Genomic DNA, 72,089 nt, shown 5'->3' on the forward strand with positions numbered 1-72,089 from the left:
CTAATGTCCTTCAGGGAAAGAAATCTGCCGTCCTTACCTGGCCTGGCCTTCATGTGACTCCAGACCCACAGCAATGTTGTCAACTCTTAAATGCCCTCTGAAATGGCCTAGCAAGCCACTCAGTTGTATCAAACCGCTACAAAGTCTCAAAGAAGGAATGAAACTGGACAGACCACCAGGCATCAACCTAGGCACTGGAAACGACAACGGCAAGCTCAGCCCTGTTGACCCTGCAAAACCCTCCTTACTAACATCTGGGGGCTAGTGCCAAAATTGGAAGAGCTGTCTCACAGACTAGTCAAGCTACAGCCTGACATAGTCATCCTCACAGAATCATGTCTTGCAGATAATGTTCCAGACACTACTATCACCATCCCTGGGTACGCGCTGTCCCACTGGCAAGACAGGCCCAGCAGATGTGGCAGTACAGTGGTATACAGTCAGGAGGGAGTTGCCCTGGGAGTCCTGAACATCAGCTCTGGACTCCATGAAGTCTCATGGCATCAAGTCAAACATGGGCAAGGAAACCTTCTGCTGATCACCACGTACTGCCCTCCCTCAGCTGATGAATCAGTGCTCCTCCATGTTGAACACCTCTTGGAGGAAACACTGAGGATGGAAAGGACACAGAATGTACTCTGGATGGGGGACTTCAATGTCTATCACCAAGAGTGGCTCGGTAGCACCGCTGTTGACCAAGCTGGCTGAGTCCTAATGGACATAGCTGCTAGTCTGGGTCTACGGCAGTTGGTGAGGGAACCAACAAGGAAAAACGTACTTGACCTCAGCCTCACCAACCTGCCTGCCATAGATGTATCTGTCCATGACAGTATCAGTAGAGTGACAGCCGCACAGTACTTGTGGAGGCGAAGACCCATCTTCACATTGAGAAGACCCTCCATTGTGTTGTGTGGCACTACCAATGTGCTAAGTGGGATAGATTTCAAAAAGATATAGCAACTCAAGACTGTGCATCCAAGAGGTCATCAGCAGCAGCAGAATTGTACTTGAGCATAATCTGTAACCTCATGGCCTGGCATATCCCCACTCTACCATTGCAATCAAGCCAAGGGATCAACCCTGGTTCAATGGAGATTGCAGGAGGGCATACCAGGAGCAGCAGCAGGCATACCTAAAAATGAGGTGTCAACTTGGTGAAGCTACAACACAGGGCTACTTGTGTGTCAAACAGCATAAGCAACAAGTGATAGACAGAGCTAAGCGATTCCACAACCAATGGATCAGATAAGCTCTGCAGTCCTGCCACACCCAGTTGTGAATGGTGGTGGACAATTAAACAACTCACTGGAGGAGGAGGCTTCACAAATATCCCAATCCTCAAAGATGGGGGAGCCCAGCATATCATTGCAAAAGGTAAGGCTGAAGATTTGCTACAATCTTCAGCCAGAAGTACTGAGTGAATGATCCATCTTGGCCTTCTTTGGAGGTCCCCAGCATCACAGATGCCAGTCTTCAGCCAATTTGATTCACTCCACCTGATATCAAGCAACGGCTGAAGGCGCTGGATAGTGCAAAGGCTATGGGCCCTGACAACATTCCGGCAATAGTACTGAAGACTTGTACTCCAGAACTTGTCGATCCCCTAGCCAAGCTGTTCCAGTACAGCTACAACACTGGCATCTACCCGGCTATGTGCAAAATTGCCCAGATATGTCCTGTACGCAAAAAGCAGGACAAATCCAACCCAGCCAATTACTGCCCCATCAGTCTACTCTCGATCATCAGTAAAGTAATGGAAGGAGTTATCAACAGCGCTATCAAGCGGCACTTGCTGAGCAATAACCTGCTCACTGATGCCCAGTTTGGATTCTGCCAGGGTCACTCAGCTCCTGACCTCATTACAGCCTTGGTTCAAACATGGACAAAAGAGCTGAACTCCTGAGGTGAGGTAAGTGTGACTGCCCTTGATATCAAGGCTGCATTTGGCCGACTGTGACATCAAGGAGCCCCAGCAAAACTGGGGTCAATGGGAATCGGGGGAAAACTCTCCACTGGTTGGAGTCATACCTAGCATAAAGGAAGATGGTTGTGGTTGTTGGATGTCAGCCCTCTCAGCTCCAGGACATCACTGCAGGAGTTCCCCAGGTTAGTGTCCTAGGCCCAACCATCTTCATCTGCTTCATCAATGACCTTTCTTTCATCATAAGGTCAGAAGTGGGGATGTTCGCTGATGATTGCACAATGTTCAGCACCATTCACCACTCCTCAGACACTGAAGCAGTCCATGTCCAAATGCAGCAAGACCTGGACAATATCCAGGCTTGGGCTGAAAAGTGGCAAGTAACATTTGCGCCACACAAGTGCCAGGCAATGACCATCTCCAACAAGAGAGAATCTATCCATTGTGCATTGACGTTCAATGGCATTACCATCGCTGAATCCCCCACTATCAACATCCTGGGGTTTACCATTGACCATAAACTGAACTGGACTCGCCATATAAATGCACAGGGAGCGAACAGTGCTTCTGGGTGCACGTCATGCTGGACAGACCTTAATTGGCCCGCCCATGTAAAATGGCAGTGTGCAGCCGATCGCGGGCAGTGATTGGCTGCGCACCTGTCCCTGCCTGCGCCCGCTCCCGTCCAACCCCACCGACAGGGAGAAAATTCTCCCCCAAGAGTAGCTCCATAGCACCACTACTGACTGAGCTGGCCGAGTCCTAAATGACATAGCTGCTAGACTGGGTCTGTGGCAGGTGGTGAGGGAACCAACAGGAGGGAAAAATCTACTTGACCACATCCTCACCAACCTGCCTGCCGCAGATGTATCTGTCCTTGACAGTATTGATAGGAGTGACCTTGTGGAGACAAAGTCCCATCTCCACATTAAGGATACCCTCCATCATGTTGTGTGGCATGATGATAAATGGGATAGATTTTGAATAGATCTAGCAACTGAAGCTAGAGTGAGCCTATCAGCAGCAAATATGGGAGAGAAACAATCTGTGATTGGAGGAGCAGAGAACAGAGCCAAGGGCCGGGGAGCCAAGGAGCGAGGCCCAGAGAGTGGAGGTGCTGGGGAGCGGGGCCCACTGTCCAGAGCGGGGCCCAGGTGTGATGAAGCGGAACTAGAGGCAGCGGAAGCAGAGCCCATTGGCATTTGAGTGAGTGTGTTGCGGGGGGGAAGAGTATGAGGGGGTAGAGAATGTGGGGGGGGTTGAGAGAATGTGATTGGGGAGAGATAGTGTGTGTCAGGGGAGTACGTGTGTGGGGGCAGAGTGTATCCATATGTCTGGCTCACTCCCAGTATCAGGGTTCTCATTCACCCTCGCCCACACACAACACACAGTGGGTGAGGTTGAGTGAGTGAGCACCGAGACAGGGAGTGAGCCGGACAATCTCTCACTCTATTACACTCTAATACTCATCCTTATTTATTACTCATTGGTTTTTTTTTGGCTCAGCAAGTTTTCATACCTCAGGTATTTTTAAAATTTATGTTCAATGTTGTGAAAAACTTTATCTTTACAAAATTTGCCCTTTGATTGAGAGAAATTTTGAAATGTGCCCCACCCACCCCCACCACGAGAAAGGGTTGGACAAGCCTGATATAGATACACATCTAGCAAAGTCAAACCTGATTATACTCACACTAAGTAATATAGATATATGCGTGTGCGTTTGTATTCCTTGAAGGAACACAGTGAAACTTCTCCTTTATGGTCTGCCTCCACCCCATCAATGGCTTCCTCTGCAGTGGCCTCCTTCAGACAGAAGACCTTTGGGACACTGAAGCTGCTTCAACATTTGCAGAGCCGTGTGAAGCAGCTCCGAATGGAAAACATCGTCTATCATGGAGCCAGCCAGAAGGATGCGAGATTTCTGCATACCACAACTAGCAGCGCACACAGAGAGATGGTGAGTGCTTTACTGAGCAGTTGGGCACTGCACAGATATAGGACTGGCAGAGAGAGATGGCATCTGACAGGACATTCAACTAGGGAAAGGTGGCTTGTGCAGTAATGACTTTCCTCTCAGGCAGCAATGCTGGTGAGAGTCTGGTGGGGCAGGACTTCGACCTGCCTGTCTAACTTGCTGGTAACCATGGCACCCTTCCTGGGTCAAGCTCCCATTTATATAAAGCTAGCCATGCCCAGTGGTGACCCTGCCTGCACTTGTCAGCCTACCACTGGTAGACGATTGACTGATGGCCAGTCATTGCATTATCTGTCCATTCTGTTCTACGAATTAAAACCTTTACTTGTTCCTCTCTCCTCCCCAGAGCCAAATGACACCAGAAAGATTGTCATCAAGCTTCTCAGGAAAGGAAAGCAGAAAGTGACATTTGTATATCCCTCAAGGCGTGTGCTGGGCCACACATTCCACAGATGGTCATCGCGGAGCAGGCCATGCTGAACGAGACCTGTCAACTTATTTCAGGTTGCTCATTTACTGACAGTATACCTGGGCCAATGGGCCAGAGCTTCTCAATGAGTTGGAGCACAGTCATGCTTTGAGCAACTGGACAGTAGTGCACACTGATGATATCATGGCCTTATTATGCACAGGTCCAAGAAACACCAAAAGGCTAATGTAATGCTATTGTATGTTTGTATAAAGGGGATGGCTGATCGTTTGTATCTGTGTTTGGTACAAATTTAATTCTACAACAGAAGGTCAATGTAAATCTTATCATGTCCAGTATAACGAAAGTACTTTTGATGTTACTTTTTAAAAATCCCTCCTCACTCCACCCCTTCCTACTAGAATTGAGGTCCGCGCTGGAGGAGAGGCTGATGCAGGCCAGGCAGGCTACATTTTGTTTTTTCCCTTTGCTCTTGGTTTTGCGAGGGAGCAGGGAAGAAAGCACTTGGTTTGATGCAGTTACAGTGCAAGTTTATAATGAATTTGAGACCTTTATCAATCTGTTATTCTAGCCCATGAAGGCATGCCATGGGCCTAGGTAGAAACCCATCCTGCTAACACCCTGAGGGTATCGAAAAACTCAATCAAGATTGAGTTTTCTGTAGGTACTGTGAGTACTCTGTGGGTAGTGTTGGTCACGAGCAAAACGACTTTATCTGTGCAATATTAAAGTAAGGAATTTCACTGCGTTCTTAGGACTTTTCTATAATTGTAACTGAATATACTTTAAAATCTGTTTAATTTAATATTGAGTTCTTTATCAAAGAGAATGCAGCTGTCCTATTGCTTTTAGATGTACCGAAAAAGTCTTGCATTTGTATTAACTGAAGCTTTTTGAAACTGATCTGATGTGGTCCGACCAGTTCTGATGAGATTACTGACAGAAGTCTGAAATTGGATGGGGGCAGGGTAGGGATTATGGGGCATGCTGAGTGGGATTATGGTTCTGAGTTCTAATGTTTTTGGTACTGGTGAAAATTAGTTGAAAGCCTTAATAACTGTTAAGGACATTAAAGGGTGCAGACAATGAAGAAAGAAAGGCGTAAGAGTAGGAGGGTTACAGGGAAATGGCGAGTTATGGTTGTGTCTGTAATTGAGATGATGGGAATAGAGAAGTCACTAGCGATAGCAAGATGGCCATGAATATGGGTAGGAGAGTTTATAAGAGGGAGAGAATAAGGGAGGTCAGTGAACAGAGGACAAGGGGAGTTGAGTTGGAGGTTGAAATCACCAAAAACGCGAAATTGCTCAGTGGAACAGTTGAGCAAGGAAAGCAGTGAGGATGTCTTGATGAGATATTTGCTGTGGGGAATAGAGGGATTTTTAAGGGTGAGGTGAGAGATGTGGAATGAGGTGAGCTGCTTAAATGAGGAGGTGCCAGACTAGTCTCAGTAAAAACTGAAACAAGCAATTCAGCACATCCAGCCCTTGTCCCCACACAAACAAATAGGTCCAATAAGTTGTACCTACCCTGCTCCCATATCTCTTCAATGTTTTTTCCTTCATTATCCCCGTCCAACCTAATCTTTAATATTTGTAATAGGCTATAAATTTCCATGGTGCTGACCCTGCTATGTGTGTGAAAATTTCTGATGCATTGCTGGTGAAGATACAATGGTGGAATAGGAGCAGTTCTGAGAAAAATGTTGTTCTTAGATAATCCTTAGATATGAGGGTGGTACCAGAGACCTGAAGAGTAACTTCCTTGTTCAAAAAAAAGTGTAAAGATAAACCCAACAACTACAAGTCAGTCAGTTTAACCTTGGTGGTGGGAAAGATTTAGAAACAATAATCCAGGACAAAACTAAGTCACTGGACCAGTGTGAGTTAATAAAGTAAGCCAACACAATTTGTTAAAGTCAAATCTTGATTGAGTTTTTCAATGAGGTAACAGAGTGTGTTAATGAGGGAAATTCAATAGATGTGATGTATATAGATTTTTAAAAGGGATTTGATAAAGTGCCAAATAGTAGATTTGAAGCCCTTGGAATAAAAGGGAAAGTGGCCGCATGGATAAGAAGTTGGTTGTGTGACTGAAAGCAGAGAGTAGTAGTACTGCTGGAGGGAGGTGTATAGTGGAGTTCCCCAGGGGTCAGTACTGCTTTTCTTGATCTATGTTAATGACCTAGACTTGGGTGTACAGGGCACAATTTCAAAATTTTCAGATGACACAAAACTTGAACGTATTGTGCACTGTGAGGAGGATAGTGATAGACTTCAAGATGACGTAGGCAGGTGGAATGGGCAGACATGTGGTAGATGAGATTTAATGCAGAGAAATGTGAAATAATACATTTTGGTAGGAACAACAAGTAGAAGCAATATAAAATAAAGGATACAATTCTAAAGGGAGTCCAAGGGCAGAGAGACTTGGGGGTATGTGCGCACAAATCATTGAAGGTGGCAGGGCAGCTTGAGAAAGTGGATAAAAAGGCATGTAGGATCCTGAGAATTATAAATAGAGATATAGGGCAGAATTTTACGAGTTGGCGGGCGGGGGCGGGGCCTGCTCGCTGACGCATAAAATGATGCACGGTGACGTCGAGGGGAACTCCCAAAGTCACCGCACCTCATTTAAATTTTCAGGAAGGCGGGGGCTCAGCAAAATCAACTGCGTGCCCGCCGACCTGTCAATGGCCAATTGAGGCCATTGACGGAGTCAATTAGGTAATTAAAGGACCTGCCCGTCCAACCTTAAGGTTGGCGGGCAGGCCAGGAGCCCCGGTGGCAACTAGAAAAAAACATGAAACCTCATCCACGGGTGGGATGAGGTTTCATGTAGGCTTTAAAAAATTTAAATAAAGATTTTGTAAAAATTATGGATATGTCCCAACTCATGGGATATGGAAGGGAAATTGTTTTTTTGTCTTTTTCACATTTAGAGCTGATCTCCCTGAGGCAGCACTTAGCCTCAGGAAGATGAGTGCGCTCTTTCGTGTGCAGCGTGAAAGAGTGCACTCTCAATTTTGGGATTCCCCCCTGCCCGCACAGGGAGTGCATAGCGCTTCTGTGCAGATGTCACGCTGGGTGGGCCTTAATTGGTCCGCCCACATAAAATGGCGGCGTGCCTCTGATCGGAAGCGCGCCCGTACGCGCCCGTCCATAAACCTCCCCCCCGACCAGGGCAAAATTCAGCCCATAGAGTATAAAAGCAAGGAAATTTTGATCAACCTTTATAAAACACTGGTTTGGCTTCAACTGGAGTAGTGTGTCCAATTCTGAACACCGTCTTTTAGGAAGGATGTGAAGGCTTTAGAGAGGATGAAGAAAAGGTTTACAAAGAAGATTGCAGGAATGAGGGACTTCAATTATGGGGACAGATTGGAGAATCTGGGGTTGTTCTCCTTGGAGAAGGTTGAGAGGAGATTTGATAGAGGTGTTCAAAATCATGTGTGGTCTAGACAGAGTAAATAAAGAGAAACTATTCCCATTTGTGGAAGGGCCCAGCACCAGAGGGCACCGATTTAAGGAGATTGGCAAAAGAACCAAAGCCAACATGAGGAAAGTGTTTGGGATCTGGAAGCACTGCCTGAGACGGTGAGGGGGGCATTTTGGCTTTCAAAAGGGAATAGGATATGCATCTGAAGAAAGAAGAAAATTGCAGAGCTGAGTGGAGTGAGTGGGACTAACTGAGTTGGTCTTGCAGAGAGGTGGTACTAGATCCCTCAGGCAAATGGCCTGCTCCTGTGCTAATCATTCTATGATTCTCATGATTCCTCACAGCTCTGTGTAAAGAAGTCTTTCCTGTATCAGAGAGAGATTCAAATAAACACATTAAATATGGATGCCATAATCCCACAAAAAAATTTTAAGGCCAATCAGAAGCAAATGATTATATGGCTTTAACTGCTGGCAGCAGCCATTTTACATTGTGGAATTCTAAGTGAAAGCACCATCTACTGGTATGGAAACAAAATTGCAACAGATTTAGTTTATTGTCAGGTCATTCCTGCACCAATCCAGTGCTGTCTGGATTATGTCTTCAAATCTCTGGAATGGAACGAATCCCATAGCCTTCTAGCTGAGAGCTGAGAATACTATCGGTGAGCCTAGGCTAACACAATCCTCTGTCTGCTACTTTAATGGACAGAAATGTTGTCGCCAACTCTTGATTGGAGGGATTCTTGGAGGGTGACGTGTGTTATTGCATTTTGCCTTATAGAGGTTGGGTGTTCTGTAGTGGAATATTTTTGTTCGTGGTTTCACGCCAACAGCTATTGTGTGAGAAGTTCAGAGAATCAGGAGGCCACACATGAGCTGATAAAGAAAGGAAACCGAAGGTAGGGAACTTTGTTTTGTAAGAGTAGAAATAGACTGGCTGTCAGGAAGTTCTTTTCACAGATATCAGAGAGCCTCTGCAATAAGTTGAGGGAGTTGGGCCAGTATGCGATGGGGCAAAGATCACTTTACCTTAGAAGGCAAGTGTCATTACAGGTAATGTAACCTGAGTTGGTCCTGTTAGGCTGAAAGATGGGGGTGAAGGCAGAATTTTTTTTTTGGCCTCATCAGCCCTGGTTTTTCTTCGTGCTTCCAGATGATAACATGGCTGCAGGGAGAGAGGTGTTTAGTATGTTTGTACGTTCAAAGTGGGAGAAGCTTCAGAAACGCACTGAAATTACACTGATAACTAATAATACTAGTAATACTGATGAATTTAGTACTTCTAGTTATATTTGGATTAATGCCCCAATAATCCATCTGTAATCCTATAGTCACTCTGTAACTACAATCAGAATCCTCCTGTACTGCAAAAGATAGGGTCATGTTGTGCCACTGTTGATAGGCCCAATCACCCTCCCTATCTCCTGGGATTCTGGTTTGGACCCAGGTTATGTGTGGGTGACTGTTCTGAACTAGAAGCCTCAATCAGAGCCAATCTGTACCTAGACTTCACATAGCAACACTGGTCAGCATAGAAATGTGGAGAGTTATTTTCAACTGGGCCATTTGGAATCATAGAATATTTACAGCACAGAAGGCCATTTGTCCCTTTATGTCTGTGACAGGACTCTGCAAGAGCAACTCAGCTAATCCTATTCCCTCAACCTTTCCTTGTAAATGTTCTCTCTCCAGATAATTGTTAAATTTCCTTTTGAAAGCCATGACTGAATCTGTCTCCACCACACTCAGGCAGTGCATTCCAGATCCTAGCCACACGCTGCTTAGAAAAGCTTTTCCTCATGTTGCCTTTGGTTCTTTTGACCTTTCTGCCAATGGGAAGTTTCTCTCTATCTGCTCTGTCCAGACCCCTCACACTTCTCTGCGTTAAATTTCATTTGCCAGTTATCCTTCCATTCCAACAGCCTATGTCTTCTTGAAGGCTATCACTATCATCCTCACAGTTCCCAATATTTCCAAGTTTTTTGTCATCTGCAAATTTAGAAATGGTGCCATTTACACCCAAGTCTAGATCATTAATATAAATCAAGAAAAGCAGTGGTTCTAATCCTGTGTCAACTGTGTCACATATGGTAACACATGCACCTCTGAAGCACGAGATCCTGGGTTGAAATCCTATTTCAGGGCTTGAGCACAAAACTCAGGGCTGACACTCCAATCCAGTACTGAGGGAGCATTGCGATGTTGGAGATGCTATCTTTCGGATAAGACATTAATCTGAGGCCCCATTGCCTGCTCAGGGGTGATATAAAAGATCCCATGGCACTATTTGAAGGAGAGCAGGGGAGTTATCCACAGTGTCCTGGCCAATAGTTATGCCTCAGTCAACACCACACAAAAAAAAAGGTTATCTGGTCATTATCAGATTGCTGTCTGTGGGAGTTTTCAGTGCACACATTAGCTGCCACATTTCTTATTTAAAGTACTTCATTGGCTCTAAAGTGCTGAGACCTCTGGCTGTGGAAAGCACTAAATAAGTGCTAGTCAGTCTTTCTTTTCCTGTCCCATTACAGTTCCCTTAGTCCTTGGACCGTGAGACCTTTTGTCATTTAATCTCCCATGCCCTCCTCTCTTATCATGGACCTTTTGTTTATTTTCCCACCCTTGTCTCCTTCACTTGATCCATGTGCGGAAAACCTAGTGTATAATAAAAAGTTTAGGGGTGAAACTAAAAAGGAAATTAGGAAAGTAAAAATAGGGTGTTAAAGAATATTGCCACTAAAATCAAGAAAACCCCAAAGATTTTTTTATAAATACATAAAGAGCAAGAGGATAACTAAAGAAAGAGTAAGGCCTATTGGGGACCATAAGGGGTAACCTGTGTGTGGAAGTAGATGGTGTTAGTATACAGCTTTGGCTCAAACATGGACAAAAGAGCTGAGCTCGACAGGAGGTGAGAGTGACTGCCTTTGACATTAAGGCAGCAATTGACACAGTGTGGTATCAAGGAGCCATGACAAAATTGAAGTCAGTGGGAATCAGGGAGAAACTCTCCACTGGTTGGAGTCAGAGCTAGTACGAAGGAAGATGGCTGTGGTTGTTGGAAGTATTTACTGGGCTGACCAAATCCTAAAGGGAAACTTGGTCAGGCTATCACAACGATTTTGCAATTTGTATTTGTCACGAGAAGATATGTGTACTTAAGTCAGAAGTAAATATTCCACTACCACTTTTGAAAATTTTAAATATTAAAACATTGACAGAAGAAAACAAACTCACAAGATTACAGCTACACTGTTAAATTTAGTCTTATAACATTTCCCAAAAGATTTCTACTTAGCTAGTCTCACAAATAAACATCCTTTTTCAGGCAACAGTCCCCATAGGTTCTTAGTCTATAAAAAATCCAGTAATACTACCACAAGGCACCCATTGTTGCTATAGGGGAGGTATTTCACAAGCTTCTCTATCCCTCTTACCTGACAATAGAAATCCAAGGCTTGTAACAAAACCTGGCTTTCTGGAACAAACAGATACTTCTCTGGGGCAGCTAGAAGCTCTTCATTCACAAGACTGATCTCACACAGCACACTCTTCAAGATCACTTGGCCACACACACCTGTCAAACAGCTTTCAATCTTTCCTTAAATATGTCTTTTTCCCTTTCATCTTTAAACCCATTGTTCTTAACTTCTTTTGAGAGCTACCTTTTCAAGAATCTTAAAAATCTTTCACGTTGTCTTTATGACCACCACTTTCTGGAAAAATAAACTTAATAACTTTGCTTTATTTATGATCTTTGCTGATTGTAAAACTTCCTTTTTTGCCCCTCTTTGAAATTCAATAGCTAAAAATTCACTCCTCCTTTATCTCCTAATGCAAATTCCTATTCATGCTGTATCTACTGGTATCCCATCTTAGCTCATCCAAATGCCTGCTTTACACCCAACCTTTGATGATTTAAACCTTGCAGTCTAACTGTCTTCAGTCTATTTAAATTAGTCACACACACACAAAGCCCCCACAAGCCTGCTTCACGGTATTCTGCAGTAACATTGGAAAAAATGTTATTTTCTATATATGACGAAAACTTTATATCTGTTCTCACAAAAGAGAGGGATCATATGGCATTGCAGTCAGGGAGGAGGAGTGTGGAATATTAGATGAAATTAATGTAGAGAGGATACTTGCCTTTCTTAGCTGGGAAACAGAATATAAGAGCAGGCAAGTTATGCAAGAACTCTATAAAATACTGAATAAAAACAGAAAATGCTGGAAAAACTCAGCAGGTCTGGCAGTATCTGTGGAGAGAGAAACAAGAGTTAATGTTTCAAGTCTGTATGGCTCTCCATCTATAAAATACTAGGCAAGTCACAGCTGAAGTGCTGCAATGCAGTCCTGGTCACTGCACTGCAGGAAAGAGGTGACTATACTAGAGAGATTTACAAGGATGGTGTGTGGACTGGAAAATTTTAGTTATGAGGAAAGATTGGAGAGTCTGGAAAAGGAGGCTGAGGGAAGACCTAATTGAAGTGTATAAAATTGAGAGGCCCAGATCGACTGGTGAGGAATGCCCAATTTCCCTCATTTGACAGGAGGGCGGGGGCATAACCAGAGTGCATAGATTTAGGGTAAGAGGTAGGAGGTTTAGAGGGGATTTGAGGAGAAATTTTTCATGCAGAGAGTGGTGAGGATCTGGAACTCACTGCCCGAGAGGGTGGTAGCAGCAGAAACCTTCACTACATTTAAAAAGTCATAGGATAGGTACTTGAAGTGCTTTAACCTACAAGGTTACAGAACAAAAGATGGAAAGTGGGATTAGGCTGGATAGCTACTTCTCAGCTGGCGCATACACAGTGAGCCAAATGGCATCCTTCTGTGCTATAAATTTGTATGATTCTATGAAACCAATTACATTTCTAATTTTTCCCAGTTCTGATGCAAGGTCGCAGACCTCAAACGTTAATTAGCTTTCTCTCTCTACAGATATGGCTAGACCTGAGTATTTCCAGAATTTTGTTTCCCTTTCAGATTTTCAGAATGTGTAGTATTTTGCTTTTGTGTTGAGATAAATGACTTGTTGAATTCTTTTTCTGGTGTTGGTTACAGACTACATTTTGGTCAGGCACCAAAAGAAATCCATTGTTCTCCTTCAAATTGTATTGTGGAATCTTTCATCCCACCCCACCGTACTGAAACAAATGTGCTGGCCTTGCTTCAACATCACAACAGTCACCATGGCAGTCCCTCAGTATGGTACTGAGGAGTCAGCCTAAATTAATTAATCTAATGCTAGAATTGAACCTCCTGACTCTAAGGCAAGAGTGCCAGAACAAATAAAGCTGCTGTCTTCAAGTGACATCCAAAAACCAGCTGAGGAAGCACTAGTTCCGAAGAAGAGTCATATTGGAGTCAAAACGTTAACTGTTTCTCTCTCCACAAGTGCTGCCAGACCGGCTGAGTTTTTCTAGCACTTTGTATTTTTACTGAGGAAGCATTAACGTTGCTTAGTCTCATACTATTCATCCAGATCCGATCACATGAACGATGTTCGAATTTAGAATTATTACTGAGATATTCAGCTTTTGTACTTTCACCTTACACCAGGGTACAATGGGTTGTAAAGTACACCTTCCCTCCACCATAGCTTGCAATTTTCCATCCATCGCAATCACAGACTTTGTGGCTGTGTCGTTTTTTTAAAAAATTATTCTTTCATGGGATGTTGGTGTCGTATTTGTTGCCCATCACTAATTGCCCTTGAACTGAGTGGCTTGCTCGGCCATTTAAGAGACCAGTCAAGACTCTATCCAATTCCTATGGATCTGGAGTCATATGTTGTCCCCAGGTAAGGCTGGTAGATTTCCTTCCGTAAAGGACATTAGTGAGGCAAATGGATTTGTACGACAATCAATAATAGTCACCATTACCGAGACTAGCTTTCAATTCCAGATTTTATTAATTGAATTTAAAGCTGCCATGATAGGATTACTAGTCTAGTGACATTACCACTATGCTACCGTCTCCCTCAAAAAGATTTTTCCTATAATAATCATCCACAGTTTGGGTCAACATCTCACAGACTCTGCCTGTATAGATACAGCAACCAACATATGCATGGAAAAAAGCAAAATTTTGTATAAATCCGCAAAAATGATTCAAGAACAATTTGAGACTGTAGCTCATGTCAGGTGTCAAAGGGCACTTGCATATCAAATTGTCACACTTATGTACTTAAAAAAAACTTGCAGATTGGAATTCTTCAAGAAATCTTGGCCTGGTCTCAGTACTTACACCGTGAGTTAAATGAGCTGCTGCACAAAAATAGCCATTTTCTCCAACATGCAGATCAATGTCACAAATAAGATGAATTAGCATCTGTGTCTTGCCCAAAGGTCACTCTCAAGAAAACTACAATGTGAAGGGCAATGCCTTGGATTTGCCACGAGCTCCCCATTTTAATCATCTCCGTATGAGCAGATGCCCAGTGGAGACAATACATTTTCCTACAGGAGCCAGACAGAAGAAAATCCATGGCACCAACAGTTCAATTGTTAAAAAAAAGGTGCTTGCATTGGCAGAGGTGACTATTTCTCTTGACTGTCATTCATTGACCACTTTTGTTGCAGAGTAAATAAAAAATAGGGGAAAGGGGATTATACCAAACTACAGCCTAATGGATCATGCAGTGTGTCTGGTGGCACACTAAAGGCCCTTCCCAACAGGTGGATACTACTGGATGTGGGTAGCTTCGTGGATGATGAAAACCAAACCATGGTCTAACTGCATACAGCTTTAATGCAAAGAGACCTTTTGTATTTGTGGTAGCTTCCTGGAGGTGTGTGTACCTGAGACTTGTGGTACAGGACAAATCCGTCTCATCATCCCATTGGCTGATCTAGATCAGTCTTGTCTAACCCCCCCAGCTCAGCTCCTCTGTCATGGCCCATGCCGCCAGTTTTCAAACTGCCAGTAAGACAGGCAAGTGGAAGATCCTGAAAGGAGCTGCTCCTCCAATCACAGGCCGTTTAAATAACTTAAACTGGGTTAGACACTTGTACTGTTCACACATGCTGTTCTGTAAACCATTGACAGAAAAAAGCATTTAGATGGATTGTCCAAAGCATACACATCTTAAATGAAACATGTACAAGTTATAATTTGTTTCAACTCTGCCTGAAGGCTGGGAGGCAATTCCAAAAGAAAAAAGGAATTTGGCAGTTGCTGGCTAAGTATAGTGTACAAAAAGAGGGTTAATTCTGCAGTTTTGATTCACTTATATGTGAAGTTTTAGTCAAGCAAACACTGAATTTGTATGTCTGAATATCTATACTTTAACTGCAAAGCTAACTGAAAGTTGTCAGACTAATTTAGTAGTAGCAGCATTGGGCTGATTATATAGCATTTCTACATCAATCTCTCACACACGCTCTCTCTGTTGGAGCATCTCTATTAATGCCATCATTCTGTGTCATGATAATTACTGAATGCGGAAGAGAATGGCCCTAGTTAAAGAGCATCCCTGTCAGCAGATAGACACTATCACAGATTTGATACAGCACAGGAGGCCATTCAGCCCATCGTCTGCGCACTGGCTCGTTGAATGAGCATTTCACCTAGTGCCACTCTTCTACCTTCGCCCGGTAAACCTGCAGATTGTTTCTTTACAAATAATTATCCAATTTCTTCTTGAATAAACATGCTCACACTCTCAGGCAGTGCATTCCAGTCCCTAACCACTCTGTGGACAAGGTTTTCTCATGTAGCTTTTGCCAATTACTTTAAATCTGTGCCCTCGCCCTCTCATTCTCGATCCTTTCACGAGTGGGAACAGCTTTCCCCTGTCTACTCCATCCAGGCCCCTCATGATTTTGAAGTTCTATAGAATCTCTTCTCAGCCTTCTTTTCTCCAAGGAAAAGAGTCCCTACTTTTTCAATCTACCTTCATGACTGATGTTCCTCATCCCCAGAACCATTCTCATAAGCCTCTTCTGCACTCTCTCCAACACCTTCACATCCTTCCTAAAATGCAGCACCCAGAACTGTACGTAATATTCCAGCCGAGATCTATAAAGTTCAACATAACCTCCTTGCTCTTCTACTCTATGCTCCTATTAATGAAGCCTACGATGCTGTATGCTTCATTAATTGCTCTCTCAACCTGTCCTTTAATGACTTATGCAACTATATACCCAGGTCCCTCTGCTCCTGCGCTTACTTTAGAGTAGTGCCCTTTATCGTATATTGTTTCTCCATGTTCTTCCTACCAAAATGTATCAACATACATTTCTCCCCATTGAACTTGAGTCGACATGGTTTTGTGAAAGGGAAATCATGTTCGACAAATTTGCTATTGTTCTTTGAGGATATAACAAGCAGAGTTGATAAAGGGGAACCGGTAGATGTAGTGTATTTGGATTTCCCAAAGGCATTTGATAAGGTGCCATGTAAAAGGTTATTGTACAAGATAGGAGCTTACGGTATTGGGGTAATGTATGAGCATGGATTGAGGATTGGTTAACACACAGAAGACAGAGTCGGGATTAATGGGTCTTTTTCAGGTTGGAAAGACGTAACTAGTGGAGTGTCACAAGGATCAGTCCTAGTCCTCAATTATTTACTATCTATATTAATGACTTGGAGGGGGCAGAGTGTAATGTATTAGATTTGCTGACAATACAAAAATAGGTGGGAGGGCATGTGATAAGGACATAAGGAATCTGCAAGGGGATATAGATAGGTTGAGTGAGTGGGCAAAAACTTGGCAGATGGAGTTTAATGTAGGAAAGTGTGAGGTCATGCACCTTGGTAGGAAGAATCAAAAGGCAGACTATTGTTTAAATGGAGAGACACACCAAAAAGGTGCAGCATAGAGGGATCTGGGTGTTCCTGAAACAAAAAGTTAGCATGCAGGTGCAGCAAGTAATTAAGAAGGCAAATAGAATTTTGGCCTGGATTGCTAGGGGGTTGGAGTTTAAAAATAGGGAAGTCTTGTTACAACTGCACAGGTTGTTGGTGAGGTTGCACCTGGAGTGTACAGTTTTGGTCCCCATATTTAAGGATATACTGGCATTGGAGACAGTTCAAAAGAGATTCACTAGGCTGATTCCTGGGATGAAGTGTTGAGTTATCAAGAATGGCTAAACAGGTTAGGCCTTTATTCATTAGAGTTTAGAAGAACGAGAGGTGATCTTATTGAAACGTACAAGATTCTGAGGGGGCTTGACAGAGTAGATGTTGAGATGTTTCCACTAGTGGGGGAATCTCTAACTAGGGGACATAGTTAGAGAATAAGGGGACACTCATTTAAGAATGAGATGCAAAGGAATTTCTTCTCTCAGACGGTACTGAATGTCTGGAATTCTCTACCCCAGAGAGTTGTGAAGGCTAGATCACTGAAAGCATTTAAAGAGGTGGATAGATTTTTGAAATAATCGGGGAGTTGAAGGCTATGAGGAGCTGGCACAAAAAAGTTGAGGCCTGGGGCAGATCAGCCATTATCTTGTTGGATGGCGGGCAGGCTTAAGGGGCCGAATGGCCTACTCCTGCCCCTATTTCTTATGTTCCACCTAGCTGCCCATTCCACCAACTTGGCTGTGTCCTTTTGAAGTTCTACACTGTCCTCCTCATAGTTTACAATGCTTCCAAGTTTTGTATTGTCTGCAAATTTTGAAATTGTTCCCTGTACACCAAGGTCTAGATCATTAATATACATCAGGAGAAGAAAGGGTCCCAATACCAACCCCTGGGGAACTTCACTACAGAAACTTCCTCCAGGCCAAAAAACATCCATAAACCATTACTGTTTTCTGTCACTCAGCCGATTTTGTATCCAAATTACTACTGTCCCTTTTATTCCATGAGCTATAACTTTCTCAAATCTGTTGTGTGGCATTGTATCAAAATGCCTTCTGAAAGTCCACGTACACATCATTGCCCTCGTCAACCCTCTGTTACCTCTTCAAAAAACTCCAGCAAGTTAGTTAAACATAGCTCTCCCTAGTTAACCCACATTTGCTCATTTGACTATTAATTCTGTCCCGAATTATAGTTTTTAGGACTTTTCCCACAACTGACATTAAATTGGTCTGTAGTTGCTCGGCTTATCCTTACACCCTTTTTTAACAAGGGTGTAATGTTTGAAATTCTCCAGTCCTCTGGCACCACCCCTGGATCTAAGGAAGGCTGAAAAATTACGGCCTGTGCCTCTGCAATTTCCACTTTCACTTCCCTCAGTATCCTTGAATGCATCTCATTTGGTCCGAGTGCCTTGTCAACCTTAAGTACAGACAGCTTATCCAATGCCTCCTCCTTATCAATTTTAAGGCCTTCTTGTGACTGAATTTCCTCCCCTTTCACCATGGCCCAAGTAGCATCTTCTTCTTCGGTAAAGACAGATGCATAGTATTCATTAAATACCTCAGCCGTGCCCCCTTCCATCCATGTGTAAATCCCTTTTTTGGTTCCTACTCCTCCTTTTACCACCGTTTTACTGTTTATATGCCTATACGAGACTTTGGGATCCCCATTCATGTTAGCTGCCAGTTTCTTTGCAAACTCCCTCTTTTACTTCTATTCGCTTTTTCACCATCCTCTGAATCCTCTATATTCAGCCTGGTTCTCAAATGTATTTTCTATCTGACACCTGTCATAAAAATCTTTTTCTCCTTTAATTATCTATCTCCTTTGTCATTCAGGGAGCTCCGGATTTATTTGCCCTACTTTTGCCTTTTGAGGGAATATACCTTGATTTTACCCAAGCCATGTCTTCTGTGAAGACAGCCCATTGATTAGCTACCATTTCTCCTGCCAACCTTTGGCTCCAATTTATTCGGCCCAGATCCGTTCTTACCCCATTAAAATTGGCTTTCCCTTGGTTAATTATTCTTACTCTGGATTGTTCATTGTCCTTTTCCATTTTCAGCCTAAATGTTATGATATAATGATCACTATCCCCTAAAAGTTCTCCCACTGACACTTGATAACTTGGCCCACCTCATTTCCAAGAACCAGGTCCAGCAGTAACTCTTTCTGCTGTAGAAAATTCTCCTGAACACGCACTAGGAACTCTTGCCCCTCTCTGCCCTTTACACTACCACTATCCCAATCTATATTTGGATAATTAAAGTCCCCCTTAATAACTACTCTATTATTTTTGCACCTAATTTCCTTGCAGATTTGTTCCTCTACATCCTACTTGTTGGTGGTCTAGACTACACTGAGCAATGTAATTGCACCTCTATTGTTCCTTAGCTCTAGCCAAATTGATTCTGTCCTTGACCCCTCTGGAACATCATCTTTCTCCAGCACTGCAATGCTCTCCTTAATCAATATTGCCACCCCTCCCCTTTTCTTCCTTTCCTGAACACCTTGTATCCAGAAATATTTAACACCCAGTCCTGCTCTTCTTTGAGCCAGGTCTCCATTACAGCCACAAACATCATAATTTCACATGCTATCTGCGTGTGTAACCCACCATTCCTATTTACCATACTCTGTGCATTCACATTCATGCACAGTAACCCTAATTTAGATTCTATTGCTTTCTCCCTTACTCTGACCCCACCCATTGATTTACTATTCTCTTTTCTAGTGCTGTCTCTCCCAGTATTTTGTGCACCTTGGTACTTCCCTGTGATATTTTCTCCTGGTTCCCACACCCCTGCCGAGTTAGTTTAAAACCTCCCCAATAGCACTAGCAAAAGGACCACAAGGAAATCAGTTCTGGCATAACCTGTCTGGCTTGTACAGGTCCCACCTCCCCCAAAGCCAGTCCCAATGTCGCAAGAATCTAATGCCCTCCCTCCTACACCATCTTTCCAGCCATATAGTCACCTGTCTTATCTTCCTATTTCTGTGCTCACTTGCATGTGGCACTGGGAGTAATCAGGATATTACTAATCTGGAAATTACATTTGAGGTCCTGCTTTCTAATTTTCTACCTCGTTCTCTAAATTCTGACTGCAAGACCACATCCCTCCTTCTACCTATGTCGTTGGTATTGATGTGGACCATGACTGTTGGCGGTTCACATTTGCAGCCGCAGAAACACATTCTGTTCCCCTAACTATTGAATCATCTATCACTATTGTTCTTTTGTACTTTCTTGTACACTCCCTGAGCAGCTGAGCCAACCGTGGTGCCATGGATTTGGCTGTGGCTGCACTCCCCAGACGAACCATCACTAATCAGTATTCTGAACTGAATACTGTTTGGAGAGTTGGATGCACTCAGGGGCCTCCTGTACTACCTCCCGGTTCCTTTTTGATTGCCTTTGTGGTCATTCCTTCCCTCTCTCCTCGTATACACAGATAGATTGGAGAGATTGGGACTGTTTTCCTTGGAGTAAAGAAGGCTGAGAGGAGACTTGATAGAGATCCAGAGAGGTGTGGACAGGGTAAATAGTGAGAAGCTGTCCCCACTCAAGGGACCATCAAGAACTAGAGGGCACAGATTCAAAATAATTAGCAAAAGGAGTAAAGGTGATGTGAGGAAAATTTTTTTCACCCAGAGGGTGGCTGGAGTCTGGAACGAACTTCCTGAGAGGATGGTGGAGGCAGGTTCGATCGAAGTATTCAGAAGGAAATTAGATTGTATGCGAAATGATAAAATGTGTAAGTTACGGGGGTAAGGCAGGGGAGTGGGATTAGGTAGAATGCTCTTTCAGAGAGCAAGTGCAGACTCAATGGGCTGAATGGCCTCCTACAGCACTGTAAAGATTCTGTGATACTCTTAAGCTGTGGAGTGACCACATCTATAATTGAGCTATTCATGTAGCTCTCAGCCTCATTGAAGCATCGCTGTGACATCAGCTTCTACTCAAGTTCCAAAACCTGGAGCTCAAGCTGCTGCAACTGACAACACTTCCTGCACAAATGGCTGTCCAGGATAAGGAAAGCACCCTGGAGTTCCCTCGTTGCACAGGATGTGCACTCTGGAGGTTGAAGCAGCCCTGATATTCCTTTATTAGTCAGCCTTGCTACTGCTAAAAAAAACCTTACCAATACTAATACAGCTTAATAGTTCTGATAAATCCTACTAATAATTAACGCGTTACTAGCTGTAATAAACCTTGGTTAAAAATAAAAAAAATACTCACCAGCTACTCACTTCTTCCTTCTAAGTTGCTTGATTTTTTTATTGTTTTTAATCTTCCAGTTTTTGAGACTCCGTCCCCAAGCAGCAATACTCACCAGCTTAGGGTTTCCTGTGATGTCACACCCCGATTTCTGTTTCCTAACTTGGCTCTGACTCTCCACAGTAGCTGTGGATGGTCCCTCCGCTCTGCTCTCGGAACTCCCGCCACTTCTCGTGCTGTTTTTCTGGCCCCTCTACTCGCTCTTGAAAACGTAGTGCTAAGTACTGTATAACAGAACATCAAATGACACTAGTGCACAATTAGACAGAAACCAGGCAGTTTATTCAGCAGTAAAAATCAGGCAAACAGTAACCATGAAGGTACAATCTCTGTACATTATGCTTCTGAACTCTCTATAAACCCAATGTACAACACAGAATAAGTGAAGTAATCAGAACGCTATACACAATGGTGCACTTTATTGATCAGCGGGCACTGCCTGAAGGCATCATTCCTGTCCTGTGTGAACAGGATTGTGCATTCCAACACAACAAACTCTGGTAGCCAGTTTATCCTTCCACAAATATTGACCCATACCTTAAATATCAGTCTCAATTAACCAATCTCAGTTACTCAGTTAAGACAAATTTAAAATGAATGAACAAAATGGCACCTTTGGTAAACTGGTAGTTTACCAATAGATCATAAGTCTAATTTTAAAAAAACAGCACAGTTAGATGGGTGGAAATCCAGTCACCTACTTCTGTTGCAGAGAAGCAGAGAACCTTAAATAGTTATGAGTTACAAATATTAACAGGCATATCCAAGTACAAACTTTAGAAAGATGTCTGCTTGAAGAATTCTGGAATGACCATGAAGAACATTAGAATTTCTCAAAACCAGTTTGCCAACATACCAAACCTGAAGTCAGCCATACAAGAACCTGCCTTTTATCAACGAGCTGGGCCAACTTATGGCAAATAAAGAAAATTTGTCCCGTTAAGCAACTCTGTTTCTGCCAGATAACACATGGTTAAATGAAAGAACAATCACTTTCAAGTAAGAGCTTTCGATAAAATGCTGAATTTCTAATTTCTATGAATTAAAACTACCAAGAATATACAATTATAAAGCTACAAAATAAATGCACCTCAACTTGTGCAACTTGGTGCTGCATCAATCTAGTATCAAAATAAATACATTTTTGTTAAGCATCATGTTTCATATTTACAAATGAAGCTCACATATCCTGTTCACTTTCTTGGTCACTCAATCATCTACCTACCAGATTCTGTAAGCAATTATCATTCTACCAGGTTACTTCCTGCAGTGGAGCAGTGGAAAGAGCATGACAAGGAAGAATACAAAGATATTAGGAGAGAAGTTAACAAACAAATAAAGAAGGCAAAGAGGAGCTAATAAATTAAAGCAGGATAGTAAACTGTTCACCAGCCAAATAAAAAACACAATGGAAAGACAGGATGGGAATAGGGTCAGTAAGGGACGGGCAAGATAAATTCAGAGGCAGTGATACTGCATTGGCAGAAATATTAATTACTTTGCTTAAGTATTTAGAAGGGAGACAGATCAGGTGCCATGGCCACGGAAACAGAGATTAGAAATGATATAACTGCATTTAAAATAACAGGAAAAATATTAAACTAATCAAATTCAAAAAGGATAAAACCCTAGTCTGGACGGATTATATCTGTACATTTTAAAAGAATCTAACAAGATACTCAAGGCACTATTGCACATATTTAATAATTCATTGTAAAATGGTGTATTGCCAGAGGACTGGTTGACAACTAATGTTATACTTATATTTCAGAAGGGAGATAGAACATGTCCCAGGAACTATAGGCAATGGCTATAGACTATAGCTTAACATTAACCGAAAAATAATGAAATCCCTGCTAAAGAAGAAATTAGGAAAAAAAATCTAGAAACCAAAATATAATATTGAATAGTCACAATGGATTTCAAAAGAGCAAGTATTTCTCGACCAACCTCATTAAATCATTTGAAGCAACAGAGAATAGACAAAGGTAATGCAGAAGATGCAGCTTATCCAGCTTTCCAAATGGCTTTTGCTAAAGTGCCACATAATGGACTAATGAATGTCAGACCATGAGGAGTCAGGGCTCACACAGAAGAATGAATAGCTTGATGGTTTCATGACAGAAAGGAAAGCGCAGCAGTAAAGGATACTATTCCAAGTGGTAGATGGTAAAAAGTGGAGTCCCAGAAGAATCACTGCTGGGATCACTGTTGTTCACAATTTACATTAAATTTAAACTTCGGAATCAAACAATTTCTAAATCCGCTGACTGAATCAAATCTTTATGGGGTTGACGGGGATAGTCAATACTGAGCAGCACTAAGAAATTACAAAACAATAATAAATTTACAGCATGAGCATCTAATGGACAAGTGAATTTCACAGCTAAGTGTGAGGGTTTACATTCTGGAAAGACAAATGAGGTCACTTACTACTTGAAAATGTTAATCTAAATGGGGTACAGTAACTAAGGGATCTCAAAGTAGAAATACACAAATCACTGAAAGTGACAGCCCAGGTTAATAAGGCCATAGAAAAAGCAAAGAGGATTTATCACTAGAGGCAGAGAATAGAAAAGCAAAGTAGTAAAGCTAAATTTGTGTCAAACTTTGGTTAGGCCACATTTGCTGTAGTATATACGGTTCTGGTTACCATGTCAAATTTAATTTAGGATCTTGATCTTTGTAAACATTTTGGCATTTACACTTCCAGCACTTTAATGGCTGTAAACAGGGCTCTACTTGTTAATTCTGAAGCTAAACGAGGCAATTGTTAAAACAAAACTCCCAGGCATGAGGTTTGTGGGAGCCAGTCTCCTCATGGTTATTAGGGAGGTGTGTTGCTCATTTTCCAACTGGTTATACAGCAGCTAATCTTCAACTGGCCGCCATAATATTGTTTTCCTGCTCAATCTTCACCCTCCATGGTCCTGGGGTCTTGATCCTAATGCTCCAATACACCAGTACTTCTGGCCAGCAAACAGGTGACCAAATCCTGGGTTAATCCCAAAGTCATATTTTTTAAAAAGCTGTACTTGCTTTGAACCAAAAATCAGAATGAAGCAGGTTAGAATGCGCAAATGTTGAGAAAACGATCAGTCATGATCAAACTGAATGCCAGAACAGACTTAAGAGACTGAATGGCCCATTCTTCCTCTTTCTCCAGAAACATAAGATAAAACCAAAAAAATTTTTTAGACCCATTGGTTTGAAAGACCAGTAAAATCAGCTTTAGAATGAAAGTGATATGTTCATAGCACCTTACTGACAGGTCTGTAAACACCAGTATCTAGAAAGCTAAAACTTACTAAGAGAAAGAATCTCGGTGAGCTAGTCCTAGCCAATTAAATTAGGCTGCTATTTTCAACTGCTGGCACAAAATAAGGATATTCTTCAAGGACTGAGTGACATTCAGATTTCCCACAGCACTGCTGTCATAAGGAACAGGTGTCAAAAGAAACTGTGGTTTATCAAGACTAGCATGCACAAAAAGACTAACTGGATTACAGAACACCGATTTCTCATGAGTGCAAGGTTGTTTTTTTTGCATTTACTCCAATTTCTCCAAAAGATTCTCTTTAGATTTTTTCCATTTGTCAGAGACCATAGTGCAGGAAAACCAATCTTTATCATGAGTTCGCTATTAGCAAGTGACAGTTCAATCTTAAACATTCCCACTCAATGGTAAGAAGTCAACAAATATCTTTCATGCATATCCATACACTGTACAAATCTTGTGCACATCCCTTGGAATCCTTTTCTGAATTTCCTACCTCACCATGTATTATATAGAAACAATCAGCATATCAAGTGCATTATAAATTAGGGCACTTATTTCCCTCAAAGTTGCCCACAAGCACATCAGTTGTTTAAAAAAAAGCTGACATCGGAGGCTGTGAAGTTGATTACTTCACAGCTGAGATCAATTGACTGCAATAGGAACACACTTAGAAAAATAGAAAGGCTACCCCATTTGCAGTCACTACACAGACACTGTACAAGACTGCAGCAATGTTCAGAATTTGGTTTATGTGAGAACAGTGGGGGCATCAAAACTTTCAAAATGTCAATTTAAGAAGTTTTAAAACTTGAACAGAAAATACTCCACACCCTGCCATGGAGAATCTTTGCAAGTCAGATTGCTTTTACCCCACAAGTCTGTGTTGCAAGCTGTTTCTAAAGCTCCATGTCCTCTTCAGATGTGCTGGTTAGATTCATATCACCGCACATTAAGGATGAATCCAGTTTTAAGTTCTTGTTGTACACATCAGGGTCGCACTGTGGTTGCCTATGTTTGGAGTTTCTTTGCTCCGTTAAAGCTGCAAGTTTATCTGAAAGCGGCTCACATGGGGGTCTCCACAGAACAAGTTCCATGCATGGGCGATTCCTAAGGTGGTACAAAAAGGGCAAATTAGAATCCTCAAGGACAACTTACTTGGTTAAATCAAAGCAAACCAATAAAAGTCTGTATTGAATTTTCAAAGCGCATCTTCAATCACAGCCAGTTTATACTAGTCTGCTCACTCCTGGTGACAATATTTGCAGTTTACATCTGGAATTATTCCCCCGATGTAGAATTACAAGCATAAAAACTCACGTCTGCACATACCAAGATGGATTTTAAAAAAAAATTCATTTACGGGATGTGGGCATCGCTGGTAGGGCCAGCATTTATTGCCCATCCCTAAGTTGCCCTTGAGGTGGTGGTGAGCTGCCTTCTTAAACCGCTGCAGTCTATGTAATCTCGGTATACCCACAGTGCTGTTAGGAAAGGGGTTCCAGGATTTTGACCCAGTATCAGTGATGGAATGGTGATATATTTCCAAGCCAGGATGGTGAGTGACTTGGAGGGGAACATCCAGGTGGTGGTGTTCCCATGTATCTGCTGCCCTTGTCCTTCTAGATGGTGGTTGTCGGTTTGGAAGGTGCTGCCTAAGCAGCCTTGGTGAGTTTCTGCAGTGCGTCTTGTAGATGGTACACACTGCTGCTACTGTGTGTCGGTGGTGGAGGGAGTGAATGCTTGTAGAAGGGTGCCAATCAAGTGGGCTGCTTTGTCCTGGATGATGTCAAACTTCTTGACTGTTGTAGGAGCTGCACTCATCCAGGCAAGCAGAGAGTATTCCATCACACTCCTGACTGGCACCTTGTAAATGGTAGACAGGCTTTAGGGAGTCAGGAGGTGACTTGCTGCAGGATCCCTGGCCTCTGACCTGCTCTTGTAACCACAGTATTTATTTGGCTAGTCCAGTACAGTTTCTGGTCAATGGTAAACCCAGGATGTTGATAGTGGGGAATTCAGTGGCGGCGATAACATTGAATGTCAAAGGGCAAAGGTTAGATTCTCTCTTGTTTGAGATGGTCATTGCCTGGCACTGGTGTGCCGTGAAAGTTACTTGCCACTTGTCAGCCCAAGCCTGGATATTGTCCAGGTCTTGCTGCATTTGGACATGGACGGCTTCAGTATCTGAGGAGTTGCGAATGGTGCTGAACATTGTGCAATCATCAGCGAACATCCCTACTTCTGACCTTATGATGGAAGGAAGGTCATTGATGAAGCAGCTGAAGATGGTTGGCCCTAGGACACTACCCTAAGGAACTCCTGCAGTGAGGTCCTGGAACTGAGATAATTGACCCCCAACAACCACATTATCTTCCCTTGTGCTAGGTATGATTCCAACCAGCAGAGTTCTCCCCTGATTCCCATTGACTCCAGTTTTGCTAGGGCTCCATGATGCCACGCTCGGTCAAATGCTGCCTTGATATCAAGGGCAGTCACTCTCACCTCATCTCTGGAATTCAGCTCTTTTGTCCATGTTTGAACCAAGGGTGTAATGAGGTCAGAAGCTGAGTGACCCTGCTGCAACCCAAACTGAGCATCAATGAGCAGTTATTGCTAAGCAAGTGACGCTTGATAGCACTGTTGATGACCCCATCACTTTGCTGATGATCGAGAGTAGACTGATGAGGCGTCAATTGGCCGGGTTGGATTTGCCCTGCTTTTTGTGGACAGGACATACCAAGGCAATTATCCACATTGCCATGTAGATGCCTGCGTTGTAGCTGTACTGGAAAAACGTGGCTAGGGGCGAGGCACGTTTTGGACCACAAGTCTTCAGTACTATTGCCGGAATATTGTCAGGGCCCATAGCCTTTGCACAATCTAGTGCCTTCAGCCATTTCTTGATGTTATGGCACAGCCATGGTAAATACTGAGTGGTTCAAATCCCAAAGGGAAACTTGAAACAACTGCCACAACTTGTTATGCAATTGCTATGAATTGAGATGTGTGCCTTGAATTCAGTACGAATAAGACCACCAAGTCTTATACGTTTCTTACCAAACTAAATTGCACCTTTATTAATTGAAGAAATAATTTTAAATACATACATAGATCTACAAATTACTGCTATGATAAATTAAGCAGGGGATTTAGAAGTTAACTCCCAGTTACACTTTCGTTAAGGCAACAGTCAGACACAGATTTTAAAAGACCCAGGCAAGGTGTGGCACACAAAACCCTGAACCAGTCTAATTCAAAAGTGAGCTTTCTCAACTTCAGTTCTTTTGAAGACAGCAGCTTGAGGCATAAATGCTGAAGGCTATTTACACTTGTTAGATCTTAAAATGCCTACCTTTACACACAGCCTTTGCTCCTTTATACATATTTTCCCCATTGAATGAAAATTCCCATTCTTTCACTATGCCCTTGGACTTTACTTTTCTGATAATAAAAATCTCTCATAGGACTAAGTTTTACCACTAATCTTTGGGAAAAATAAACACTGTTTCTGAACTTAACTTGGCTAGGTGACACATTTCACTCCCTCTTTTGAAAACAATCTAGTCTGGTTAATTTAAAAATGAAAATGCCCTTTTACACCTTACATTCTAAACTCCCCCCATGTTTATATCAAAGCCTTCAGACCAGCTGCCTTTAATCCAGTTAAGCCCCACACACACACAGACACATATAGACACAGTTACCACTATTTTACAATAAATTCCAATAACATTATTATATCTTCCTGACACTTGATATCGCGTGGAGTGAATAGAATTGGCTGAAGACAGGCATCTGTGATGCTGGGGACCTCTAGAGAAGGCTGAGATGGATCATCCACTTGGCACTTCTGGCTGAAGATTGTTACGAATGCTTCAGCCTTATCTTTTGCACTGATTTGCTGGGCTCCTTCATCATTGAGGATGGGGATATTTGTGGAGCCTCCTCCTCCAGTGAGTTAATTATCCACCACAATTCACAACTGGATGTGCCAGGACTGCAGAGCTTAGATCTGGTCTGTTGGTTGTGGAATCGCTTAGCTCTGTCTATCACTTGCTGCTTATGCTGTTTGGCACACAAGTAGTCCTGTGTTGTAGCTTCACCAGGTTGACACCTCATTTTTAAGTATGCCTGGTGCTGCTTCTGGCACTCTTCATTGAGCCAGGGTTGATCCCCTGCCTTGGTGGTATTGGTAGAGTGGGGGGATATGCCAGGCCGCGAAGTTACAGATTGTGGTCGAGTACAATTCTGCTGCTGCTGATGGCCCACAGCACCTCATGGTTGCCCAATGTTAAGTCGCTAGATCTGTTCAAAATCTATCCCATTTAGCATGGTGGTGATGCCACACAACACAATGGAGGGCATCCTCAGTGTGAAGACGGGACTTCGCCCCCCACAAGAACTGTGCGATGGTCACTCATACTGATACTGTCATGGACAGATGCATCTGCAGCAGGCAGGTTGGTGAGGATGAGGTCAGGTATGTTTTTCACTCTTGTTGGTTCCCTCGCCACCTGCCACAGACCAGGTCTAGCAGCTATGTCCTTTAGGAGTCTGCCAGCTTGGTCTGTGGTGGTGCGACTGAGCCACTCTTGTTGATGGACAGTGAAGTCCCCCACCCAAGACTACATTCTGCACCCTTGCCACCCTCAGTGCTTCCTCCAAGTAGTGTTCAACATGGAGCGGTACTGATTCATCGGAGGAGGGGAGGGGGGGGGAGATGTGGTAATCAGCAGGATGTTCCTTGCCCATATTTGACCTGAAACTTCATGGGGGCCGGAATCAACGTTGAGGACTCCCAGGGCAACTCCCTCCTGATTGTATACCCCTGTGCCGCCACCTCTGCTGGATATGCACTGTCCCACCAGCAGGGATGGTGATGGTGGTGTCTGGGACATGATCTGCAAGGTATGATTCTGTGAGTAAGGCCATGTTGCTTGACTAGGCTGTGAGACAGCTCCCCCAAGAGGACTTTGAAGGGTTGACAGGTCTGGTTTTGCCGTTGTCGTTTCCAGTGCTGGTAGTCCGTCCAGTTTCATACAACTGATACAAGCTGAATGGCTTGCCAGGCCATTTCAGAGTCAACCACATTACTGCGGCCAGACCAGGTGAGGATGGCAAATTTCCTTCTCTAAAGGACATCAGTGAACCAGATGGGTTTTTACAACCATCGACAATGGTTTCATGGTCATCATTAGACTTTTTAATTCCAGATTTATTTTTTAATTTTTTAAAATCGAATTCAATAATTGCACCCGGGTCCATGCAGTATTACCCTGGGTCTCTGGATTACCAGTCCAATGGTACTACGCCACCGCCTCTGTTGGTCTCTACTGGCAGGAAAGAACCAGAACTGAAAAGGCAAACTTCAGTCTCACTCTCAGCTTCATTCACACAGTGAAGACCATGCCAACTAAATGAAATTCATTGCTGTACGAGCTTGACATCATAGTCACAACATTGTGAAGCATGCATTAAAACAAGCTGATGTCTGTACTGGGAACATAGCAAAGCAACAAGAAATTTCTATGTGATGAAACACACATATGGTGTGCTCAGAATTGCAATCAAACAATGCTTACCCGCTTTAGAGTTCAATCAATTCCATACCAGCATCACAAGAACATGGTGATGGTAGTGTGTTACAGTTAACTCAGGGAGTCTAAGTTTCTGTGGCAAAATGCACTTTTATATGCATGTTGTTGTCCGGAGTCATGGATAGTTATGGTAGAGGTTCCACCTTTCTTCCCATCACATGGCTAATCAAGAATCTCTCCCCTCTTACTGCATGCCATTGATGTGTTGCAAGGATTTGCAGGTTAATCTGTTTGATCGCATTATGAATGAACCTTCCTTAGCCATTAAGTCCAATGTTGGGACTCAAATTGGGGCTCCTGGATCAGAGGCAGGGACTCTATCTATTGTGCCACAAGACCTCCAAGAAAATACTACACAAGTACAAAAGGAAGCAATCTTGGTTTCTGCAATCTCTCATTTGTACGGCAAATATTTGATGAATCTCCTGTCCTTCTGCCTCTGTCATATACAACATGCTTAATTATACCAACTCCCCTTGGCGGGGGGTGGGGGGGAGAAATGGTCCCAAACCTCTTATTTTTCAATCTTGAGAGAGAGAAAAATGCAGAGCTGGTTTGTGAAAGCTTGTTTTGCTGCTTGCGAATTGTTCTGAAGCTAGAGTTCTTGTATAATATGTTAATAAGGGTATACCATTCTATATGAAGGACAATCTGCATTCACCCATGATCCCCACCAATAAAGAGCAGACCTCTTTAGAGATATAAAGATCCACATCATCAATGTCCCAGATGTTGAAAAGGACTGAAGCAAAAATAACCCTCAAGTTGCACACATGTCCTTGCATTTTCATAGGGGCACTGGATGAAGGCAGCAGCAGCAGGTCCCAACAACCACATTAAGATTAAAAATATAATAAATGTTGGTTCTGTGTTAAATCTTATCTTTCCCATTCCAGGCAATGTGCACACAAGCTGATCATCTGTAATGGGATATTGTGAAACACCAATCACATCAGTTAGCAAATCTGTTACCTCCCCTGCTCCACTCACCACATCCTTTCAGCAACCCTAAACTGAATAGGCACTTTTACAAAAATGTACAGGAAATAAAAAGGCTCACATAAATGGTTCTGGACAATCATTTTCTTTTGAAGCAGTTCAATGAAAGGAGGATGTGTTACACAAAACATTATCCTTAGTCAACTTATACTTGCCAAGGCAAGTTACTAAAATTCAACCACGTCTTCATTCTAGTTTGATTTTGCTTAGGTTTACCAAAAAGTGGTCATTCTGTTGTTCAGCGATAAAGAGGCTGAGAGCTCAGCCAGCCTTGTTCACTATTCTTAGGGAAGATACTAAAACGAGACTGGGAAAAATGTTTAAGAATGGCGTTTTCCAACTAATCATTATCATCTGATAATGGCACAAAAGGGTCTCATTCCACATTCAAATACAACATCCACGCAGATCAAAGTGTTTCTCAGTTATCTGGTGTTCTCTAATAAATTAAATAGGTCTTCCCTCCCAACCCTTAAATCCCAAAATAATTAATATTTAACCCTTAAAATGACTTTCTTCACAATTAGATGTCTTTCGGTAACCTGCGTTCAGTGAAGCATGGGTTACATCCAGAGTAAACCTTTGCTCCCAACTTCAATTCAGCCTCTTAAAAAGACAAGCCCCCAAGCCCTGCACACATTTCTGATCCTTACACTAGCCATCCTTTGGACTAGTTTTGTTCAGTGGAATGGTCAAGGCCAACTTCATTCAGGACTGTTACAGGGAGGGAGACCCTGCACAAGAGTAGAGTTCAGAGCCCTTGCTGCCACCCAGCCCCCCTTACACAAATAGTTAGGGTAGGGTAAAGCTGGCTTACAGTGGCTGTGCAGCATTCATTCGAAGAGAAATAGGGGAGAGAAGAGAGAAACAAATAGACATTCTCAACTATGCCTAATAGCCCACCCTCCAGAAAAATTAATGCTGTGCACTGGGGAAAAGTAGATCACACTTACAGGGATTCCATTATTCTACGAGGCAAAATTTCTTCCAGGCCAGGCCTCAATTCTTCTCTGAGCGAATCGGATAAGACTAGCACGGGCATGCCTGAAATCTCAATTCCATCAGCTTCTGGATCATCTCCCTCAATAAGCCTGAGGAGTGGAAAAATATTAAGATTATTCCAATGAAGAACAAAGTCTCACTGAATCCCTTCCAAGGTGGTGAGGGCTATAAATGCAATTATTAGCAACTTCATCCTGTCTACCTGCAACACAGCAGCAGCACCCACAACTTGCAGGAGAATGGAGATTGGAAATCCTATGACTTCATTTAGAAGTCCTACGGTATTAAACATTTGGAATTCAAACATAAATTTGGCCAAAACCTGTCTCATTCAGATCAGTAATTTGATGTCCCATCAGGCGCTGAGCTGAAATAATATAACTCAACGTTGAGAACAATACCTTTCTCAACTTTTAAAAGGCTCAGGGCTGTATATGCCACTTGCACAACATGTGTCCTATCATTCTGTCCTCTCACTTTCTGCAGCACCTAAATATTTGTTGGTTAATATATTGAAGCGGACAACACTCTGGCAGATCTGCAACATATCTACAGTCAGTTTTTTCCCAACTCCTAAGTGATGAAGTCAGCAAATTCTTTTGTGCCTCCAGGATCACCACCTTATTCCCCTCAGAAAATATATTTAACCACTTTATTTCACATTTTGCTTTCAAACCCTAATATCAACATTAACCATTTTACAAGAGTCAACTGCAAAAGATAAAAACTCCTTTGCATCAAGCACAGTCATCATATATAGCAGCTCACTGCATAATTATTTTCTTACTAGCATCAAATGTTCAAATATCAGTTGGTTCAGACTATGGTTCATTACCTTAATGGAACATACCACAGGGACCAACATTTCTATTTTTCTCTTTCCCCACCCAGCAAAATGGTCTAATTTTCCTTTCCTATTTGTTCTTGCCTCAGATCTTTACCCTGGTTATAGATTTTGGGAACGTTCCCGGGCAGGTTCATAGATCTCAAGCCAGGCTATTACTGATGCAATTTCCTTCATAGTGCAAGGAAGTCTGTTCACCAAATATCATTTCTAAATCTCCTTCTCAAATAACACGACCACTTCACAAAAGTACATTAAGTGCGGAGAGTAGGGAACATGCAGGCTCTGGCCATCAATAACCTCCCAAACCACTACTGATAACCAGCAGAATGCAGAAGTTAAGTTTAGCAGACTCCACCTACCGATTTTCAATCTCCTTCAGTCTCTGCAGTCCCTCTTCGCTTGGATCAGGTTTCATTTCGACATAGGTTGCTTCATTCTCGATCACCCTAAATTCCTGAGAGCTAGGTCCAATCTGCCAAGAAGTGGAGGCAACATCAGATACCCCATTTTCCTGGGGGTATGGAGTACAAGGCCAAGAGCTGCATGAAACATTTACCGAAGTCACCAGGCAGTCCAGCATCTTCTCAGTTAGACGCTTCTTTCGAGCAGGAGCACTGGGAGAGAGTTAGAGCAAGTATCAATAGGGTACGAACACACAACTGTCAACAGGATACCTTATTAACGAAGAACTCCATTTATTCCTAAAGAATATATTTGTTTTCCGCAGAGGAGTTGCAGGATTCTCAGTTAGCAACAGCGAGGCCAAAAGCTCACTTCCAAGCTGTGTAGTTTAGTACTGCAGCCAGGTAATGCCTTTACCACCCCTCCAAACACGTACAAAATTTCTGAGTTAACTAATCTCAACTAAGACAGCAGTTGGGGGAACTATAATTAGTGTCAGCTCATTAGGGCTAGGAAGGGGATGGAGGAATTTAAAATTCCAGCTAGGGTGTCTATTCTAGTCAACTGTGTGTACACCTGTATAAATGTTGGGTGAGAACATGACTAAACTGCACAATGAAGAGAAAGGGAGAAAAATCAGGGAAATATGAAAATGGGGGAGTGGGGCTTCCTTTGATTTGAAATTATCTACTTTTTTGCTTTGGGAGAATGAGGTGGGTCAAGTCGATCAGGTATCAGTTAGGGAACTGAAGAAGAGTCATATGGATTCGAAACATTAACTGTTTCTCTCTCCACAGATGCTGCTAGGCCTGCTGAGTTTTTCCAGCATTTTCTGCTTTTGTATCAGTCAGGGAACTTTTGGTTTAGGTTATCTATGGGAAAAGACAAAGATCAATCTAAAGTAAAAATACTAAATTGGAGGAGAGCCAATTTCAGGGAGGTGAGAACAGATCTGACACAGGTAAATTAGAAACTGTACAAAGCATTGGTAAGACCTCACCTTAGTGCTGTATACAGTTTTGGTCTCCTTATTTAAAGATGCACTGCACTGGAAGCAGTTCAGAGAAGGTTTACTAGGTTGATACCAGGGATGAAGGGGTTTACTTATGAGGAAAGATTGAACTGGTTAGGCCTACACTCACAGGAGTTTGGAAGAATGAAAGGAGATCTTATTGAAACATGTAAGATTCCGAGGGGGCTTGACAGGGTAGATGCTGAGAGATGCTCTCTTGGAGGAATCTAGCACTAGGGGGCAAAATTCCAAAATAAGGGGTCTTCTATTTAAGACCGAGATGAGGAATTTCTTTTCTTGGAGGGGCATTAATCTTTGGATTTCACTACCCCAGAGAGCAATGGAAGCTGCGTAATTGAATATATTCAAGGCTGAGTTAGACAGATTTTTAATCTACAAGAGAGTCAAAGATTATGGGGGTGAGCCAGGAAAGTGAAGTAAAGCCCACAAGTCAGCCATGATCTTATTGAATGGTGAAGCAGATTCGAGGGGCCAAATGGCCTCCTGCTCCTATTTCTTATGTTCTTATGGAAGATTGGCAGGTAAAACAGTAACTGAACAGTGGGCTGTCTTTAAAGAGGAAGTTTGGGTACAGCCGAGGTACATTCCCAGAAGGGGGAAAAGGTAGGGAAACCAAAGCCAGAGTAAGATGCAGCAGAAAAAGGATGTATATGACAGATATCAGGTTGATAATACAAGCGAGAACCAGGTTGTGTATAAGTTCAAAGGGGAAGTGTAAAAGAAAATCAGAGAGGCAAAGACAGAGTTTGGCAGAGGCTGGCAGCTAACATATAAGGGAAAGTCTTCTATAGGCATATAGATAGTAAAAACCTACGTGAAATGAGGTGGAGCAATTACAGATCAAAAGGGGATCTATTCATGGAAACGGAGGGCATGGCTGCGGTACTAAATGAGTACTTTGCATTTGTCTTTACCAAAGAAGATGATGTTGCCAAAGTCATACTCTAAAAGGGGGTAATTGAGATACTGGATGGGCTAGGAGAAGTTATTAGAAAAGCTAGTTGTACTAAAAGTTATGTCACCAGACACTGGATTCTTAGGATGCTGAGGGAAGTAAGGGCGGAAATTGTAGAGTTATTAGCTATAATCTTCCAATCCTCCTTGGACATGGGTGTGTGGAACCAGGGGACTAGAGAACTGCAAATGTTACATCCTTGCTCAAAAAAAGGTGCAAGGAAAAGCCCAACAACTACAGACTAGTCATTTTCACATCAGTAGTGGGAAAGCTTTGAGAGACATTTATCTGGGACAAAATTAACAGCCGATCGGACAAGTGCGGATTACATGGATTTTTTTAAAAGGCAAATCATGTCTAACTAATTTAATGGAGTTTTTCTGATAAGGTAACAGAGATGCTTGATGAAGGTAATGCTGCTTATGTGCTATACATGGATTTCCAAAAGGCTTTTGATAAACTGCACAGAAAACTGCCAACAAAATTGAAGCCTATGGAATAAAAAGGAAAGTAATAGGATAGATATGAAGTTGGATGAGTCATAAACAGTAGTGGGGGAACAATCATTTTTCTGACAACCTGGAGTGAGTTTCCACAGGGTTGTACTAGGTCCACTGCTTTTTAAAATCTATATAAATGACCTAGACTTGGCTGAACAGGGCACAATTTCAAAATTTGCAGATGACACAAGCTTGAAAGTACTGTGAACTGTGACAGTTTTCAGGAGGACAGACAGGCTGGTGAAATGGGCAGACATGTAGCAGGTGAAATTTAATTCCGAGAAGTATGAAGTGATACATTTTGGTAGCAAGAATGAGGGAAAGCATTATAAAACGCCCTCAAAGTCACTTCTATAGATTGTAAATAGCCAAGGCCCAAGCAAAGATCCTTGTGGTACCTCATTACTTGCAACCTGCCAACCTGAAAATGACCTATTTATTTTCTGTTTTCTGTCTATGAACCAATTCTCAATCCATTCTAATATATTACTCTATTTCCATGAACCTTAATCTTGTGCAGCAACCTCATGTGGCATGCCACTGAATGCCTTTGCAAGTGTCCTTCTCATTCCCCATCTCCACATGAACAAGCCCTTCCTTCTATTTTAATTCTACTTAATCAGTATATCTCCAACATAAGTTTCCACAACATTTACATTTCCTGCTCCTCCATTATTTACTTCAATATTTTAATTTAAGACACAACTGAATAAAAGCCAGACAACTGGGAACAATGTTCCACCGCGCAGTCAATTGAGGAGAAGCGTACAGCAAAGTAATAGATATGTCATGAGTTCCAAAGCTAAATTTTAAAACATAACTAGATTATCATATCAATATAACATTCAGGTCATAGACCTGAAACTTTAACTGTTTCTCTCTTCCCAGATGCTGCCAGGCCTACGGAGTTTCGGATCTACACTATCCTCTTCTGCTGCTTGTTCTTTTAAATTTTCTCTCATTTTTTTCTTTCAGTCTTTTTTCTATCGTGCTTAATCCACTTCTATTTTCCTATTCCTTACCCAGTTTTCTGTCTCTATGATGGACTCAAATTTACCTATTTCTTTTTCCAGCACTTGTGTTTATTTTACTGACCAGGAATTATGCCATTGAGCACAATATTCACGAGATCCCAGATGAGATACTGACATGTGGTTATCTCATCAACATGACAGTAAATTGCTGCACAAATCAAATGCAATGCTAACAGCAAACCTAAAAATCCAATTAATGCAGTTTGCCATCAAAACCACAATAGCTACAATTTCTAGCCTACAATCCCACTAACATAACACAATAGGGCTTCAGGAAGATACTCACTCATCTTCCTCTTGCTCTCGCTTGTGCTTTCTCCTGAAAAAAAATTCATTCCTCCTGTTTAAGGCAGAAACAGAGATTAGATGGAGGAGAACAAGAAATCATGCAAACAGCAAGAATTATTTGTTTTTAAATCAGCCCATTTTGAGCACTAGCTTACTTAAATTTAAAAATTACATTGAAGTACTACTACCGGCTTAAAAAAATGATTTTTCTAGAAAATTGTAACGTGATGTTGTAGAATTCTTTTAGACCCCAAAATGCCATTGGTAACCCAAGTCCCGAAGATCTTCAAAAATAGTTTAGTTTTGAGATACCGACATATCGCCTTCCTCTGAATGCGTAAACACGCTGGTGCAGATTTCAAGTAATAGTCAGACACACACCATTTTTAATTAATGGGCAAAGGTCACAGCACAGAATATCATATCTGCAGCTGTGCACTTTTATAACCCAAGGAGCACACTGTAGATAAAAATGGCATCTCCAAGTGCAGCAGACTGGAGCAAACCCAGTCACATAATGCCATCCCACTGACATCATAAAGAGTGTCATGCACAGTCACTGACCCTAGTGACACAGCAAGGTTCACTGACTGCAAGTCATAAAATGTGTTATATTGGCTTGACACCATAATAGCAAATAGTCCCACTTGTACTAAAAGTGTACACTTGGGCCTTAACAGTCTTCCATGACAACCAAGCTTCCTAAATGCCCTGCTCCCAAGAAAGTTAAAGCAGTGAGTACTTTTGAAAGGCTGAAGCCACCACAAGTGATCAAAGATCTTCCTAAAAACAGCAGGAGACTTAACATATATAAAAAATAGATTTCAAAAGCATTTCTTTGCCCCCAAATAGCTAAATTTCATCAAGTGATGATGGTATGTTGGTCAATCTCAGCCTGGGGTTGGTGTTGGGGTAAAATGGTTAGGGTCCTAGCTTTCTGATTACCAAGATTACAAGCGCCTCCATGACCTTGCTCCTCTATATATCTGCAATCTTTCCCAGCCCTATAACTTCTCAAGACAATCCATTCCTTTGATTCTGGTCTCTTCTCACTGATAGCAAAGCTGAACAACTTCAACCCTGCTTCCTCCTGAAACACTTCAGCCCTGTCCCCCCCACTTGAAATCTTTCTAAAAACTCAATACTCATTCATCACCCTTGTAACGACTACTTTCTGGCTTGGTTCCTCACAGCCACCTGTGAAATGCCTGGGAAAGTTTCTTTTTAAGGGTGCCTTACAAACACAATCCAATGAACTGGAACAATACTGGAAATGCAAATGAGGCTGTTGGGTGAGAACAAGATTGAATGTCAGTTCCTGCAGATGAATAGACTGTAAATACTCCATGTCTAGATTAACAGGTGGAGGATGGCCATTAGGATGAGATACTGGGGAACAACCGGCACTTGTGAAACTATACTCCTGTAATCAATGCTTTCAGGAGAAGTGGATAAGCAGGGTAAGAATCAGAAGAAAATAAAAACAGGTGAAAGCAGGGTCTGCCTATAGCCCAACTAATTCCTGGCAATGAAGAGAGAGAAACAGCAGAAACACTTGGTTGTCTTTGCTTTGTTCGCTAGTTGCTATAACATAATGATTAAGATACTGGACCAGCAACCAAAAGGCTAGAAGCTGAAGTTGTGAAATTGAATTCAATAAATCTAGTAATTTTTGGACTCGCACCAGAGCTTGACCACAAAATCTGCCAGACTACTGCAGAAATAACTGGTTCATGAATGTTCTCCATTGAAGGGAACCTGCTCACCTCTACTCATTCTGGTTTATATTTGACTCCAGCCCTATTCTATATGGTTGGCTTTCCATGCCTTCCGGGCGACAAGGAATGGGTAATAAATACTGTGTTGCCCATATCACATGAACAAAAAATTCCCAAAATGCTGAGTATGCAACATATGCAATACACTAAATTAGAGTGGGGTGGCGGGGGGGTTCTGGAGAGGGAATAAGTAGGCTCACAAAGCAAAAGGATACGGTGGCATTGCAGGGCAGCTACTTAGGCAACGATACCCAGAGTGTGACAGGAAGGGACAGAGTGTACAAACATAAAAAAAAGCAGCAAATAGGGTCAAAATGGTAAAAAGGCAAAACTAATGGCTCTTTACCTAAACGCACATAGTATTCGGAACAAATTAAATGAATTAACGGTACAAATAGAGGTTAATGGGTATGATCTTATAGTCATTACGGAAACATAATTACAAGGAGATCAAAGCTGGGAATTAAATATTCAAGGGTATGTGACTTTTCAAAAGGACAGGCAGGAAGGAAAGAGTGGTGGGGTAGCTTTGTTAGTACAAGGTGGAATAAGTACGATAGCAAGAAATTATCTTGGATCGGAAGATATGGAATCCATATGGGTGGAGGTAAGAAATAATAAGGAAAGAAGGCACTGGTGGGAGGAGTCTATATGCCCCCTAACAGTAGCTATGCTGTCAGACAGAGAATAAATCAGGAAATAATGAGAGCATGTAGAAAAGGCGGTGTATTAATCATGGGTGACTTTAATCTCCATGTAGATTGGGAAAATTAAGCCACAAGCAAGAATTCATAGTGTATTCGGGACAGTTTCCTAGAACAATATGTCGTGGATCCAACCAGGGAGAAGGCTATTTTGGATCTGGTATGTGTAATGAGGCAGGTTTAATAAATGATCTCAGGGTAAAAGATCCCCTAGGAAACAGTGACCATAACATGGTGGAATTTAGCATTCAGTTTGAGAGTGAGAAACTTAGTTCAGAAACAACTGTGCTAAACTTAAATAAGGGTAATTACAAAGGAATGAGGGCAGAGTTGGCTGGAGTGGACTGGGAAAGGAGTTTAGCAGAAAAGACGGTTGACGAACAATGGCAGACATTTAAGAAAATAGTTCATGGCTCACAATAAAGATATATCCCAGTGAGGAAGAAGGATTGTAGGAAAGGGATAAACCAACCATGATTAACCAATTGAGTTAAGGATAGTATCAAAGTGAAAGAAAAAACATACAATGTGGCAAAGATTAGTGGTAAGCCAGAGGATTGGGAAAGTTTTAAAAACCAACAGAAAATGACCAAAAAAATAAAGAGGGAGAAAATAAACTTTGAGGGTAAACCATCAAGTAATATAAAAACGGACAGTAAGAACTTCTTTAAATATATAAAAAGGGAGGGCCAAAGTCAATATAGGCCCCTTAGAGAATGAGGCTGGGGAAATAATAATGGGAACCAGGAAATGGCAGAGGAGTTGAATAAATACTTTGCATCAGTCTTCATGGTAGAAGCTACTAATAGCTTTCCAAAAATACTAAATAATCATGGGGCAAAAGGCGGGGTGGAGGGGAATAAATACAATAACTATCACTAGAGAAAAAACACTAGGGAAACTAATGGGCTAAAGGCCGATAAGTCACCTGGACCTGAGGGGTTACATCCTAGGATATTAAAGTAAAGAGCTGCAGAGATTCACTGGTAGCAATCTTCCAAGAATCCTTAGATTCTGGAAAAGTCCCAGAGGACTGGACAACTGCCAATATAACACCCTTATTCCAAAAGAGAGGGAGACAAAAAACAGGTAATTTATAGGCCAGTTAGCTTAACATCTGTCATCGGGAAAATGTTGTAGTCTATTATAAAGGATACAATAGCAGAGCATTTAGAAATGCATAATATAACCAAGCAGAGTCAGCATAGCTTCATGAAGGGGAAATCATGCCTGACAAATTGATTAGAATTCTTTGAGGAGGTAACAAGTAGGATAAATGATGGGGAACCAGTAGATGTAATATATTTGGATTTCCAAAAGGCGGTCAATAAGGTACCACACATAAGGCTACTTAATAAGATAACAGCCCATGGTGTTGGGGGCAGTATATTAGCATGGATAGAGGACTGGCTAACTAACAGATGGCAGAGAGTTGGAATATGGGGGGCATTTTCAGGATGGCAACCTGTAACTAGTGAAGTGTCACAGGCATCAGTGCTGGGGCCACAACTATTTACAATATATATTAATGACTTGGATGAGGGAAATGAATGTACTATTGCCAAGTTTGCAAATGACACAAAGATAGGTGGGAAGGCAAGTGGTGAGGATGACACAAGGGGTCTACAGAGGGATATAGACAGGTTAAGTGAGTGGGCAAAAGCTTGGCAGATGGAATATAATATGGGAAAGTGTGAGGTTATGCACTTTGGCAGGAAGAGTAGAGGAGCTGAATATTATTTAAATGGAGAAAGAGTGAAGAAAGCTGCAGCACAGAGGGATTTAAGGGTCCTCGTGCATGAATCCTAAAAAATGCTAGCATATGAGTTCAGCAAGTAATAGGTGAGGCAAATTGAATGTGTTGGCCTTTATTTCGAAGGGAATGGAGTATAAAACAGGGAAGTCTTGCTAAAACTATACAAGGCACAAGTTAGACCACACCTAGAATACTGCGAACATTTTTGGTCCCCTTATCTAAGAAAAGACGTACTGGCATTGGAGGCAGTCCAGAGAAGGTTCACGAGGTTGATTCCGGGTATGGAAGGATTTTCTTATGAGGAGAGGTTGAATAGGTTGGGCCTGTACTAATTGGAGTTTAGAAGAATGAGAGGCGATCTTATTGAAACATAAGATTCTTAGAGGGCTTGACAGGGTAGATGCTAAAAGGTGTTTCCCCTTGTGGGAGAGTCTAGGACCAGAGGGCATAGTCTCAGAGTAAGGGGGCGCCCATTTAAAACAGAGATGAGGAGGAATTTCTTCTCTCAGCAGATAGTCAGTCTTGGAATTCTTTACTGCAGAGGGCTGTAGAGGCTGGGTCATTAAGTATATTCAAGGTGGAGATAGACAAATTTTTAATCAGTAAGGGAACCAAGGGTTATGGGGAAAAGGCAGGAAAGTGGAGTTGAGGATAATCAAATCAGCCATGATCTCATTGAATGGCGGAGCAGACTTGATGGGCCGAATGGCCTACTTCTGCTCCTACATCTTATGGTCTATGGTCTTATGGACTGTGACCATGATAAACTATCCTATTCTTGGTGAAAAGGCATTGTGCCTCAAGAGTAGCTAGCCAAACATCTGAACTCTAGGCAAAGAGAGCTGGAGAGGTTAACCTTCACAAAGGGAGTTTTCAGATATTGTCTTTTTCTGCTTAAATGGGAGTGATGGGCAGAGTTGAAACACCACTCCTTCCCTTTCTACTACTGAAACAAGGTTAATTCATTACTAGCGAGAACTTTACAATATGAAATCCCATGAACTTCAACACAATGTACATAGGACTGCGACCACAGTGGCAGTACATTACTCTACATTCAGCTATATAAACGTTTTGCATCCACCGTATCTCAAACAGATGAGAAAGTGTCCAATATGTGCACAAGGTAACACACCCACACAATGCCGAGGGATATCTAGTGGTACTATGTAAAGTGACACATAAGGGTAGTATCTTATGCAAATTAGTTATTACAATCTTTCTGCTTATGTAATACCCAAGTTATACAATAGCAGTGCTTTGGTTTTCTGTTTGTAAACATCATTCTTAGTCTTCTCTGGCAAAGACAGTCACGTATAGTTGTAATTATTTACAGCACAGAAGCAAGTCATTCTGCCCAACACGTCTGTGCCTGTGTTTATGCTCCACATGAGCATCCTCCCACTCTGCTTCATCTCACATCATCAACATATCTTTCTATTCCTTTCTACCTCACATGCTTATCTAGCTTCCCCTCAAATACATCTATGTTACAAACTCAGCTTCTCCCTTTGATAGTGAGCTCCAGATTCATCACTCTCTGGGTAAAGATGCTCCTCCGAATGCCCTATTGGGTTTATTACTGACTATCTTACATTTATGGCCCCTAATTCTGGTCTCACCCAAGAGTAGAACCATTTTCCCTACACCAACCTATCAAACCATTTCATTACCTTAAAGACCTCTATCAGGTCACTCCTTAGCCATCGCTTTTCTAGAGAAAAGAACCCCAGCCTCTTCAATCTTTTGTGATTGTTGTAACCTCTGATTCTGGTATCATTCTAGTATTTTTTTTTTTTTTTTTTTTGCTCCTTCCCCAATGCCCCTATATAGTAAGATGTTCTTTGTTATTAACTAAAACCCTAACAATTTCACTCCACTCTTTCCTGGTGTACATTTTTTCAAGTGTTCGTAACATAGCAAAAGTGTCATTAACGAAACACAAGGGAAGTGCAACATTTACAATAACAACTTAAAGCACCTTTAACAGGATTTTAAAATTCTGAGGCGTTTCATCAGAGCATTACGAAACAAATTATGAGCTACATAAGGAGATATTAGGTCAGGTGGCCAAAAGAGATAAGGGATAGGTTTTATGGAGTGTCTTAAAGGAAGAAAGTGAGGTCAAGGTGGAGAAGTTTAGGGACAGAATTCTATATCTTAGGGTTTAAGCAGCTGAAGGCATGGTCACTAATGGTGCAGCGATTCAAATCAGCTATGGTCAAAAGTCCAGAATTAGATGAGTGCTGACATCTGGGTTGTGGGGTTGGAGGAGAATACAGACATATGGAGTAGCAAGGCCATAGAGGGATTTGAAAACCAAGGGTGAGAATTATAAAATCAAGATGTTGCTTGACCGGGAGCCAATATAGCGAGCACAGGGGTTATAGGTGAATGGTGATTAGATGGAGACACAGGCAAAAGAGTTTTGGTTGATCTCAAGCTGACAGAAGGTAGAATGTAAGAGATCAGCCAGGAGTGCATTGGAACAGTAAAGTCGAGGGCTAACAAAGATATGAATAATCATTTATAAGAAAAGTTACAATGAGGGGGCACAGCCCCATCTCTTCTCACAAGTTCACAACAGTAAGGACAAAGATCGAAGGCCTTCCCATTTCAAAATTCTGGCACAGCTTTAGTTTGGTTCTCAAACTACAGAGCAGCCATATGAGCAGCCAAGTGCTAAAAGGTGGCAGTAAAATTCTACCTCCATTGCATTTGCCCACCTTATATTGAGTTAACAGGTTAAAACAACCTATAAGAGCTTGTGCTGCTGTAGCACAGCGTTGGGTGTCAGGTTCAGGAGCGATATGGAAAGATACATTAAAAAAAACTATTCAGAACTTCCCTCCTAATTGTGCAAAATACTGTTTCCCCCGATCAAACACAAGCTATAACACAGAAGGCACCCAACCTTTCCCATACCTTCAATGCCAAGATGAATCAGCTTCTACCCAGATTCTTAATACTCACACGGTGGAATGCTTCAGTTCACTGTTTGCAGAAGTAGTTCTCATTCCATTTACCATGGGATTGGATCCTGGAGACTCCATACCAGTATCCATGCTTTCATTTATTCCACCTCCCTGCTTGGCGCCGTTTCCTTCCAGCTGTGCAGTGGAATCACAATATTCTGGTACAAAGCAATCTGTCTGCCAGCATAATGGATTCTGGATATGTGCTGCAGCATGTGACGCATTCCTCCCATACACATCCAGTGCAGGTGACTGAAACAGCTGTCTACCAGCAGGTGCCAATGAGCTGTAACAGAGGCTGTGTGCCATCACCATAGCAGATAATGCAACGGAGTTCAGTTATTTTTTTAAAAAAGTCAGTCCCTGTAAGAGGAGAACCAATGTTACTATGTGTCAGATGAATAACAGCAGAAGGGCACTTTTTGTTGACAAGGCTCAGCCAAATCAACTTTTGAGTATCACACTTATATAAAAAGTGCAAACGGAGCATCTTGCTGGTTTAATGAATGGATCAAGATCCATACAGAGTAAAATAATATATTACTGATACCTTTTTCAATTTCACTTGATTTTTAAAACTCTTGTTGCAGTATTATGAGGCTCAGTGATGCAGACCAATCGTGTTGCAATGCGAACGTATTTCTGCCACAAACATTTATCAATTCAGCTTATAAAATTGGTAGCTTAGTGGTATGTACATTAGATTGCTTATGTTCTAACACCAGCCTTGTAAATGGGCAATTTATTTAAAAGTTATTAAATAAAGCATGCTTATATTGTACACTTGGTAGCCATTGCTTTCCTAAATTCACTCCCACCGTACCAGATACAATTCTGACTTCATGGGCACGCCTCAAATAGGTCAGCTCCAAGGACTCAGGGGCCCAGCTACAAGGAACTTTCATGCCACACAGTCCATCAAGACATGCACAATGACATCACAAACATCAATACAGTGACACCGGTGGATGCAGCTTCACCCAGCTTGCATCACTGCCCCGCTCACACTATTTACAATCAAATGTTTGAGTCAGCATTTTAATAATAAAGATGGAACGAAATGCTGCTGCTCAGACCTGGTTAAAGTTGCTGCGAGTGTATACACGAAGGGTTAGTGTCATGTAAGTAAATTGCACTGCAAGACAAGCACACATCAAGCATAAATCTCCAAAGAATGCCAGAGCAATTCAAGCAGCTGGACATATCTGATAGGAGGGATTCCAAGACTAAAGCTGTTCAGGAACTCAACCCTCTCAGATTTGGATACAGACCAATTCTTCAACTTGCTGAATTTGCCCATTCCCTGGTAAAACATACCGCATTGCCTCCTACCCAAATCCACATCATCTTTTTGTTTACTGTCCTTTCAGTAAATTATGTATTACATTCTGGCCACAGAATTGGACCTTTTATTCATCTGCACATTTGTCACTCCGGCCACAGCTCCTAAGCTTTGCTCTGAATACAAGAATTTTAGGTCAAGTAAATCAAACTGCAACTTACTTTTACCAGGAGTCCTTCAGATCGAAAGGATATCTATAGTTGCAATTTGCCACAATTATACAACACTGGTTGTTTCAAGGCTACAGCATGCCACAGGCAGCACTGATAAAGCAATGAAGTTCAGATTGCAACTTTAATATATAGAAATATTTAGACGACCAACTGTTTTTGAAGCAAATATTTAAATTCCATTTTCCTTTAAAAACAGAAGATTAGGCAAGTTTGACCCTGTAGTTTCATGGAGGTTTTTATTTATTTTTACTTATTTTTACCTTCCTCCCAAGTTTTATAAAGGGGTCTGACTGGAATTGGTAATATTTGCAATCATGATTTACATTTTTACTGAGAATTTTAAGTCAGAGATTGAAGCCACCTGCCTTTGACACATACTTCACCATAGGTGTTAAACTTTTGAAAGATTTTCCAATTTTGGTGAATTTTACACAACATTACAAGCACACAGTAGCTGCCTATCAACTCCTCACAAAATGAAATTAAGTAGCAATAAAAACAGAAAATGCTGGGAATACTCAGCAGGTCAAGTTGCATCTGTGGGAAGAGAAACAGTTAACTTTTCAGGTCTGTAACCTTTCACCAGAAAGGTTAGAGATGTAATAGGTTTTAAGCAAGTGAAATGGGAAAGGATGAGAAAAAGAATAAAAAGGAAAGGTATGTGATAGGTTAGAAGAAAGGAGAGATTAAATTACAAAAGAATTGGTGTTGCAAGGTCAAAGGGAGAGGTAATGGTACAAATAAAGAAACAAAATGTGTGTCTAGAGGAGGTGTGAATAGCAAAATGATGAACAGCTGCCAGCCAAAAGCAAAAACAAGAGGGAAAACACAAGAGTAAAACCAAAACCTGCAAAGAAAAAGGAAACAAAATAGGAGCAAGAGATTACGGTCTGAAATTGTTGAACTCAATGTTGAGACTGCAAGGTCGTAAAGTGCCTAGTCGAAAGATATGGGGTTGTTCCTTAAGCTCACGTTAAGCTTCATGTACAGGAAGCCAGGGACAGGGAGGTCAGTGTGAAAGCAAGATGGAGAATTAAGGTGACAGGCAACCAGAAGCTCAGGGTCATACTTGTGGACTGAATGGAGGTGTTCTGCAAAAGGCTCTGGTTCTTTTGCCAATCATTTAAAATCGCTATCCTCTGCTTATTGGCCCTTCCCCAACTTGAATAGTTTCTCTCCATCTATTCTGTCGAGAACCCGCACAGTGGAGGACCTCTATCAAATCTCCTCTAAACCTTCTCTTCCCCAAGAACAATCCCAGCTTTACTGATCTATCCACATAACTGATGATCCTCGTCCCCAGAATCTTCTCAAATCTTTTCTGCATCCTCTTCCAATACCTTTAATATGTGGTTTCCAGAACCCCACTATAAACCAGCAACAATAATTTATATGCCACCTTTAATGCAATAAAACATACCATGGCATTTCACAGGAGCATTATAAAACAAAATCTGACACTGAACCACATAAGGAGATGTTAGGTCAGATGACCAAAAGTTTGGTCAAAGAGGTAGGTTTTAAGCAGTGTCCTAAACCATAAAACCATAGAAAAGTTATGGTGAGAAAGAGGCCATTCAGCCCATCGTGTCTGCGCCGGCCGGAAAGAGTAAAAAAAGACTAGCCGCTCATTTTAACCCCACTTTCCAGCCCCTGGTCTGTAGCCTTGCAGATTACAGCACTTCAGATGCAGATCCAGGTACCTTTTAAATGAGATGAGCGTTTCCGCCTCACCCAACAACTTGGGCAGTGTATTCACCCACCACCATCTGGGTGAAAAGGTTTTTCCTCACGTCCCCTCTAATTCTTCTACCAATCACCTTAAATCTATGCCCCCTGGTAATTAACCCCTCAGCTAAGGGAAACAAGTCTTTCCCCTCTACCCTATTTAGGCCACTCATAATTTTGTACACCTCAATTAGGTCACCCTTTTGCCTCCCTCCTCTGTTCTAAGGAAAACAACCCTAGCCTATCCAATCTCTCCTCATAGCTGCAATTTTCAAGCCCTAGCAACATTCTTGTAAATCTCCTCTGTACTCTCTCCAGATCAATTATGTTCTTCCTGTAATGTGGTGACCAGAACTGTACACAAAATTCCAGCTGTGGCCTAACCAGCATTTTATACAATTCCATCATTACATCCCTGCTTTTGTATTCAATACCTCATCCAATAAAGGAAAGCATTCCATGTGCTTTCTTGACCACCGTGTCCAACTGTCCTGCCATCTTCAGGGACCTTTTTTTAAAAAAATTCATTCACAGGATATGGGCTTTGCTGGCTAGGCCAGCATTTATTGCCCATCCCTAGTTGCCCTTGAGAAGGTGATGATGAGCTGCCTTCTTGAACCGCTGCAGTCTATGTAGTGTAGGTATACCCACAGCACTGTTAGGAAGGGAGTTCCAGGATTTTGACCCAGCGACAGTGAAGGAATGGCGATATATTTCCATGTCAGGATGGTGAGTGATTTTGAGGGGAACTTCCAGGTGGTGGTGTTCCCATCTATCTGCTGCCCTTGTCCTTCTAGATGGTAGTGGTCGTGGGTTTGAAAGGTGCTGTCTAAGGAGCCTTGGTGAATTCCTGCAGTGCATCTTGTAGATGGTACACACTGCTGCTACTGTATGTCGGTGGTGGAGGGAGTGAATGTTTGTGGATGTGGTGCCAGTCAAGCGGGCTGCTTTGTCCTGGATGGTGTCAAGCTTGTTGAGTGTTGTGGGAGCGGCACTCATCCAGGCAAGTGGGGAGTATTCCATCTCACTCCTGACTTGTGCCTTGTAGACGGTGGACAGGCTTTGGGGTGTCAGGAGGTGAGCTACTCGTCGTACGATTCCTAGCCTCTGACCTGCCCTTGTAGCCACAGTATTTATATGGCTAGTCCAGTTCAGTTTCTGGTCAATGGTAACCCCCAGGATGTTGATATGCACTCCAAGGTCTCTCACTTCCTCAACCCCTCTCAATAACTTCCCATTTATTGAGTATTCCCTTGCCCTCCCCAAATGCATTACCTTACACTTTTTCAGACTGAATTCCATTTGCCACTTCTCCACCCACTCAACCAAACCATTGGTATCATTCTGGACACAACAGCTATTCTCTTCACTATCAATTACACAGCCAATTTTGTGTCATCTGCAAATTTCCCAATCATGCCTCCCACATTTAAGTCAAAATCATTACTATATACAACAAACAACAAGGGCCCAACAATGAGCCCTGTGGAACACCACTGGAAACCATTCTCCATTCACAAAAACATTCAAGAACCATTGCTCTTTGTTTCCTGTCACTGAGCCACGTTTTGGATACAACCTGTCACCTTCCCCTGTATCCCATGAAATCTCACTTTCCTGACCAATCTGCCATATGGGGACCTTGTCAAATGCCTTACTGAAATCCATACAGACAATATCCACTACACTACCCTCATCAATCCTCCTTGTTACTTCCTCAAAAAATTCTATTAAGTTAGTAAGACACGATCTTCTCCTAATGAAACCATGCTGACTATCCCTGATCAAACACGCCTTTCAAAGTAACAGTTTATCCTAAGATAAAAACAAAAAGCTAAAAGCTACTGCGGATGCTGGAAATCCAAAACAAAAACAGAATTACCTGGAAAAACTCAGCAGGTCTGGCAGCATCGGCGGAGAAGAAATCAGTTAACGTTTCGAGCCTTCATGGTTCTGCCGAAGGGCCATGAAGGCTCGAAACGTTAACTGATTTCTTCTCCGCCGATGCTGCCAGACCTGCTGAGTTTTTCCAGGTAATTCTGTTTTTGTAACAGTTTATCCTGTCTCTCAATTGTTTCCAATAACTTGCCCACCACCGAAGTCAGACTGAATCGGCCTATAATTTTCTGGTCTATCCCTCACACCCTTTTTAAATAAGGGTACAATGTTCCAGACCCCCAATTCTCTGGGACCTCGCCTGTATCTAGAGAGGGTTGGAAAATGATCCTCAGGGCATCTGCTATTTCCTCCCTGGCTTCCTTCAACAGCCTGGGATAGAATCCATCTAGCTCTGGTGATTTATCCACCTTCAAGGGTGCCAATCCCTCCAGTACTTCCTCTCTCATTATGCTTATTTTATCTAATATTTCACACTCCTCCTGTTTAACTAGAATTTCTGCATCATCCCTCTCCTTAGTGAAGACAGAGACAAAGTACTCATTGAACACCCTTCCCACATCTTCTGCATCAACCCACAAGTTACCATGTACATCTCTGATAGGCCCTACCTTTTCCTTAGTTATTCTCTTGCTCTTAATGTACTGGTAAAACATTCTTAGGATTTTCTTTGATTTTACCTGCCAATATTTTTTCGCATCCTCTTTTTGCTTTCCTAATTTCCATTTTACTTCACCCCTGTACTTTCTATACTCCTTTTGGCTTTCTACAGTATTAGGAATTTTGTGACTGCCATAAGCTTTCTTTGTCTGCTTTATCTTGGCCTCTGGATAACCAGGGGACTATGTGGGGTCATGTTTACACTGTGCCCATAGAATCTCACCTTTGGATGCCTCCCACCGATTTGACAGTTTTTCCTTCTAATAGCTGTATCCAGTACACTCTTGCCAGCTCACCTCTCAGTGTTGTAAAATTTGCCTTCACCCAGTTTAGAACTTTTACGCCTGTTCTATGCTTGCCCTTTTCCATAATGATGTTAAATCCAACTATATTATGGTCACCATCTCCAAAATGGTCCCGCACTGCTGTTTCACCCACTTGCCCAGCTTCATTTGCTAAGGCTAAATCTAGAATTGCGCCCCCTCTCATTGGGCTTGTTACATGCTGGCTAAAAATGTTCTCTTGAATGCAGTTCAAGAATTTTGTGCCCTCTGTGCCCTTCACACTATTCATATCCCAATTGATATTATGGTAGTTGAAGTCCCCAACGATTACTGCCCTATTGTTTTTGCACTTATAAATCTGTCTACATATTTTCTCTTCTAACTCGCTACCATTATTTGGCGGCCCATAGTATACTCCTAGCAATGTGGCTGCCCCTTCTTTATTTCTGAGCTCAACCCATATGGCCTCATTTGATGCTTCATTTAATATATCATCCCTCCTCACAGCTGTAATTGATTCTTTAACCAATAATGCTACACCCCTACCTTTTTTAACCCCTCCCTATCCTGCCTGAAAACTCTATATCCAGCGATGTTGAGCTACCATTTTTGCCCCTCCTTAAGTCAATTTTCCGTTATAGCGATGATATCATGCTGCCTTGTGTCTATCTGTGCCCTCAGCTCATCAGCTTTATATACTTTGCTCCCTGCATTTACATATATATCTTTCAACACTGCCAAAGGAGGAAAGTGGGCTAGAAAGGTGCAGAGGTGTAGGGAGAATATTCCAGAGTTTAGGCTTAGGCAACTGAAGGAGCAGTCACCACTGGTGGAGCAATTAAAATTGGGGCTGCTAAAGAGATCAAAATTAGCAAGCGTAGATATGTTGGAGGGTTGTGGGATGGAGGAGATTACTGAGATGGGGAGAGGTGAGGCCATGAGGGGGAATTGAAAACAAGGCTGAGAATTTTAAAATCAAGGCATTGCTTGACCAAGAGCCATTTAGGTTGGCAAGCACAGGGGTGGTAAGGGAATGGGACTTGGTATGAGCTATGGCACAGGCAGCAGAGCTTCGAATGGCCTCAAATTTTCAGAGGGTAGAATGTGGTAGATTAGCCATGAACCATTTGTGGATAGTTTGCCAAAGCTGGGATTGTTCTCCTTAGATAAGAGGTGGGGAGGAGATTTGATAGAGGTCTTCAAAATCATGAAGGAGCTGGTCAGAGTAGACAGAGAGAAGCTGTTCCCCTTGGTGGAAGGTCGAGAACCAGAGGACACCAATTTAAGTTGAATTACAAAAGAACCAAAGCCAATATGAAGAAAAATTTTTTATGCAAAGAGTGATTAGGATCTGGAATGCACTGCCTGATAGTGTGATGGAGACAGATTCAATCATAGTTTTCAGTAGGGAATTTGATAAATCTTATGAGAAATGATTTGCATGGCTACAAGGAAAAGGTGTATGAATGGGATGGGTGTATGGAACTAGCCGAGTTGCTCTTGCAGAGACACATTGTGCTGAATGTCTTCCTTCTGTGCTGTAACTATTCGATGATTCTATGAAACTGCCTTCAGTCTCCCATTCAGGACTAGACCAGGGTATCACGGAGGGAATGGTCCCTTTGGAATGCTGAAAGGGGAGGGTATGATGTGTTTGGTGATGTCATGCTGGAGGTGGCCAAAATGATGAAGGACTGATCTTTTAAATGTGGAGGAAGGTGGGGTGGAGGTAAGAACAATAACCACCCTAGCATAATTCTGGGAGGGAGAAGGGCAGGCAATGGGAAGGAGACAGTCAAAGTCCCTATAAACCACAGTGGGGGAGGACTCCTCTGTTGAGAAAAAAGGAAGATATATCAGAAACACTGGTACTGAAGGCAGTATCATCCAAACAGATGCAAAAAAGGGAGAAACTGGGAGAACAAAATGGAGCCCTGACAAAAGATGTGAGGAACTGTAGTTGAGATAGCTCTGGGAGTCAGTGCGTTTATAGTGAATATTAGTACATAACCCATTCCCAGAAATAGAGACAGGGAAGTTGAGGAAGGGAAGAGTCAGAAGTGGACCATGTGAAGGTGAGAGGGGTGGAAATTAGAAGCAAAATTGACAAAGATTTTCCAGTTCCTGGCAAATGCAGGAAACAGCACCGGAAAATGAGGTGAGGGAGCAGGCATCCAAGTAGGACTGGAACAAGGAATGTTCTACATATACTACATATAGATCTTAGCTATGTCTGTTTTTGAGTGCACTCTTAGCAACACCTTATATTTTATATGTCTCCCTCTGAATTTATTGCACTCCTTTCTCTTCTGTTCAACTCTAACACTGTCATGAAACCTGCTGACAGAGGCACTGCTATTATTATCTGATGAATCGATCTCTACCTTCCAAAGGCCAGATGCCATACTTCTTTCTACCTCCCCCTGGGTTATGACCAGACCACTGAACAGCAAACCATTGTCCCAAAAATGTTTCTGTGAAGTGGCTTTTGAATTTATGCTAAAGATGTTATATAAATATAACTTCATAGAATCATAGAAAGTTAACAGCACAGAAAAAGGCCACTTGGCCCATTGGAAAATTATAACAAGTTATATACAGTCTCAAAGTTCTTTCAATTCATGAACCATTTTGTTTTTCAACTGATAGAAGGTATTTGATAAAGGCTCTCATATCAGATTGTCAGCATAAGCTCATGGAATTAAAGGCAAATTATTAACCAGGTTAAAAAACTGGATGAGCAGAAGGAGGCATAGTAGGGATAATGGAAGGTGCTCTAATTGGTAGGATGTAGCCAGTAATATCCTGCAAAGATCTGTGTTGGAACATCAACTATTCACCATATTTAGTAACTACTTAGATGATGTAAATATTTTGGTTTACTATTCCATTTGCTGATGACAAAAATATAGGTAGAATAAAATCACAAAGATATTGGTAGAATGAAATCCACTTTCCATAGTTTTGCCTAATGTGGGCAAATGTGAGGTCATCCACTTTGGGCCCATAAAAGAAATGGTGAAAAGCTAGAAACAGTGGAGGTCCAAAGAGGCTTGGGGGTCCAGGTGCATAGATCATTAAAAATTTCATAAACAGGCACAGAAACTAATTAAAAAAGGCTAATGGGATGTTGGCCTTTATATCCACATTGCTACTGTCCCTTTTATTCCATGAGCAATAACTTTTCTCACAAATCTGTTGTGTGGCATTGTACCAAATGCCTTTTGAAAGTCCATGTACACTACATCAACAGCATTACCGTCATCGACCTTTTCTGTTACCGCTTCAAAAAAACTCCTGCAAGTTAGTTAAACACTATTTCCTCTTTAGAAATCTATGCTGGTTCTTCCCTATCAACCCATATTTTTCCTTGTGACTACTAATTCTATCCTGAATAATTGTTTCTGGAATCTTGCTCACCACTGAAGTTAAACTTTCTGGTCTGTAATTACTGGGCTTATCCTAACAACCTTTTCTGAACAAGGCCATAATGTTTGCAATTCTCCAATCCTCTGGCACCTCCCCTGAGTCTAAGGCTGAAAAGTTATGGCCAGTGTCTCTGCAATTTCTACTCTCACTTCCTTCAATATCCTTGGATGCATCTCGTCCGGTCCCAGTGCCTTGTCAACTTTAAGTACTGACAGTCTATTCAACACTTCCTCATCAATTTTGAACTCTTCTAGTGACAGAGTTTCCTCATCTGTCACCATGGCCTGGATAGCAACTACCTCCTTGGTAAAGATGGATGCAAAGTATTAATTTAATACCTCAGCCATGGCCCCTTCGTCCATGTGTAAATTCCCTCGTAGGTCCCTAATTGGCCCTACTCCTTTTATCACCCTTTTACTATTTATATGTCTATAGGAGACTTTGGGAGTCCCCCTTTATGTTGGCTGCCAGTCTTCTCTCATAATCCCTCTTTGCTTCTCCAATATGCTTTTTCACCTCCCCTCTGACCCTTCTGTATTCCTCTTGGTTATCAATTGTATTTTCTACCTGACACCTGTCATGAAGCACACTTTTTCTTCTTTATCTTAATTTCTATCTCCATTTTCATCCAGGGAGCTCTGGATTTGTTTGCCCTACCTTTCCCTTTCGATGGAATATACCTTGACTGTGCCCGAACCAAATTATTTTTTAAAGGTAGCCCATTATTCAGCTACAGTTTTTCCTGCCAATCTTTTGTTCCAGTTTATCTGGCCCAGATCCGTTCTTGCCCCATCAAAATCGGCTCTCGTCCAGTTAATTATTCTTACTCTGGATTGTCTATTGTCCTTTTCTATCGTCATCCTAAAATGTACAATACAATGATCACTGTCTCCTAAATGTTTCCCCACTGACACTTGATCTACTTGGCCCACCTCATTTCCAAGAGTCAGGTCCAACAGTGCATCTTTTCTTTTCTTGTTTGATTGGACTGATTGTTAATTTTAAAATTTGAGATTGATAGGTTTTGGTTACCCAAAGGCATTAAGGACTAGGGGGCATAGGCAGGTTTACAGTTAGCCATGATCTCATTGAATGGTGGAACAGGCTCCAGGACCTGAGTAGTCTACTCCTGTTTCTAATCTCTGCCACAAATCAATGAAGAATTCTTAAGTACTTTTGACGAGTCAAGCATTTGTTGGAAAATAGAAATAATGGAGAGCATTGGGAGCAAGGCTGAACTAGATGACCAGTGGAGAAAAACCAAAGGTGCATTCTTGATAGGCTAAGTGATCTGGTTTCTTTGCTATAACATGGAACTTGTACTGATTTGAGGTCTACCAATTTCACTCAATTGCCTATTGATGTCCCTTTAAACGCTAAAACTATATGCAGAGCATAAGCGGCTCACACTCCGGAAGTCAGGGCTGCATTATGCGCCTTAATTTCAACACAACATCCAGTCATCTTGCATGAAACACTGGTCCTTAATGTGCCCCTCCTGGATCAAAGCATCAAGAGAAATTAGTTTTAAAACCGTCAAACGGAATAAAAACAAAAGATGGGACTCGACGGCATTTTAAGCTTCTTCTGCAAATGGGCGGATTACGCCAGCACGGTGAACGCCACCTATCGTACTGTTCTAGAAACTTCTAGACATTCCCCCGCCCCCCCAGCCTCCCCGCCGCAATCATGTTCAATCTATGTCGCAGCAGATGCAAAAAACATTAAATTTAACGACCGTAAAACTTCAGGCACTCAGCCGTCCGGGTTGCATAAACAGAAAATTACAACTTGCGTTGCCATGTCAGATGGCAATGTGCCTGCAGGGCTTTCATATCGGTGGAGGTCAACATGCTTTGCATACATTAGAATATAGATGTGCCAAGAACGCAATTCTTGAAGTGCACATAAAACTGATCAAAATTCACAGCGTTGCATTGCGAACTACCCGTAAAGCAGCTGTTGAACTGACGCTGCTGTAAAATGCCAGTGCAAGTGTGATCAAGGTAACAAGTAGTCTCAGATCGCTCCTAATTCATAACACTGATGATGCACAGTTACTGCAGACAGTGCATTGCTGCAAATGCACACAAACCTTGATGTGTCAGGGACAACTGGGGAAAAGCAATGGAGCAGCAGAGGGACCGGCGCGAACAGCCCCCAGCTCCCGGAACCCAGCTCAACCGTCAACCGCCACTTCAAACACTCGAACGACCGCGGAATCGCCGCCGCGTTTCCCGTTTCTCTTTTTTTTTTCTCTCAACCACCTCGCCGCCCGCTCGCCTAGACATCTAGTCATCCTCCCGTTTACCTCGCCGTTTCACCTTATCCCTCACGTCGTGCCATCGTCGCTGGGATGATCTGAGACGCAAGCCCACAATCGGGCGCCGCACCGGCCGTAAGCATGCGCATTAGCAAACCTGAAGCCTGTTTGAAGGAGATGCAATCGCCATCTTTGTTAGGGGCAAGAAAATGCTAACATCGGGGAATGACGGCATGGCAGGTAACAGGTATCACAATAACACCATTGATGGCATTGACAGTGGCAGCAGGTTTGGGCTTTGGACATCTCAGCTGATTTTCTGTCCTAGGACCTTTAAAATTAGCTTTTTATGTTTGAGGAGGAAAAACTTAAGAGCACAAAACACCTATTGACTATATTGAGGGAGCACCAGTTTTTCTTTTTAAACCAAGGCAAATTCAGTGAAAACCAGTTTTTCGTTTTAAACCAAGGCAGATTGAGTGAAAGCCAGTTTTTATTTTAAACCAGGACAAATTCTTTCAGCGAAAACCAGTTTTAATTTTAAACCAGGGCAAATTCATTCAGTGAAAACCAGTTTTTGTTTTAAACCAGGCTAAATCCAGGACATATGGTGTAGGTGCACATTTTGATATTTTGTCTATTCCTGTTATGCAGTAAGGCATTTTTAATATGTCTTGTATTTCTGTTTGAGAGTAAATTGTGATGTGGACCAGTGTGCAGAACTCAAAACCGGGTGGTGGGAACGTGAACTGTGGAGGACATTAGGATGAAGGGAGAAGGATTCTAACCAGATATCAATACTGAGGCTTATATGGAACTTTTTTAAAATAAAGACAGTCTCAACAAAACAGGGACAAGCACACATAGACTTGTCAGGGCATGTCACTGGGGCAGTAACTAACCACCAGGCACCCAGTCTACAGACAGAAACACCTGGAAAAACTCAGCAGGTCTGGCAGCATCGGCGGAGAAGAACAAAGTTGACGTTTCGAGTCCTCATGACCCTTCAACAGAGAGTTCTGTTGAAGGGTCATGAGGACTCGCAACGTCAACTTTGTTCTTCTCCGCCGATGCTGCCAGACCTGCTGAGTTTTTCCAGGTATTTCTGTTTTTGTTTTGGATTTCCAGCATCCGCAGTTTTTTGTTTTTAACCCAGTCTACAGAAACTGACCTAGACAATGTCCTCTGGGCTATGTGTGAATGGCTTTCTTCCAGCCTTACTAAGATACAGAAATCACATCCATTCCTGGCAGGTACCTGGAGACCTGCTGTTATGACCACAGCAGGAGTTAATTGTTGCGCAAACCAAATCCCAGACGGAAACATGGTTTACGGGCCACAGCCTTATTTTGTATTCTAAAAACAAGAAAAAGACGTACCAATCTCAGTTTTTAGGTTTTTGACAATTAAAAGTAAAAGTTTTATTAACAAAAAAAACACACAAGATTACAGATACACAATTAAGGTCAGCCTTACAAAACATTTCCCCAAAACTCCCTACTTGGTCAAACCCACAAGTAAACACTTTCCAGGCAACACTTCATTATAGATATTTAAATATGGAACCTAGTAATATCACACAAGGCAGACTGCTCTAGCTTCAATAAAGGCGTACCACAAGATCTGTACCCTCTTCCACTTTGCTATGCAATTCACTTCAGAATAAAATGGCTTGCTGCAGCCCAAGACTTCTCAACAGCTCCAGCTATCTCCAGATTAATGGCTCGACATCTATCCAGCTCAATAGCTAAAAACCAGTTATCCATGGTAACTCCAATATACCTTTTCCCCTTTCATCACAGTCCCATTGTTCTCACACCTCTTTGAAACTCAAACCGTTCCAAACATAAGATCTTTCATGTTTCCATCTTGTCTTTGCTTTTGGGCGAATAAAAATATAATACCCCTCTACCAATTACCTATGGATTTCGGCAGGATGCTAACGTTTTCCTTGATGCCTCTGATTCCCCTTTAAAACAACCTCTCACCTTATCTAAAAATGCAAATGTTAGATCTAACCTATTTACTTGGACCTTAAACTTAACGCCTTTCATGTTTCCAAACCCCCAGACAGCCTGACTCCTATCAACCTCTGCCCAGCTTAATTAAACCACATACACACGGACACAGACACCAAGCTTCCTTTAGAGAATAACACAATGTTCCCCCAAAATATTAAAAAGAAACATCCATCCTCACGCTGCTGAGAGCAGGAAATGAACATGTGCAGTGGTCTTTGCATGGCCAGGATGGGATTGATAATCCAGTTGGATGACTCAATTTAAGACATTACTTTATATGCTGTGGGACCAGGGTCAGAAAGAAGTATAAAGCCACAGCTCTCAAGGACATTGTTGCTGCAGCCAGGAAGCCGTATGGAAGAATTCATTCAGCACTCTGACCACCCGGGAATGAGCTTCTGCACATGGGTCATCCTAAGCAACTGGTGTTGTGAGTATATACTATTGCTTAGTGGGTTAATAAAGATTCTCCACATAAAGTGAAAATTGTATTCAAAGTTGTTTTGTGTCATTGATGCTCAGTACGGTTCTGGACCTTAGAGGGTAGTGAGACTCCCTGTTTAAGAGTCTTGCACCCGGAGGGATGTTAGGGAGAGAGTTCCAGGACTTTGACCCAGTGACAGTAAAGGAACAGTGATATAGTTCCAAGTCAGGATGGTGTGTGGCTTGGAGGGGAAGTTGCAGGTGGTGATGTTCCCATGCATCTGCTGTTCGTATCCTTCTAGGTGATAGAGTTCGCAGGTTTGGAAGGTGCTGTCCAAGGAGCCTTGATGAGTAGTTGTTATCAGTGTTATATGACTTGGAGATATGGACAACAAACAAAGAGACTATTGATAAGCTGAATTAATTTGAACTGTGGCCATATAGACACAGGCAGAAAGACTAATGAAGAAGCGCTGGAAATGGCCAGAGAAAAAAGGAAATTAGTGCATAATGTGAGGACTAAGACCCTACATTGCATATTCTTATAAAATGTATTTAGATATGCTCATTGCTATTTCTAGAATTTTAACATTTAACAAAGACCTTTAAAATGGCTGAACCTATGTCTGTCTGCGATCCCCAAACATAAGAAGCCACTTGACAGTTTCGGGAAAACCCACACTTCATTTTCTCTGAGGAGCCATTAACGATCCCCTGTGAACCGTACAGCCCAACTTCAAAGAGAGCTATACAAAGGCCATCTGCATGTAATAACCCAGACTGGCCAGAAGGAGATGGACATAGGCTCCACAATCTTCCTTTCAATTCCTAATGGCTGAGACATTTAACAGTCTTTGGAATCTAGACAATGGATATGCATCCTTTGTTAAAGATGGAGAAGAGGCGGGAGTCATATGAGATGGCCTCTGGCTTGTGGAACAAGTAATATTGCCTTGCTGAGCTGCATAGCACAGTCTGCCATTTACCATCTAATTAGCAGCCTCACAGACAAGGAACTCTGCCCAGGTGGAGTACCTAGCCCCCATCTACACTGCTTCTGTTGAAAGTTCTTTGCCAACACCTACAAGACTGATTCATCTTGTGTGCCTATCTCATCATGTAAAGTCAACACCACTGGAAAGGTGAATTCTACAACATCGATTTTCAGCCCGCCAACCACCATGAAGGAATACCTCATTGGACTTATTCTGGACTCTGGAACTCATGTCAATCAATATTTAGTATCTCTGTAGTCTCTCTACTGTAAAATCTTCTTTTCTCTATCCCTCTCTTTACTGTCTAAGTGTGGAGGCAACAGTATGACCCTCCTTTCATGTCTTTAGTGTGTGCAAATAAACTAACCCTTTGAGTTCATCCTATCTCAAGTTTGCTGTGGGGTTATTAATAGAAAATTGGATCACACAAAAACCGAGGGGTTGGAAAATCCGCCACCGCTTATAGAGGGAAACAAATCAAACCACATTTCTGTTTATGGATGGGTGGTGAGAGGAGAAATTAGTGCTGTTTAAATTAACTCCCCTCCTGTCCATAACAATAACACCAAAGAGAGAAAGATACAATACTTTGATCACATCATTTGAGCAGAAGATAGACAGAAACAGTTACTGGAGGGGAAGATCGATGGAAAACGTAAGAGAGGGAAGCAGAGAAGAAAATGGATGACAGACATAATAGACCGGATGAAATTGAATTCGGCAGAATGTGTAAGGGCAGCACAGATCAGACAGAAGTGGAGTTCCACGGCATTCAACCTGGGAAGAACATGACACCAACAAACAAACAAAATTCGGTGAAATCCAGTTTTTATTTTAAACCAAGGTAAATTAAAATAAGCCATTTTAAAATTTTAAACCAGGATAAAGTCAGTGAAAACCAGTGCTCTATTTCAAACGTTACTAAACCTCAAGAAGACAAGCAAGGTACAGTTAATCTAAATGGCAACTCATAATTGTTTACAGTTCACCAACACCACTTTTATGGGCTGCAGTGGTGTACCAAAATTTCTGGCAAAAATTTACTCACAGCAGTTCCATTAAATTCCTTTCATTGGGACTGGTTTACCTGGAATCATGGATCTAGGCAAGTTTGGAAAACGTGCGACATCAGCTGAATAAAAAGACTTGCATTTATATAGCACCTTTCACAACCTCAGGACATCCCAAAGTACCTTCTAGCCAATTAAGTGCATTCACTGTTAAATAGTAGGAAACCCAGCAAACAAAATTTCGATCTGCCAGCACAAGCACAGGCTTCTACCTACTAAAGTTGCAAAATGGAAACAAAATGACTACTTTTGGTCACCTAATCAAACTTCCCAAATTCCCAATTTTTCCAAATTGGCATGGAGAGGGGGTGTTGGTGGGTGGGGGGGTTAAGAGTGTGAACTAAATAAGAAGGAACTGAGGGAAGGGGTGAACAACAAAATGGGAAGAAAGAGAAAGAGAGAGAACATCTAAAGGTTGGGGGGGCGGGGACAACCGGGAGAACAAAATACCTTAAGGAAGTCAGAGAGAAAGTAAACAAGAGAGTGAGAAATATCCTGAAAAGGAAAGAAAGACAGTGAATACGGAAAGGATCGTGAACCAGAAAAAGTAAGCATGAAAAGGAGAGTGAGGGGAGGAAAGGAAATGAAGTGAATGAAGACAGAAAGCTGTACTCTAATGGTCAAAGTGGCATTTTGTTTCTCAATTTACCAGTCTTGTTATCCTTAGATTGAGGGACATGAGAGACTCTGAGTTTTAGATTTACATGTTTGGTTGTAAAAATATTTGAGAACTACTAATTGGTTTTGTTTGTATCTACTGCCATGACATATTATGCAAATTAGTTGTAGGAAAACATGGGTTTAAAAAATAATAACGATGAAAAATACTTTTACCCTAGAGTTTCAGATAGTTGCAGCATTACATGTGCCCAAACCCACTTTCTGTACATCATGAGGACTATATAAACGCATTCCAATTTTTATACTGAGAGGAGCTTTAGAATAATTATAAAAGCAGGTGGATTATTGCTGCAGTCCATCTATACAATGCAACAATAGGTACTGAATGAGCACTTGTGCTAAGAATGACAGGTGTTGAAAATATTTTATTTGCAGTGCGAAATGGTGATAGAACATCAAAAGTCATTCAAATACATTGCGGCGTATATGAACAAGGAAGCAGCATTCGGAGATTCCCATTGTGTCATTTTGCCATTGTGGTGCTGTTTGCTTTCTTCTTTAACACTGTAACATGTTTCTCAGGTCCTTGTGAAGGGAGCATTCCATAATTTCACCAGGCTTCACCTACAATTGAAAACAATTTTGGCTCAATTTTCCCATCAGAACAACCTTCATTCTGGACTGGTGTGTGTTATTGTATCATTTTGTGTGCCTTTATAGCTGACAATATCTTCCCCTCTACCTGTCACATAGTTGGAAAGAAACAATAACAATTAAAACTTTATGTATTGTTTACATGCCTAAAATAAAGAGGTTACTGTCACTATTTTAATAGCAACAAGGGATACTTTACTCTAATAAATGCATGTTTTTACTCTCCCACCCCCATCCTGTAGCATATACTGTGGTTCAATTGGTAGCACTCTTGCCTCTTAATCAGATGGTTCAAGTCCCAGAGACTTGAGCACAAAATCTAGACTGTCACTACAGGCTGAGGGAGTGCTGCAAGGTCAGAGGTGCTATGTTTTGGATGAGACCAAGGCCTTGTCTGCCTTCTCAGGTGGATGTAAAAGATCCTATCTCAAAGAGGAGTTCTCTTGGCCTATATTTATCCCTCAGTCAACATTATTAATACAGATTGACTGGTCATTATCACAGTGCTGTTTGTGGGATAGGCTAAATTGGCTGCCACATTTTCTACATTACAACAATGACTACATTTTATAAGTATTACATTGGCTGAAATATAAGTATTACATTGGCTGAAAAATGCTTTAAGATGTAATGAATTTGTGAAAGACGCTATATAAATATGTCTTTTTTATTTAAACATATTAAGCATTCACTCACTAAGATCCCGAACAGGAATTTCCAGTCTACATAGAATAGATGAAAGGTCAACAACTTGAAACGTTAACTCTGTTTCCCTATCCACTGATTCTGCCTGATCTGCTGAGTGTTTCCAGCATTTTCTGTTTTTTTATATTATAATAGCTGGTTGGCTAGGTGCATTTTCTCAAGCTGTAGACAGCTTATCCCTGGGTGTATATGTGCATAAGTCATTGGAGGTTGCAGGACAGATTGAGAGATCAGTTAATAAAGCATACAGTATCTTAGGCTTTATGAATAGAGGCACAGATTACAAGAGCAAGGAGGTTATAAAACAAAAACAGAATTACCTGGAAAAACTCAGCAGGTCTGGCAGCATCGATGGAGAAGAAAAGAGTCGACGTTTCGAGTCCTCACGACACTTCAACAGAACTGAGTATAGTTAGGAGAGGGGTGAAATATAAGCTCAACAAGGCAGAAGAGACAGGCAGAAATCCTGTCGGAGAACAGAGCAATACTTCTTCAAGGAAGGCATTTCATGAAGAGTAGTGGCAGTCAATTAAACACAGAGATAAAAACAAAAAACTACTGCGGATGCTGGAAATCCAAAACAAAAACAGAATTACCTGGAAAAACTCAGCAGGTCTGTTGAAGGGTCATGAGGACTCGAAACGTCGACTCTTTTCTTCTCCACCGATGCTGCCAGACCTGCTGAGTTTTTCCAGGTTATTCTGTTTTTGTTTTGGATTTCCAGCATCCGCAGTAGTTTTTTGAGGTTATGTTGAACTTGTATAGGACATTGGTTCAACCTCAGATGGAGTATTGCATCCAGTTATGGATGCTGCGCTTTAAGGAAGGATGTGAAGGCATTGGAGGGACTTCAGAAAAGGTTCACGAGAATGGTTCCAGGGATGAGGAATTTCCTCACAAAGAAAGATTGGAGAAGTTAGGACTGTTTTCCTTGGAGAATAGAAGGCTGAGAGGAGTTTTGATGGAGGTATTCAAAATCATGAGGACAGACTAGATAGGGAGAAACTGTTCCCACTTGTGAAAGGGTTGAGAACGAGGGGGCACAGATTTAAAGTAAATAGCAAAAGAAGCAAAAGCGATATGATATAAAACATTTTCACGCAGCGAGGGCTTAAGGTCTGAAATGCACTGCCTGAGAGTGTGGTGGAAGCAGGTTCAATTGAAGCATTCAAAAGAGAATTAGACAGTTATTTGAAGAGGAGACACAATGGGCCAAATGGCCTCCTCCTGTACTGTGACAATTCTGTAATTCTGTGATTCATATCTCTGTAATAATCTGGGAAGGAAGATCACAGCATATAAATTTGTCAGTTCACCTGCTTGAATGTTGCTCTTACTGGACAGGGGTAGAGTTGCATTAATGAGGGCTATGGCTCTGAGGATCATTTAAATAGGATGAGATTGCATAGTTAACTCCTGAATGGTACCGTTAAAGGGAAAAGAAGTGAGGAAATTTCAGTGTATGACTGTTAAAGGAATAAAACCTCAAAGCTTTACTTGATAATCTCTTGTAGGAAGCTGGAAATCCCAGGTCTCACACAGTCCTATGTTTCTGTTGCTCCAAATGTCAGCAAATAAATGCTTGGATCATGCAGCCCAAAAAACTCTGTTCCACCTCAGCGGGTATATTCCTCAGGCCAGAAATGCAGCCCATTACACACAGGAGGGTTTCAGTCTGTCTCTGCAACAGCCAAGAAAGACCATTTAAATTACATCATTCATTTGAAAACGGAATTACAAAAAAAGTATAAAAATAAAGAGCTTACATTTACATATCACCTTTCCAATGAATTTTACAGCTAAGGAGTATTTTTAAAGTATAGTCACAGTTGTAATGCAAAAAATGCAGTAAATAATATACATACAAGGTCCAACAAACAGCAGTGTGATAATGATCAGATCATTATTGATAAATATTGGTCAGGATACCGGGGGACCCATCTTGCTTACCTTTGAAATAGTGTTATGGGATAATCCAACTGAGAGGACAGATTGGGCCCTTGGTTTAACATCTTATCTGGAAATGGCACCCTCTGACAGTGCAGCACTCCCTCAGTACTACACTGGCAGTGGCACAACTACTCACATTGTAAATTCTACTGGTTTTACTGATGAGAATTCCCATTATAGCAGTAGACAGCTTTCACCAGCAAGCATGAAAGGCACACTGTGTTATTCACTCTATAACATACAAAGTGGTGCTGTGGCCTTTATGCAGGGAATATTAGGTTCCAAACACACTGCATGATTGGGATGAGGAAAAATGGCTTGAAATGTACCAAAGAATAAATGCAAATAAAATGTTCCCTGAGGTATCTTGGTCATACCGTATAATAGAACAACACGGATTATGGGGTGAAATGACTTTGGTAGATGGGAGAGAATAGGTGGAAAAGGCTTCTTGGTTAAATATAAAGTGCCCTATATACAAGATTAAATATGAGATTTAGATGAGACAGCAAGAGGAGCTTCTTTACATGGGGTTGTGAAGCTGTGGAATTTAAGCACAGGTTTCGTGGTTGGTGCACAAACTGCATGATCATCCAAGATTATACTGGATAGGTGGATGAAGGATAAGGGGTTCAAGGGATATGGAAACAGTTGTGTAAATGGCTTAGGACCATTTGCTTGTGTGGGGGTTGGGGGTGGGTGGTATATGCTGATTATGGTTGGGCTGAATAGCCTGTTTCTGTTTTGTAGCTTCTGTGTATTTACCTGGACATATGTGGAGGGGTTCTGTCTTTGCCATTTTCACCTCACTAGACCAGTTGCTATTGTTATGATCCCAGACCAGAGCCCCAACTTTGTTATAGTCCCAGACGAGACCCCCAAATTTGGTTACGATCCAGTTAGAGACCAGTAACCTTTTTTTATTGTTAAAGAAGACAAAAATTTAAATCCCAGCTACTATTTAAAATGTATATCAATGATTTGGATGAAGGGACCAAAGATATGGTTGCTAAATTTGCTGATGACACAAAGATAGGTAGGAAAGTAGGTTGTGAAGAGGACATAAGAAGTATACAAAGGGATATAGATTGGTTAAGTGAATGGGCAAAAATTTGGCAGAGAGAATTTAATGTAGGAAAATGTGAACTTGTCCACCTTGGCAGAAAGAATAGAAAAGCAGCATATTATTTAAATGGGGGAGATTACAGAACTCTATGGCCAGGATTTCCCGGTTGGCGAGTGGGGGACGGGGCCCGCTGGCCGACGAGTAAAATGACGCGGCATGACGTTGGGCACAACTTCCGATGTCACCCCGCCTCATTTCAATTTTCAGGTCTGTGGGGGCTCAGCTGTGCACCCGCCAACCTGTCAATGGCCTTTTGAGGCCATTGTAATTAATGTAATTAGTGGACCTGCCCGTCCAACCTTAAGGTTGTCGGGCAGGCCGGGAGCCCTGGTGGGCTTTGGAAAAAGCATGAAACCTCATCCATGGGCAGGATGAGGTTTCATGTATGTTTATAAATTTTTTTTAAAAGTGAAACTGAAAGTGATGGTCATGTCCCAACTCCTGTGACAGTGTCACATGAGGGGACATGTCAGGGAATTTTTTTTTTGCTTTCAACATTTTTTAATGTGTAGCTGATCCACTTGAGGTAGCACTTAGCCTCAGGGAGATGAGAGCGCACTCTTGGCTCAGGGAATCCACCCCCGCCCGCACAGGGAGCGCATAGCGTCTCCTTGCGGACATCACGCTGGGCGGGCCTTAATTGGCCCATCCATGTAAAATGGCAGCGCCCCCCGACTGGGGGCACCAATCGGAGGCATGCCTCCACGTACCCACTCCTGAATTTCCCCCCCATTGGGGGGAAATTCTGCCCTATAGTATGGAGGGACCTGTCCTTGTACATGAATCACAAGAAGTTAGTTTGCAAGTGATTTGGAAGGCAAATGGAATGTTATTGTTTATTGCAAGGGGAATGGAATATAAAAGTAGCAAAGTTTTGCTATGATTGTACAGGGTGTTGGTGATAACACATCTCGGGTACTATGTATAGTTTTCGTCTCCTTTCTTAAGAAAGAATATAATTGTATTAAAGGGCCTGTGCAACCTGTCCTAAACATTCGAGTTTAGAAGAATGAGAGGTGATCTTATTGAAATGTACAAGATCCTGAGGGGACTTGACAGGATGAATACTGAAAGGATGTTTCCCCCTGTGGGAAAGTTTAAAAATAAAGGGTCACCCATTTAAGACAGAGATGAGGAGAATTTTTTTCTCTCAGAGAGTCGTTAGTCTTTGGCATTCTCTTCCCCAGAGAGCAGTCAAGGCAGAGCCATTTAATATTTTTAGGCTAAGTTAGATAGATTCTTGACTGACAAGTGAGTCAAAGGGTATAAGGGGTAGACAGGAAAGTAGAGTTCAAGCCACAGTCAGACCAGCCATGATCTTATCAAATGGTGGAGCTGGCTTGAGGGGCCGAATAGCTGCTCCTGATTAGTATGGTCTTATGTACATATGTATGTTCTTGTGGCTGGGAGCCCATTCCTACGCGTATGTGATCATTTTGTACTGCTATTCTACAGCTCGATTCTGCGGTTGCATTAAAACTCGATGTGTTCACTTATTCACCATTGATATTATGATTTAGTTCATTTTTAACTTAAAGGTAAACGCAGCTGACTGGCATAAATTACTTACCCGCTCTAATCTCACCAGCCACATTTTTAACGGAAGCTTTTAGACAGTCAACTAAACAACCAAAGCCGGTGAGGTCATTTTAAAAATATGCATATTAGGGTTTAATGATGTCATTGGGTTTCGACTGCTATTTTAACTTCTGACTGCACAGGAGAGTTGTTGAAGCTTTCCCATTAGGCTTGACCAGGTCAGTAGTGGATTGGAATGTGATAAAGCCCTGAAAGATGAATGTTGACTTTTCCTTGTGAGGCCAAGAGGAGTAAGAAATTTACTCTGGACCTAATCCTAACCTTGGAATACCCCCAATCCCATTCCTAACCTTGACCACTATGAATCCAAACACAGACCATGTCCCTGAACCTCTACCTAAACAGAACATTAAAATATTTGCCCAACCCTAATCCTGTGACCTTAACTACCTTAGAGTCTGACCTTAACTTAAAATCCTAAATCTAAAAACTTCTAACTGTGACTGTAATCAACTAGACCCTGACCTAAAACCAAACTCTAAAATACCCCTCAACTCAAAACAAATTCCACTTCAAACATTAATTGCCAAAACAACCCAGTTTACAACCAACAATAATGTACAGTAAGCTTCAGCTGCAATGTACTAATATGATGCTGTACCATAGAAATGACAATGTGGTGCTGAAGATTACTGAACTGTTTGAGCCACTAGAGAGAGCCATTTACCACTGAGATTGCAGCTGAGATTTGAATGAGCAAGTGGGTTTTATTCAAGGGTTATTAGCCTTTTAATTAGAATTTGATGTTGATAATCTCCCCATATTTAGGGTCCCTGTTTCACACACAGTCTATTATAGCAGTTGCAATGGTAAGTGGTGAGTTAAGATTAATCAAAAGCTTTTAAAGCAGCCCTTCAAAGTTGTTGGGAGTTTGGAACTCTCTTGATAAACATACGCTGCAATGATATCATGTCATTTGATGTCATTGTTATCCATAATGACAAAAGTAAGCAACTAATGGATCTCTTCTTACTGAGTTAAAGGCCTCATCCTCCTAAAAGATCCTTTCCCTTCCCACCAAGATATAGGCCTCTCCTGCCCATTGCAACAGGACCCTTCTGTCTAACAAGTCTCAGAAACTTTACAGTCCCACCCTCACTTGAAGTTCTGACAAGGCCTCACTGGCTTTTGTTGTAAGTGAAGACATTGAGCAAGTATGTGAAACCACTTTGAAGTTCCAGTGATGGACCATGGCTAGTGTGCCCTCCTGGGTGCTGTAGGTTAATAACCATATGAATTCCAAGGCTGTGGAGGAAAAAATGAGCAAGAAGTTGTTGGGAAAATTATGAAAGTGAAAATTGAGGATCCTTCTCCCTCTGTTAGGTCATTTGGGATCCTCTCTTCAGTTGGGACCTGAGACATCTGGATCTTCTGTTTGGGGAGTGGGAGCCTGTCTCTCTTCCTGGTATATTGAGGATTGTCTCTTGTTAGGTCAGTGGGAAAACTGACCCATCCTTCCTCCTTGAAAGTAGAGCATAATCTGACTCTTTAAACGCAGTTAGGACACTGACTCTCCCTAGAATAAGGGTTTGAATTACATGACTAGATGTTATTTTCATGAAATTGTCGAGGCTGAGATTTTTCTTTTAGGAGCAACTAGTGGATCTCAATATCTCAGAAGGTTGTAGGGCTGGAGGGAGTTACAGAGCTTGGGGGGGCATGGATGAGGGAAAAGGATGAGAATTTTAAAAGTGAGGCTTTGCCAAATGAGCAGACAATGGGGTTAGGGATGATGAGTGAATGGTACTTCATGTGAACTATGAGCAGTTTTGGATTTTTTTCCCCATGGTATTGACCAAGGTCAGGCCACGAACGGAGACCTGAGGGAATAGGAGGGGAGTGACAGTTGAGTTTCTAATGTGCAGCTGCAAGGCTGGTTAAGACCCAGCAGTCATGGAGAAGTTGCTAATGCACTGTTGATATGGAAGCATTTGAATCAAATGAAGCAGATTACAACAGGGCCAGGGATGAAATGAATCACAGTCGCAGGTGAGAGTGAAGTAGATCAAGGCTGTATTGTGAGTTATTCTGGAATTGATTCACCAGGTGTGACTGATCTCTGCTGACCACATGACCAACAGTTCAGCACAGGCCAATCAACAGTGGTGCCAGAACTGATGCTGCCACAACAGAGACACTCAGACTTGGGCTACTCTATAATGATACTCAGTAGTTAGAGCATGCAACTTAATCCAGAGTCAATTTTTAAAAAAATGATTAGTATTCAGGATACTATAGAACAGCCATTATATATGGAGATAACACTGTGACATCTAACTTTGAAACTCATCACAGCACCATCTACAGATGTCACAGATACCTAATGTTGTCACTTAAAATATGGTTTCCCGGTGACCATAACGGGAGGATATACTTATAAAAGACTGAAACTCTTTTCTCTAGAAGGCTGAGGGGTGACCTGAGAGAAGACTTTAAGATAATGAAAGGGTTTGATAGAGTAGGCACAGAGAAAATGTTTCCATTTGTGGGAGATTCCAAAACTAGACGTCATAATTATAAAATGGTCACTAATAAATTGAATCGGGAATTCAGGAGAAACTTCTTTACTTAGAGAGTGGTTAGAGTGTGGAATGCACAAGGACTAGTTGAGGCAAATAGCATAGGTGCATTTAAGAAAAAGCTAGATAAGCACATGAGGGGAAAGGAATAGAAGGATACGATGCTAGGGTTAGATGAAGAGGGTGGGCGTAGGCTCTTGTGGAGTATATGTGTGGCATAGACCAGTTGGGATAAATGGCCTCTTTCTATGCTGTAGATTTAATGTAACTTGATGTGACAAAGCCGGAAATAGGAGTCATTAAAATATGTTAAGATGGTATGTTGTAGCTCAAACATTATAATATAATAGATTAAACAGGATAGTCCTCTGGTCTGACATAGCAGTTCGTGTATAAAATATACATTACACAGCAAATGTGTTTTATAGATAAAGTGATCACTATGTTTTGAGGCAGTAATTCAGATGAGCATGAAATGAGAATTGTTTGTAATTGTAAATGTTTGTAAATTTACCTCCACTCATCTGCTGCTAAAACCCTCAATCATGCCTTTGTTACCTTTAGACCCAACTAATCCAGTGCTCTCCTGACTGGTCAACCGCCTTTCATCATCTATAAACTACCGCTCATCCAAAACTCTGTTGCCCATATTCTAACTTGCACTAGGTACGTTCACCCATCAATCCTGTGCTGACCTATATTGGCTCTTGGTCTAGTGATGCCTCAGTTTTAAAATTCTTATCCTTGTTTTCAAATGCTTCCAAGGCCTTGCCCCTCCCTATCTCTGTAACCTCCCCCAACCTTACAGCCATCTCTGCACTCCTCCAGTTTTGGCCTCTTGTGCGTACCCAATTTTATTTGCTCCACCATCGATGACCATGTCTTCAGCTACCTAGGCCGTAAGCTCTGGAATTCCCTCCCTAAGATTCTTCACCCCTCTTTGATCTTTAAATTTAACCCTTTTACATAAGCTTTTGGTCACATGTCCTTGAATCTCCTTATGGGATTTGGTGTCAAATTCCGTTGGTTGTGGTCCTGTGAACAGATTTGGCATGTTGTATTATATTAAAGGTGCAAAATAAATGCAAATTGGTGTTGTTGGTGTAAAACTATAAGACAAGTGACCTATGATTCTACTATAGACCGACCAGATAAATATTTCTGTTTTAAATATCTTCCTGCGTCTTATTTGTTTTTACAATGAAAAGGAGAGGATGGTATATTCTGATAATGTATGGAAGTGAAATCAGGGCTAAATAACATTAATGAAATATTAATTTCAGAGGATCTTTTGATATATTGAATCATATGACAGAACCTATCATATTGGTGGGGATGAAACTGATTTCTATTTGTAACAGAGAAGGTTGAATGCCAACTTGTTGTTTAAATTATGTCAGTTACTGTATGCTACAATCTGAGGGGATTTCATATGCTGCTAAACCTCTGCACAGATGGTTAACTAATGCTGATTTTAGGATCAAACAATCCTGCTTTTTGCCTGTCTGTTCATGGTTGAAACCAAATTAATTTGGTGCAAATAGCCTTGCACAGGAACATTACCTCAGAGGAAAGGAACAAACAGAAAGGAAGGAAACCGAAAGTAAGCACCAAATTTGTATCTGAGTGTTTTTTTTACTATTACAGTGCAAAAGTATTTCTGAGGAAGGAAATTACTTAAAGGGGAATGGGGTTCAAGAAAATATGTTAGATTAAACTTAACCTAAATCTTATTGATATATACCTGCATGACATGCGTACCTTCATCATCTGAAAATAAAGGATCAGATCTTTGTGGAATGGGGTGTCTTGCAGCATGCGCTGATAGCTAGATATTTCCCTACACTCTTCAGCTCAAAAATTGTTTGTGCCAATAAAGGTGCAGTGAGGGCAACAGGACACCCGGGGGCGGGGTCAGTAAACAGTGGGACCAGCAGCATATCTCATTGAGATTCAAGGATTGAGGGGAAAAAAACAAAGGAATGATTGAGAAGTAGGGTGAATTAGAGTCAAATCCAATACACAAAGAAAAATAGAGAGAAAGAAAGATTTGATTAAAAGGGAAAAAAAGAGACAGAAAGGAACAGTATTAAAAATATTGTGAAATATCACCAAGGATGATTTACCATCTGAAGGAATGAGACTCCACCGTTTAAACTGTCCTCATTCTGGGCCAGAGAAGTTGATTGGCATTGTATTGACAATTGTCACATTGTTAAAAAGGTTATGCTGTTAATTCAGTTTTAACTTCGAGTCGAGTTTAATGGAGAATTTATGTTCCAAACCAACAAATCCTTAAAAATAACGGGGAGTGAGATATCATTTGTGCAAAACAAATAGCAGAGCAGCATAAATCAGCCAGCAAATTCTGGAGATTTTCAATCTTGTTGTACTTCTTAATCCCCTGAGTTTGTTAGTCAATTTGCACATTAATAATTACATGCGTCATTAGCATGCTGTTATTTTTCCACCAAAATCCAGCCCCATACATTAATCTTTAAACAAAAGTCACCAATGCTATCATCAAAGTAAAAGGAAAGGGGAAATCAGCAGACAGGAAGTTTCACCAGAGCGTCAGGAGGTGGAATTAGGACCAACTGAATAGTACTGAGGGTC

General features: G+C 41.8%; 1 protein-coding gene across 1 annotated transcript; it reads right to left on the minus strand.

Moving 5' to 3' along the window:
• Positions 1-21,125: 21,125 nt before the first annotated feature.
• On the minus strand, positions 21,126-55,913 carry LOC144687600 (uncharacterized). The gene is made up of 6 exons (XM_078553936.1): positions 55,811-55,913; positions 44,014-44,378; positions 36,801-36,854; positions 32,950-33,204; positions 31,695-31,832; positions 21,126-25,252 (listed from the first exon to the last, which is right to left on the minus strand). The coding sequence occupies exons 2-6, from the start codon at positions 44,328-44,330 to the stop codon at positions 25,042-25,044; spliced, it is 975 nt and encodes a 324-aa protein (XP_078410062.1). The 5' UTR covers positions 44,331-44,378; positions 55,811-55,913; the 3' UTR covers positions 21,126-25,041.
• Positions 55,914-72,089: the final 16,176 nt, after the last annotated feature.

The sequence above is a fragment of the Cetorhinus maximus genome, chromosome 12, assembly GCF_964194155.1.
Source record: "Cetorhinus maximus chromosome 12, sCetMax3.hap1.1, whole genome shotgun sequence".
Taxonomy (NCBI): domain Eukaryota; kingdom Metazoa; phylum Chordata; class Chondrichthyes; order Lamniformes; family Cetorhinidae; genus Cetorhinus; species Cetorhinus maximus.

Coding starts and splice junctions, on each gene's coding strand:
- LOC144687600 (XM_078553936.1), bottom strand. CDS start 44,330: ATGGTGATGGCACACAGCCTCTGTTACAGCTCATTGGCACCTGCTGGT. Junction 33,205..36,800: donor CGAGAGCAAGAGGAAGATGA/GTGAGTATCTTC, acceptor ACTCTCTCCCAG/TGCTCCTGCTCGAAAGAAGC. Junction 31,833..32,949: donor CTGAAGGAGATTGAAAATCG/GTAGGTGGAGTC, acceptor TCCACTCCTCAG/GCTTATTGAGGGAGATGATC.